Source organism: Phalacrocorax carbo, chromosome 4 (assembly GCF_963921805.1).
Source record: "Phalacrocorax carbo chromosome 4, bPhaCar2.1, whole genome shotgun sequence".
NCBI classification, from domain to species: Eukaryota; Metazoa; Chordata; class Aves; order Suliformes; family Phalacrocoracidae; genus Phalacrocorax; species Phalacrocorax carbo.
In genome coordinates, this window is record NC_087516.1 from 57,102,530 (window position 1) to 57,163,477 (window position 60,948).

The 60,948-nt window shown below is 41.8% G+C and overlaps 1 protein-coding gene and 1 long non-coding RNA gene across 4 annotated transcripts; both read right to left on the reverse strand.

Moving 5' to 3' along the window:
- Nucleotides 1-21,337: 21,337 nt before the first annotated feature.
- PPA2 (inorganic pyrophosphatase 2) lies at nt 21,338-59,817 on the reverse strand. 3 transcript variants are annotated; one of them, XM_064450047.1, is made up of 12 exons: nt 59,601-59,765; nt 57,750-57,814; nt 56,028-56,072; nt 47,359-47,412; nt 44,876-44,995; nt 42,494-42,580; nt 41,074-41,200; nt 33,341-33,468; nt 31,439-31,524; nt 29,750-29,819; nt 22,570-22,609; nt 21,338-21,522 (listed from the first exon to the last, which is right to left on the reverse strand). In XM_064450047.1, exons 1-12 carry the CDS (start codon nt 59,740-59,742, stop codon nt 21,494-21,496), a joined length of 993 nt encoding a protein of 330 aa, XP_064306117.1. In that variant the 5' UTR covers nt 59,743-59,765; the 3' UTR covers nt 21,338-21,493. The 3 variants fall into 3 exon arrangements, with proteins under 3 accessions (XP_064306117.1, XP_064306114.1, XP_064306116.1); XM_064450044.1 differs by lacking the exons at nt 21,338-21,522; nt 22,570-22,609 and adding an exon at nt 28,391-29,206 and having other exon boundaries at nt 59,601-59,817; XM_064450046.1 differs by lacking the exons at nt 21,338-21,522; nt 22,570-22,609 and adding an exon at nt 29,230-29,473 and having other exon boundaries at nt 59,601-59,816.
- LOC135313121 (uncharacterized) lies at nt 50,716-51,820 on the reverse strand. Its single transcript, XR_010372716.1, has 2 exons — nt 51,708-51,820; nt 50,716-51,440 (listed from the first exon to the last, which is right to left on the reverse strand). It is a non-coding gene; the product is annotated as an uncharacterized LOC135313121 (long non-coding RNA).
- Nucleotides 59,818-60,948: the final 1,131 nt, after the last annotated feature.

The following is a 60,948-nucleotide window of genomic DNA, read 5'->3' on the forward strand; positions in this document are numbered from 1 at the left end:
CACGCAGCTTCCAGATTCCTCCAGGGGTTTGAAGATTTGCTTCTCTGCATCCGTTTTCAGGTGCCGGATAAATCTATTTGCCCAACAGGTTAGAAACATGATTTGTCCTAACAGAGAAGGTAACCAGGGTCTTTAGTCAGCACCATTACCCAGGCTGTTACTTCTCTTCGGGACACCTAGGCTCTTACGCATCAGTAATAAGACCTCTTCCTTCTACTAAGAATTCATGCTCTCCTCAGCCCTCAACAGTCTCAGCACTTCAAAGCTCACCAGATGCTGACTGCAGCTTTACAGGAGCCACAGCACCCTTTTCAGAGCTCTCCACTCTTCTACCAGGCTCACCACCCTGACTCACTTAACAGCATCAGCTGGCAAAGAAATTCTGAGAGGGGGAAAAAAGCCATTATGAGAATCATTAGGTGACTTCTATTTATCATTATTTCTGTTCACAGCAGATTATTTTAGTAAATGGTTTTGAAGTCTCGCTCTGTATGCTTGTCCATTGCCCTCCATCAGTCCAGAGAAAAAAAAAAAAACAAAAACAACTTGCTTATGCCTTCATGCTATTTTCCTGACATGGAGCTTTATTACTATGACTGCCTATACTAATTCCAGAAAATGAACAAAAAACTCGCCCATCAACAGGAGCTCACACGTGACTCTGGAAGGGAATATCCTACCGGGTTCTGCGGGCACTGAAATGCAGCTCTTGGTGCTTGTGACTCAGAGTGTTTCCAGAAGATCAGAAGTCACACCTATGTTCTCTCTTTATTCCCTTCCTCACCCTTTTTTTTTTTGTCATAAATCCTCTCTACCTCCCTTCTTAGCAACTCCATAACCTGTTTGCCATACCTACAGAAGCCAACATTATAAAAAGAATAATTGTAACCAGTAAGAAAATTAATAGAAAGGTTTTCTTCACAGGGTGGCAAGGAATGGGATCTAAGCCAAGATGCTATGTAGAAGTCATAGCACCCTTTCACCTCTTGGATTTTAAGAGAAGCACAAAAGTATGAACATTGAAGCCCCTCACTTCAGACACTTTCACAGGAAAGTAGGTGAACAGCAAATCAATCCAATCACTTCAAGTACTCACACATGGGAGCCACACCCAAGCTGTGGAGTTTTATATTTGATTTTAAGGCACCTTGAAAATGAGAAAGGAAAAAAGGAGTTGGGGATGACTAATTCCCTTAGGCTAGAAGACGGCATGATGACTGGATCACTAATAAAAAGAAATTATATTCAAAAAATCCGGAAAAAAGTAATACACTTTAAGGTAACAAGCAAACAGGAGGTAAGGCAACCCCAGGAGTGACTGCCAGAGCTTCCACACACATTAGAAGAAAGTCAGTTTCACTCTTTTTCAATACCTTTCACAAGAAGAAAACACATGCACTTCTGTAACCAAACCAGACACCTCATAACGTGACCTGACTCATTCTGGATACAGTCAGCATGCAAGTTTGTTTATTTGGTCAGTAAACTGTCAGTAAGTTGTCTAAACAGGTTAAGATCATCTAGTTCCTCCACCTGCTCTGTGCCAGCCTTGCTCACCCTGGGCTTGTCCCCGCTGAAACCTGGACCTGTGCAACCACGGCTCACGAGGGCTCCGAAGCCTCCGCCCGGCACAACCGGGCGCCGCGTCTCGGTTTGGATGGCTACACTGCCACACGGTTCCCTCCTTATCAGCTGAAGGGAGAGGTTTCGCACTGCAAAGTAAATGCTCGCAAGCTCCACAGGAAGAAAGCGTGAGCTATGATTTCTTGCTGTAACACACAGAAAGCATAGCAACGTAAGTAAACAGAGAGAAAGGTCAGCAACAGCCAGTTAATAAACCAATTCACACTTCTAGGCTGGAACTCGGTCTCTTAAAATTAGTAAAAATCTAGCTGAAGCCTGAAACATATCCAGATGCAGGCAGTTTCTCCTTTGCTTACTTTCTTAGATCTCTCTTTGGTAACCCAGGATTAAACAGTATCATTCCTCCTGACGAAAGGTTTCACCCGTTTTCTTGGGCCCCAAGACACTAACCTAGGTTAGACATACAAGCTCTTGTGCCCAACCACATATTTACTTCCAAAATGTGTTAATTTTTACACTAACACAACAGTTCTATCAATGAGGTATTAAAAACTCTGGCCACCTTGAGCTACAAGAGCATTTAAAACGGTTCAACGCAGGAGCAGACTCCTCCATACATCACACAACTCCTTTTCTGTTTCCATCGATAACACACGCAAGCCTTTTACTTTCTCACAGCATATCATGAGAGCCTTAATCACAGGCTCACCTTCATTCCCCTGCCACATCAAACCGTAACGCATGACACACCCCACATCATGGCTCATCTTTGGTTTTGTTTATGGAACACCTCCAGGCAGGGAGCCAGGGGATTACAGACGCCCTACTCAATCCCAAATTATTTTATCACATGTGGAACACAGAAAGAACACGCATAGTTACACCACAGGATGCAGCAGCACAACCCAAAGTGCTTTTGCCATTTATGATTATGAACATAAAAACTATTTTTTTTTTTAAAGAAATTACATAGTGAAAACAATTTTTAAAAAATTCCATCTACCCCTGTCAGTTACCAGGTAGTCCATTACACAAAGTATTTGTCACACTTTTCAGCGATCTAATTCCTGATAGGGCTGATGGCTAACAGGAAAGAATTTAGCCCAGACAGACTCGAGCAGCTCCACAGGTAGCGTTGCAGGATCTAACTGATCACCAGGCGCTTGGGGCTGCATTAACACAACCGCTGAGCTTACCCAAAAGCCCAGGGACAATCAGGTACTTCAAGAGGAGATGCAGGGGCACACCAGCGGTGCAGCCCAGGGTCCCTGGCAGAAGCTCCTACAGCCTTCCCAGGGCCTTCAAGGGTTTATCAAGAAGCAGCATTACTAGTTTATGATGCATAACCCCGATTAAAAGTAAGCACCTCTAGCCCCACTCTTAGAGCAGGAATCATTCCCTTCAGACCACAGCTAGTTCGGCATTTAGCTGAGGTGTGGTGTATCAGGCCTTAAAGCACCTCTCTTTCTAGAAGGGATCCAAATTTATAACTCTTAGCTCCCAAGAAAGCATCCTGACACCTAAGCTGACAGTATCCCAGAGCCTGAGCTTTCTCCTCTTTTCCAAGGGCTGCTTGTGCCTTTATCACTATATGGAGAAAAACACAAAGCACGAGAGCCTCCCTCTCCACCTCAGATACAGGCACTCAGACTGCAACTCTCTCAGGTTACAAGATTAATTCAGAAGGATGGCTGAAGGCTGCTCCCGCTGAACAACCCATTCCCACCTCACCAGGGAGCTCTGCTGTGAGGCACGAGCTGGGGACCCCACAACCTGAGCCCAAGGAAAAAATTACGCTTGCTGCACCCTCACAATTACCCACTACCATAATCTCCCTTCTTCTGCTGTTGAGCTTTGCATCTCAGCCCTACTGGGAGGTGCCTCGGTACAGCTGCCATTTTGCAAAGGGAATTACCCTTCCGTAGTACCCCAGCAATGCTTTCTGACATGGCCATGAAGAAAAACAGCCCTGTTAAATTCTGTCAGTCCAGTTGCACTACAAGCAAAAGGAACACATACTCTAAGGTATGAACGTGGTGGGAAGGGTAAGGGGCAACAAAAAGCTGTTACGGCCCTCCAACATGCACCTGAACTCCTTCAAAATTTACGCCTCAAGATTTCTGCCAGTTAGGCTGCTCAGTGCTTTCCAGAGACACCAGCAGTTCAGCCACATATTTTTTTAAAGTAAGCCTGAACTTTAACTAGGCTGATTTGAGATCTCTGCAGGAACAGAGCATTGCGTTTGAATAACATTGAACCAAAGATACTAAACTGAACTCACCTTCTTACCTTGTTTCCCCCCAAAGGCTGCTAGGATCTACCTTGAAAGGAGACCTCCCCTCCTTTGCTTTTGTTTTGTAGCCTAGGTTTGGAGGCAGCTGGCCTTTGCACCACGGCCAGCCTGGGCAGCCTGGGAAGGGAAACCCTACCTACACCTGTGGGCAGCAGCCCCCACCCCACAGCTGAATCAGTCTCGGTCACACCCACTCTGCCCAGGTGTAAATGCTCTTGACGAGCCCAAGTCAGCAGAGAGCAGGTGAACGTATTGCTAAAAAGCTCTAGTATTGTGTCAAAACCAGAGCAGTTTCATTCGGATGCTTTTCTCCTCGATGCTGCCTGTGATTTCCACCTATAAACTGAAATACTGTGCCCTTAAATGATTCTGTCTCATAGGCGTGCCAATTCATCTTAAAAAAAAAAGCAGAGATGACAGAACCTTTTTGCATTCCTCCCAGTTAATTGGATTTAACTGGGTGGGGACGAAGGGGACTCTCTCTCTGCTGGTCTGGTTACTTTCTGTGTGATGCTGTAATTCAGCTTTTCCCTGACACTACAGAGCCCGGCCATCCCTTGCTCAACAGCAAACTCCCATTCCTGCAGTCCAGACGGTTTCTGTGGCTCCACAGCAGACTGTCTGCCATTTGTGTCTAGGGCACAGAAGCATAATTATACTAATTATGAGAGAAAAGATAATAGATACAGAAGTTCTTTTCCCTAATCAGCTCTAGGTCAAAGCTTTACCTACAGCTAACAAGGAAATAATCTATTAATGAGCCCACATCAGGAACCAGCATAGTCACAGCAGTGCAAACACAGAAAGCCATGATTTGCAACAAATGGGTTAGAGCTACATTTAAAAAAATGGCAGAGTCTTGGGTTTATTTAACTAAAGACGTTATTATCCTGATACTACAGTTGCCTCCGTGCTCGGTCTTAGCTTAGAAAGAAAGGCAGCACCCATCCAAAGCAATGAATGCAATATACTGAAACGTCAGGGTTCAGGGCTACCCGAGTAAATGCTGAAAGTCCGGAACAACCTTTGAAAAAGCCAATGCGTTATACCAGACATTCGGAAAGGTGCTTTTTTCCCCTTATTTCTCATGCTAGTCATCCTGTTTATTCAAGAGGAAGATGCCATCCATTCCTGAATTACAGTAACACAGAGATCACCAGGACGCTGCACGTTAGACCGCCTGGGGCAGCTTAGAGCATTCTAGAGAAAGTGGACTGTTTCTTTCTTGTGCAAACATTTTATTAATATTTTGTATACAAGCGGGGTACGGAGAAATTGACTGCTAGGTCCACAGAAATACCAATGCAGGCTTTGCATACGCTACAGCTGGATTTTTTTTTGTAACTGCTGGTAGATGCCCCACCAGCAGCAGAGGTGCAACAGGATGCAAGAAAGTAATTCTCAGTGCTGTGTCATCTACGCTTCTAAGAGCAAAGTGATGCAAGCGTTGTAAGGAACCCTCGCTACGCCTCCGCTATCACTGTGACAGATAAGCTTTATCAGGGTAGCAGGCTGGAAGGAAGCCTGCTTTTTGGGTTTTTTTTTTTTCAAGAAAGAAACCCTTGTGCAGATGCAAATCATGACTGACAGGTGCTCTGACAGCAGCCTGCAGTGCAGGTGGGACACAGGGTCTGGCTTTGTGTTTCAACTGTTGAACTTGTGTAGTTATTGCGGGGGGGGTTAATGTATATTTAATATGCAGACTGCTGGGAGGAGGGTTTGGGAAGAAAGTAGTACCAAATGCTACTTCTCCTCTGTCCAAGCCCATATTACTCTTCAAGAGTATTGTGGTGTTAATGCCCCCTAAGGAACAAAGTATTAACCTACCTGTGGACCTAAGTTTTTGGCACAGCAGTGCTGCACAAAAGCACTTAACTGCTTTAGTCTCCAGCTTTTAAGGCAGAAGCAACAGTTGTAATTTCAGCGAGTAGGTTTCCCATGCAACGTGCAGGAAAGGGCTTGATGCTCCAGAGCACGATCTGCACAAAACAGCTCACTGGGCCGTAAGCTGGCTCAACCAGCACCAGGGAGCACCCAGGAGAGAGAAGCTCCTTAAACCCAGCTCTTGTGGGGGCTCAGGCGCTTCATGCAGGGCAACAGGAGACCCTTCTTTGCATTTGCAGTTCAGCATATTGAGCTCTGCCCTGTCTACCCCTTCGCTCGCACGTGGAAGGGCAACATCTTTACTACACAGCGTGGCCAGAGGAAGCAGCAGTTTCCTTGCCCTTCCTTAGCGGTTAGAGCACGCATTCAGGATGTGGGAATTAAACACAGCTCTGTGTCTACTTGCTGGGACTCAGATCCATCTGTTCAGCTTCACAGGGGCTGAATTTCCTCAGAAATTGGAGGCCTGAACACGCTAACCTCTGAGCCTTTGTGTAAAAAGACCGCTCCGAAAGCTGCCTGAATTGAGCACTGCAGGGAGAGCAGCCTGCGTACGGCTCAGGTGAGGCGGCTGTGCCACGCCACTTCGCCCTGAGCAAAAGGCAGGTGTTCCTGAGAACAGCAGTAGCAGTACTGTCCACGTCTGAGGATTTAAGTGCGAAAAACTAGGATCAAGTAGTTTCTAAGTTTAGATGACCACGAGCTGGCTGCCACGGGAGGCGTACTAGTTCTTCCTGCAGACCAACAGCTGCGACGCCGGTGCTCCAGATCAGAAGCAGGAGAGACGGCAGCTCTTGTCTACGATAGCCAGACCCACCAGAACAGAGCCCAGGCGCAATGCTTCCCAACAATGGAGAAACAAATAAATATGCCCCTTCAGGAAATTAAACAAACAATATTCAAGGCCGTGCTTGTTGCCCTGTTACTTATTAAAATTCCCCAACAAAAAATTAGGCTAAAACTCTGAATGACTGCTATTTTTATTTGCCCGTTTCCTCCCGCTTTGCTGATTTGCTGACATGTGTGAGAGCACACACACGGTGCAGTCTGAGTGTTTTACTTTCCCTCCTCCCTGGGATAACCTTCCATGTTTTATGGCTTACCAGCAATCCACGATCACTGCCCGAGTAACAGCGATATAATGAAGGTCCTTCAGATACCACCATCCTTTTTAAAATAAAGATTTCATTTCCAAAGATAACGGGGAACACTATCCAAACCAAGGCAAGGCAGTATCCCCTGCCTTACATTAAGAAAAGTCTGACAACCCCCCGTCAAAGACAGAGGTCATAGCTGCTTTGCTTGTGATCCTAGCTAAGGGTTCAGAGGCAAATAAGGAAAGCATTCACTGTAATGAAATTGTTAGATTCAGTTGTGGGAATGGGAGAGGGAGCTTACACTCTAAACAGGATAAACCAGCTCATACTGGCTGACATAAACCGCCCTAAATAACAATGCCAACACCGTGTGTCAAATCACTGAACCAACAGAACAGGAGATCAAATTGCTGTTGGATAATCAAGGTCTCCGAGACAGATTGTGCTTATCTTCAAAGAACTGGTATTCACCTAGTGCTTCTTTAAGGTGCCTCATGCTCTTACACCCTAATTTTCTTTATAAAAACGTACACTGTTAAAATGATGGTAGAGGGAAGGACAAGCATGGCACGGGGAGCTTCCAATCTTCTCTGTTAAAATGCACCGGGTTTGGCGATGGCTATCGCGCTACTCTCAATGTACGCAGGACAGTGCAAAGCACTACTCTCCTTCCAAGTCCCCTCCTCGCGACTCCACTTTTCCTCATATTATCTTCCAGACCTCCATCCCCTGCAATCAGCCAGCTGAAATGGCGTTGGCTGGTGTACACGCGAGAGCACAGGCATCACCCAGAAATTACTCTGTATTGCCACATACAGCAGTTAAACAGATCTACAGTGTGCTGAGTCGCTGGTCTGGCGACTCTCTCTCAGCCTGTCCCTGGGATTTTATTTCTGTACCGCAGCAACAATTCAATCGCAGTTACAATCTCAATTATGATTCTAGACATGACACAGCAAAAGTACAATTTTTTAATTGTCGCAGCAATTACAGATCACGGCTGCCTGCTTCTCGGCTTTTGGGGTTGTTTGCTTGTTTCGGAGTTTTTGGTGTTTTTCAGCGGTAGGGTTCTATTTTGATTTGAAAGCAGGAGAAAGATAAGGGAAAGTAACTGTTAACCTTAAAAATCTGTGAACGTGAGAGTCGTGTGTTCTTTTTCAAGTAATGCATGTTATTTCCTGCCTTCCTTTATTTGTGATTGCAATTACTCTTGTGTTGATAATGTAGGAGTCAGAAGGCAATCTGCTCCCTTTCAACTATGTTGACCATGCAAAGCAGATGTTAATCTAAACAATAAGCAGATTCAAGGCAGAAATAAACATGCTAGTCTCCAAGTAAAGGAAGCCTACAGGATAGTCTCAGAGTAAGATTCTTCAGGATTGGTTCCACTGATATTTGTTAAGTGAAGTAAATCGGCAACAGCCCCTTCAGTGACAATAACAACACAAACCACAGCAATTCCAATAATGTCCTCCATTTCTTAACATTTATGCAGGTCACCAGTTTTTTGGGCTTTTTGGAGTTTGGTTTTTTTTAAGTGATTACACAGCATACACGTAGTTAAACAGAGGATCCAAAATGCATCTGCCGACCCTTGTCATTGTTGCATTTCCTCAGACCTATTTACTAAAGAAGAAATTACGCTGCAGATTTAAGGTGTCTGAAAAAAGCTATTAGTGAGAATTTGATTTGCCTAATTCAAGTATCACCATTGAAAAGTAAATGTTATTTATTATCACAAAAAAACAACAAAATTGATGCGGTGATATTAGGTGGTCACTTGCATTGCAATGGGGAGAGAGGTCAAAAGCATTTAGTATTTTTAAAAAAAAGAAAAACATCTTCAAAGCAGGTCACTTCCAAACACCTAGTTCATTCCTAACAGCGGTTCACTGTAGCTCCTATAATTTATGAATCCCAAGGATGCACTAAAACATCTGCAATTTCATGATTTTTTCATACTGTTAGCTTAAAATTTTGACGAGCCATTGTGCAGGTAACAAGTCGAGAAGTTGAGGATTATTACTGCAGGAGAAGCAATGAATCCAGCTGTCCACCATGATCAAAAAAGGATTATTTCCTGTGACAGGTCATAGCAGAGGATTTTCTTGCTGTTGTTTAATACCTGCAACAGCTGAAAAAAACCAGCTGCTTAGTTTGAACATTTCAAAATTCCCCAATGAAAAAAATAACCTTTGGATTCAGGGTTTTTTGTGTTTGGGGAGTTTGTTTGGTGAGTTTTTTTCAAGAAAGAAGAAAAAACTGCAGAGCTCACAAGCAACTTGTTCAAGGTATCTCAAATTCATATAATCCCACTCCTCTTTTACCAAAACATAGCAGTCTTTCATGAAAAATAGCACAGTAGGCATGTCATAACAGCCTCATGAAATAACTGAGGCTGTTTCAAAACCATTCAGCATAAGGTGCTGAAGTCTTGGAGCATTTCGAGATTGGCAGAGAAATATTACGTAGCCAGTAGCAAAGAGCCTCTCACTTCTCCTGCCCCTCCACAGAAGTGGCCACGGCCACCCCTGACACGGCAGGGCAGCTTCCTGCCCTGCTGCCGGCCCAGTCTCATCATCCCTTTACGATACCCTTTGCCTCGTAGAAGATGGACTCGCCTTTAGCCAGGGTCTGACCCCTTATTCCGGTTTCCTCTCTCCTTGTAATTACGGGAAGCGAAGCTGATGTCTCAGTGACTCCATGGCGTTCAGATTCACACACTTTCTCCAGGAGTTGCTCCGTCACCATGTCCAGCCACACGTGCCTCTCCCACCCTTTCCTGCTGTGTTCTGTGAAGCCAAAGGATGACAGCAAGAGAACTACCTTAGCCACCTCCCTGTCTGCTCTTCCCTTCTCCGCCTGGTTTTTACATCTAGTTTTGGACTAAGTTCAGAGAATGCAGATAGCGGGTCTGATATAGCAGTTCTGCTAGTAACCAAAGAAGTGACAGACCACTGGCTTGCTGCACCTTACTGGTAACAACTCCTTTTAGAAGCAGCATTCACTTATGGCACTGTAGTTTCAGGCAGGCTGAGAGCAGTAATTCACTGGCTTTCCTTCATCTAGGTCAGGACTTACCACACTGTGGTATGCACACCATGCGTGATGTGCAAAGCTAGTTCGAAGAGATATGTGCTAAAACCAGACCCACCCACAGTTGTTTCTCTGGAGGAAATGGGGACAGTAAATACTGCCCATGCAGCTGAATGCTCCTTCCTGTGCCTGCCAGCAGCCCCAGACCTGCCACCACATCTCTTTGTAAGAAAAAAAGTCAATGCTGAAGGTGGAAATCAGCAAACTTTGAGCATTTATGCATCTGCACAGGAATTCTTTGCACCGCTTTGCCCTCTAAGCCTGGGGTTTCACAGAATCAAGCTCTGTGCACAAAGGTGTTTCACTGTTCACTATTTTCACATGTCCCAGCATGAAGCACAGCACCAGAGACGCTCCCATGCCACAGGGGCTTCCCAGCAGTCTCTCTGCCTTCCCCTTCCCTGACTTGTCCTTCTGAAGGAACCAAAAAACTACTTAGTGAGGGTATGGATAATGTGACCAGGCAGCCATGCAGCTGTGCTCAGTCATCTGACTGCCATGTGGCAGTAACTCGGAAGCTAATCTGGATGAAGCTGTCATTTCTCCTCATCTTACCTTCTATCTTCCCTCACCTCCCCTAAGTCTCTTCGAGATTCAAATGGCATTTTTCCATTCAGGGTATTGAAACATTTGTCGCAAACTCATTTTAACATCAAGAAAGCAAATTTCAGGACACTCAACCAAAAAATCTTGCATCGTGGGGGGGGGGGGAAGCAACAACAGTACCTCCCCTCTCCACGCACACCTCCATAGGAAGCAGCATGCTTCCAGGAAAGCAGCCCCCTGAGCTGACACACCGCACCACTTCCCCTTTCCTGTCCCTGTCCCAGTGCAGGCAGCGAGGGGGAGAAGCCCTGTGGTTACTCTCTTGGCCCCTTCTGCCAGGCAAGGAAGAGCTCGGAAAGGGAAGGAAGAGGACGGCCAGAGAAGGCAGCGGCTTAGCTACCCCTGCTGATGGCAGGCAGAAGTGCGGGGCGCCGGGCGCTGCAGGGCGGCTGTCCCTGCCCCTCTGCGGGGGTCTTGGCCAAGCTCAAGGGGAGCGCAGGGAAGCTGCAGCCCTTCCTCACTGCTCAAGATCAAGCTCCAAATGTAGGTGTTTAACCAAGAGTCACCCAAAGGTCACTAAATGACTCAGTCTGCAATAAAACTCGAAAGTCCTGATGCTGTAAATCTGACACTTGCCATAACCACTAAATCACATATAGAAATCAACATCTGTAATACATCTTCAGTTTCACAAAGCATGACTGCACTTTAAATTTGGGATCTTGGAAGGCAAGAGACAATTTTCCAACTACTTCAAAAGGAAAAAATAACTCACACTTAAGTCCACTGTTTGTTTTGGATAACATTTTCATTTTAATTTAATCTTTATGCAGTTCCCTCCCCCAAACATATTTTCTTAAGGTTTGAGCTTCTTTTCATTTGCCTGCATCACTGAACTACACTTTCCAACAAACTTTCACATGCGATCACCTTAATGAATAAAACTATTTCCTGTTCTAATTCGTTACAATGAATTGGACAAAGTTAATGAATACAGGGGAAAAAATATATTTAAAAAATTTGGAAAACCACGGTAAATGCATGACCAAATGTTAAAGTTCCTGCAAACATGGAAGTACTCCTTCCCTTCCTTCCAATATTTCCAGCTACTGTTTTCCTTCTTGGGTCAGTGCCTGCATTGTACACGATCTTTTCCTGAGATGACACAGTAACTAGGAAAATAACACAAGATGACTTGAGAGCTTGGTGGCTTTAAGAAGTGAATGAATCAACTGTTCCCCATAAGTTCATCCTCCTTTCAGAAGAGGTTGGGGCCTAAAATAAGTGGAGTTGAGGCCATCATCTGTATAACCCCTTTCTAAGCATCACCACAGTCTGACCATATTCTCAGAATGAGAAACAAGCTGCTGTGGTCAAAGTGTGTGTCACAGGGTTTTGCCGAGCGATATAGAAAAGCAGATGGGCACTGAGAAACAAACAAGGGAAAGAGGTCTCTTTCACTCGCCTCCACTCACGAGTGAAAAATTAAGAGCAGTAACACACAACATGGGAAAAAAGATCCCTTAAAAAATCCACTTACTTGTTTCATCTCTACAGTCATCTTAGAACCCTCATCTCCCTCTCATTTTCATATGTATCACCTCCATAGTGCGTACCGCCTCCTCTCACCTTGAGCACCCAGATGACTCCAGTTCCATCACTCTCCTACAAATCAGTGCTCTCCAAAAATGAGTGCACAAGCCCTCACCTTGCCTGAACACCCAACCATCCCCAGCGTCAGAAACATCAGCTCAGCAAGGAGAAAACGGTCTACAGCTCTACTGCTGCATAACCCCATGTGGCAGATCAATTTTTCCTCTCTGTTAAGTTCTTCAGCTTTTCATTTTCCACTGTGCGCCCCTTCTGCTGCCTTCTTGTCCTAATAAAAAGGCAGAATTCCTCTGAGGGCAGCCATATTGCATACAAAACATACATGGGATGCCAAAGGTCTATCTTCAGCAGAAATCACTTGTGGCTGGATTTTACTGTGATACTAACTCCCTGTCAGCCCTCTCCAAGATCATCTGGAGTAGGCCTAACTAGCCTTAACAACTTTGAAAGGGGAAAGGGGAAGGGGGAAAAAAAGAAAGTAGGGGGGGAAAAAAAAAGTGGCCTACTGTTTGCCAACAAACAAACCATAAAAGTGTCGTTGAACTTCTCCTTTCCGTGCTCCTCAGATGGTTCTCTTTTTCAGATGGAAAGGGGAACTGTAAAAAGACAGACTTTTCTTCATCCTCTTTCCAAACTGGCATGATGAACATCCAGGGTTTGTGGTTGTTGTTAGGGGGTTGCTTTTTTTTTTTTAATTGAAGGCTGAATGTTTATTCAAATTCTGAGTGTCATGGTCACATCATCCTACCAGTAGCTGTGACTCCACTGGGCAACAACCTGTTCTGTTTAAAACAAACAACAGATATTTTATTCCTGCACTGTAGTCCCAGTTCTGACACCATCTCTGAACAGACCATTTCCCCTGGCTGCAGCAGAGCAGAAGAGACGTCCATCACTAATGTTCAGGCCATGCCCTGCTCACAGTTACCACTTCCTCAAATCTGCTGGCTTGTTTGGTCTGGTTATCCCTCCGTTAGCCATTTCTATCAAAATGCCTTTGGTTCAGTTATACATTCAAAACTTTCAAGTCTTTGCAAGCCTGATCTGAGAGATGCCTCACGAGGCATTTGCTACAGTTAGATATTGTGCATCCACAGCCTTTTGGGGACAATCTACTCAACTGCCTCAGTCTTACCTGTAAAGTCTCTCTTCCAGAACTACTGCTTAATTTAACATACCTTAATAGGGCTTTGTTGAAAGAAAGCACGTAACATTTTCTAGTCCCTTGACAAGAGGGAGGGAGTATAGAATAAAATCCTGGATCTGCTTACCTTCCTATATCCTTTCCTCCCCAGGTCCAAGCAGAATGCCTCTTGGAACCCCCCGTACCCTGCTGCGTTAGGGCTTAAAAATACTAACTAGAGCACAACCTCCAAGAAGGGCAGATCTCCCTGAGCCTGTTTGGAGAACTGAAGAGGGGAAAAAGCAAGAGGTCACTCAATTGATTATCACAGCTGGTTTTTGTGATAATACCGTAATCCAGTTAATAAAGTTGAATTGAGTTTAACTTGGCTCCACATCCTTTAACGTAAATATTCTGCTGCTGGCATTAAACATGTTAACATTTGAGCATATGGTCGAAACACCACACTTTTACTGAAACAAACATCATCAGCTGGAATAAAAAGCCAAACACACAGACTCCTACATCAGAATATCTTATTAATGGAAAACTACTAACAAATATAGTTAATTATTGGGACTGTATGAATAGGTCAACTTAAACGGCTACAGTCCCATCACACAAATACTTTCAGTCACCCTGCCAACAGGATTGCCTCTAGTTTACACTTTCATCAACATGGCAAGATTGGAAGTAAGCAGAAAGATGAGACCTCAGTTTGTCTGCATTAGATGCAGAAGTTTCTTCATGTAATACAGGATTTTAACCTCCTATCCCTGGCTCCAGCTGTGAGGTAACAGTTCTCTGTCAATGTTGTAAAAGTGTTTTAAAGTGATATAGTGTAGGTCAGTAATCTCCAAATGCCAGCTCAAAGGGTTTGTGAAAACAATTCAAGTGATGCTAGCTTAACTCCTGGAAGGCAGTAACTCTTCACAGTTCAGCTGTGCATTAGAGAGGTACGTGTTGGCTGGTGTCATTCATGGAAGCTCTAGGATTCAGCTGACAAAAGGACACAATAGATAGGTTTTAGTCCAGGGGAAAGTACTTCCTCAAGGTGAGTCACATTTCGTTTACTTTTATCTCCTTTGTGAATACAAGGCTTCCTTTTCTGGGCCTCAGCAACATGCAGTACATAGGCCATCAAGACATTAAGATACAACGGCAGGTATCTAAGGTCCCAATATCCTACATTTTTACTATTTAGGTTATGCTGAATTTATCGCTTAAACTTTAGTCCTACTTACATGACTGTTTTGTGTTACAAACAGCCACTATCGCTCTATATAATATCTAACTGTTTGTCAAACAATTCCACCATGATATTACAGTATAGAGGTTGAAGGGTCAGGCTAAGTCTAGAGTTCACCTCCTTCACAGATCAGCCACTGCCCCTGACTAACCCACTAATGCTCACTGCTCCTCAAGTTCTCTCCACAGCAGAACAGGAGTAACGTTTAGTTCTTCTCCCATCTCTTACCTGTCTTTCCTACTTCGATCTTTAGCTCTTTGAGGTGCTATGTATACTTCGATGTACCTACTACAATGCTCTCTGATCATGATTACAACGAGTTCTAATAGACGAAGAAAATGGCTGCAAAATGAGCTGTTTTCCATTATTCGTATTCTTGAAAATAGCATCTTTAAAATCAGAATAAATAGCTTCCTAGCTGTTACATGGAATGAACATTTCATTTTAATGGATAATCTGTATCATTTGATGGGTCAGAAGACTTTAGTGCAACATTGTTTCAAAATGAAGAAGTTAAAAATAGGTATTTTAAACACCTATTTAAATTTTAAAATAGGTGTTTTTAAATAGGAAAATTTACAGTTTGAACATTCAGAAAGCAAAAACCAATTATTACAGAAGAGAACTGGAAATGAGTCAGCTACCTCTAGTCACTATGCAACTAATCATCATGAAGAAACAATTTTTGCTACACTTATTTTAATAAACCTGTATTTAGAAAGGGATCAGACTTTTAAGTTAAAAGGAAAATAAATCCTGAAGTTTTAGGAGCTAGTGTGCATATGCTCATTAACTGTTACAGTTTGCTTGGCCCCTTCCTGGTAAAGGGCATGTCCCGCCCCCCCCCATTTTTCGCCCTTCTCTGAAAAAAATAACTTATGTTTTTATATGAGATAAACAGATCACACATTCAGTGAAAAATATCACACGCTGTGCAACTTGCATACATTACACTTTCAGGCAGACCATAAACATATTGGTATGATTCAGATTAGCTGCTACGTATATAATAAAGAGCTTGCACGTCACAGAAACATCATTATGATATTTTCAAGAATCGTGTCACTTCTTCCAAGAAGTGTGAATTGAAGAGAGACATCTATGGCTAATTTGCATTTCAGTTGGAGATCCCACAAACCATTCCAGCTCAAGGTAAGAGAGCTAAGTGAGTCAGAGAGCTACTTTTACAAAGCAGATTAACATAATCAGGGAGCAACTCCTGTAGGTGATTTGTGGATAACAGAGATGTTCTGATGACACGTAGGTCCACAGAAACATGAACCTCAAATCTCCCCTCCTATTTGGATAGGAGATGCCATTTCCCTTTCCCTCGTTTGGGTCCCCTCGTTCTCTTCTTGTTCTCCCAGTTAGTTGCGGGACAAGCTACAACTTTCTCTTCACATGCACTTCACAATGACCCTTGCTCAGCTGCCCTGCTCTTACCCTGACTCCTTTTCTCTTGCAGGATTTCCCTTCCACACACAGAGCTATAGAAACTCTCTTGGACAGGATACTAAAACTCCTCTTGTCTGAACACTTAGAAGGTTTGTGCTGCCAACCTATAGGGTCAGAGAGACATCTGTTAGTAATAAGGCTTCCTTGATGTTTAAAGTTTTTAAGCAACTAATGCCCACAACATTACTGTAACATAAACAGACACTGTCCCTATTTATAGACACAAAAATAAAGAAAGAGAGAGAGATTTATGTGGTTTGTCTGAGTCAGAAAACTGTCCAAGTAAAGGCCTAGAAATTCCTAAATTCTTGATTCCCAAATTACCACATAAAAGGAATAAATAATCTAGTTAAAGCAAGGGTTAAAGTAAAGTTGAAGTAAATTTCACTGAACAGCTCTGCCAGGGGAGTTTTGTCCTCACCTCTCCTCTCATCCCAGCTCTCCAAAGAGAGGCAGGCTGCCAAATGCTGCTCAGCTAGAGGTGATTTTTCTTTTTTTTTACCACATAGTAGGTCTTCTAAATAGCAGGAACTAGCAGAATATTTTCACTTTGACTCTTAAACCAGCTTTGTTCCCAGGTCTCCTATGATTTAGAGTTAAAATGCTCAGAACTCCCAGGTGGTCACAAGCAACACTTTGAAATTGGCTTTTCTGCACTCCACTAACACCACACATAGGCCATTAGGGGACTTAAAGATCTGCTTAAGAATTGAGTCTAGTCTCCTGCAGAACTCACAAGGAGCAAGATGCCAATTTACACCTTGAACTTTCACCGCCATTGATGCTCTTTTCACTCTTAAGATAATTACGCCATCAGACAACCCTCTGGCAGATCAGACTGACCTAGCAAAGCCTGCATCTTCAGTCAAGTCCTGCAGAAAGCCTGTCAGTATAGCTAACCTTCTCACTGTAAACAAAGCTGAATGTATCCTACTTTTCCTAGATGCTGGAAGGAGTTCCCCTCTCAGTGCTGGGGAAGTGTCAGGTCTCTGTTTAGTAGAAATCAGACCACTCGCAGAAGAAACTTCTCTACCCATTTCACAGGTAGCATAAAGATTATGCTGTCTGCTCAAGCTCACAAGGTACGCTATGGAAAAGCAGAATTTAAAGTTAATTCTTTGTATTCCAATCCAGGGCTTTTGACACAAGGTAGATGTTTGCTCTTCAGCATATTTAAAATGTGGCATATAAAATGCTTGAGAAAAACCCCAAACCTGTAGTTGATATAATGGCAGCAGACAGCAGTCAGATACACAGAGTAGACAAACCAGTTTTGTAACATTCCAATATCCCTGTCCGGATATACACACACACCAATAAATGAGCATAAAACTAATAATGGCTCCAAAGTACAGCCATTTCAGACACTCTCTTCATCCAGAAAGAGAAGCTTACAGGACCATCCAGTAATCTATTAGCACTGAACACTGCACACAAACCTGGATCTTCAGGTCTGAAAAAAACCCCTTAATTTCCAGGCAAGCATTAATGCATACACAGAAGCAAACCACGACGAGTGCAACCAAACACATAGTTTTGCAGATGTGCTGTAATACCTGGGTGATGCATGAATTCTTCTTCCAAAGTTAATAAACAAAAATGTTGATATTAAACTTGGTGACATCTGTGAAGAATCTAGAAACTTTATGAGGATATTCTAAGGGAAAAAGCTAACGGGCAGCAGTGTTCTGGCACCTAAGACACATTCTTCATGCACAGAACACTGCAATTCTTTTTGGCTTCTGCATTTTCCCCTACAAAGGGAAACCCTTTTTTGAACCTTACAGTAGACCAAATCATCAACAAAAATCTTACTTCTGACTTAGCATACTGAATCACCGATAAGGTTGATTCGGTTGTAACTTATCAGATCAAGAATGAGAGAAAACATGCAGCAGTATCTGAATTCTCCAGAACACTTAAAACATTCTGCCACAAGAATTGGCATTGAATTAATTAGCCAAAGCCAACAAATAATCATGAAGTGACAACCTATTGCAGCGAGCTTGTATTTTTTTCGGTCTATCCTCTAGACCCCATCTGCAGATTCAGGAAGAGCACTGCACACTTCCAGCATCCTGCTGCACAGAACAGTAAGCTGTGAGAAATCAAGGTCTGTGTGTGGACCAGTCAGTCAACGTTGCTGAGCACCCAGGTCATCTCTGCACAACCCAAAAGACTCCCAGAAAGTCAACTCAACAATAAATAAAATTGCTGCTTTCCATTGTTTCTCCCACTCAGGAGGCCAAAAATTGAAAGTACTACTTTTGTGTGGTTTTTGGCAAATGCATCCTATTGACCTCTCTGGTCACAAGAAAGCAGGAAAAAAAAAATTTGCACCCTACTGACTTAACATTGGTTTTGCCTTTTAACTGAGCTAAAATTAAGCTACAACCCATTAAAAAGATTCAACCCAGCAAAAGCAAAGAGAAACATGAAATAGTAAGTGGGTCAGTTTAGGACTGCTTCATGCCATAGCTCTGAAGTGTTAATACAAGTGGCAACCACAGGCAAGTTATGGTAAGGCACACTACTTGCATAACATCTGTGAACAGTTCTCCCAAACACCCTTCAGAATTACTTTCTTTTCTTTTGGGGGTTTTCAGAGAATGTCCGTTGTTACTAATAGCATGAAAATAACATCCTAACTGTGATGATACCATGCTATTTTCACAATCCTTTTATTTTCACACTTTAAAGAATAATGAACATTATTTCCACGTAAGTAAAATTCAAACCCCATTTTTGACTGGGGACTGAAGCGTGGACTCCATGTCAATAAAGCTACTATTTTGAGCAGCAGCTAATGATTTACATATGCAAAAAGAACCTTCACCATCACAATGGGGGGTGGGGGAGAAGGAACCTCTCCTTTCTCTCCAAAACAGACAAAAAGAGGAAATCAAGATGCAAAGTTATCCTTGACAGAAATTTATACATATGTGTATTATGTATTCAACACAGAAAATAGAGTTAAGGTGGATTTCTTTCTGGAAGAAGAGGGGTGGGAAAGATATTTATTTCTCTTCAAGAGATCTTTCCAGGAGATATTAGTATCAGATATGAAAAAGTTATTTTCATAAAACTACCTAGAAGCGGACACTGCTACATGAAACTTCCCACTACAATGAAAACAGTTTTAAATACAATATAGGTGTATAAATACAGACAAACAGAAAACATAGCCTGAGAAAAAAGCCAAAATAAAATAAATAAATCTGTTTATTGTACTGACTTATTTTCCCTGAGGAGATCTGAAAAATACATTCTAGTTTCTCTGTCCCCTCCCCCTAATCCTCTTATTAGCAGACATTCTCTCATGCCTCACTTCTGAAATCCACGTCAGCAGCATTCAGTACATTTCAGCAGCAAGGCTACACGTAACGGTGCATCTTTTCATTCCACCTGGAAAAAAACTTTAGAATATGTACATAAACACATGTTGAAAGCAGTCTGAAGACAAGAGGGTCATCTGTGTATATACTCTACATGTAAGGAGTATTTTAACATTTTTCAGATTTATGATAGTATTGGGTCTTTCCAATCACTTCAACTTTCAGGTTTCCCAAGTACTCTTTGCTATTTTCTTGCACAAAGTCAAATCTGATTAGGCATTTCTCTCTCCTTCTGAATTGCTAACCAGGTGCCTCAATACAGTTATAAATTAAAAAACACTACTAAAATTATCTGAAGTAAAACCAAAGTAACTTCTGACATACTCTTGATAGTTCAGCATGGGTAACTTCGTAACCAATACTTGTTTTTCATGTGCATAAAACTTTTCATTCTATGTCTCAAAAAAAAGAAAGGGGGGTGTGTGGCAAAAAAAGAACAGCAGTGACCACTGTATAGGGAAGTTAATTTGATTTTACATAGTGCCCTTCATTGTCCAGCTGTCCCTAAGCACTTTGCAAAACAGTAAGCCTCCTAGATGTACCACCACACAGGGAAATACAGCAGCTGTAATGAAATACCACAGTAATTTCATACTGAGAGGCTGCACATGACCAAGACACTAGGGAAACATTCACTGATTATTATTTAAAAAAAAAAAAAGGTTATTATATCTGTAGGTATAACGCTGCGCATACCTAGAATTCTAAAGTATGGAAAACCAGTACTGTAAATGTATGTTGGATGTAGCATATCTCTTGAATGAAAAAAAGTAATCCTTAATATCTGAGGTTTATGTTGCATTTTTGATACCACACCTAAACTCTGTGTATAAAACAATGCAAAACTCTATGCGGAGGGGAGAACTTCGTCTACTCCTAAGTGCTGAGGCCCAAACGACTGGTGCTTATACACTGGACAACATTCTAGAGAAAAGTCTCTAAACCAGGAAAATTATTTCCTAAAAAATCAAAGAAACATTCCCAAAGGCAAAAGCTTTCTTACTAAAAATTTATCATTTGCAAGGAAAAGTTAGTCCTCTACGGCAAGCCACAGCCTAACTTTTTCAGTCCTTTATCTCCCACTTCCATCGTGTGTCAGCAATATTAACCTTTTGTTTCAGTCAACATACAAAGCAGACAATGCTCACCTTTGGTCTCGGTAACAAGCTGGATAAAGCTGTCTGTATTATCATTTCCCCTTTCTACTTAACAGCTGTCTTTTTTTGGTTTTGTTTTTAATGAATGCTGTGGGTACAGACACAATCCTGCAGTAGAAAAAGTAGCAGATATTTTTACCATGAAAGCACAAAGCTCAGTTCTATATGTATAATTAATCTTGTCTCACTGAATGAGGAATTATCAAAAGCCTTCAGGCATACACAATTCCAGAACCGGAAGCTTTCCGTACGGAAAGTCCTTCCTGTGTGATGAAACACACAAGTTATCAGAACAGGATGTAGTACAGAGATCACACGTGCATCCTCGCTTCCTTGCTTCAATTGTTATGGCATTAGCCCTTCCCAGTTGAATTGCTCTTTGGAGTGAAGTTGTATTTGGGGGTTTTTTGTGTGGGGGGTTTTTTTGTTTGTTTGTTTTTTATTTTATTTTTTAAGTAAGTATGCTCTGCTCGTAACTCTATGGAGCATGCAAAGGCAACTGGGTACAAAAGGGAATACAACTCAGGAAACAGTGCACCATTGCCTATTGAAGAACATGGTAAACTGCTAAGCCTATTAAATAAAGATTATTGTCTACTTGAAAAGGATTACAGTCAGGGTGGCCAGACAAGCCCTAAGATACAAATTAACAGTCTTCTATGCACAGATTATTCCAAAATCTGGAGAACAAGGCTGAAGACACCTTATCTCCCATCTCATTGGATACTACACTTTATGAGTGGCTAAGAGGAATTCTGGAGTTCTGAGATTCAGAAACAAACAAGCAAGCAAGTCCTCCTCTTCCCTCAACTCCACCCTGCACAAAGAAACACACAGAAAGGAAACCTTCATTTTATAATGTCAGTGTTTATTTACATGAGAGATGGTTTACACAAGTGGAAAAGTTGTTTCAACAGGAACCTGACAATTAATGCTTTTTGCCTGTCTTCAAAAAAGGGATGACTTCAAGATTTGATGATGCAGCTTCAGAACACTCCAACGATCACTTGGGAAGAAAGTGCCAGGAATCAGCTAAAATAAAAAAATAAAACCGAAAACACAAAGAATGACATTAGTTCTATACAACTAGACAGACACAAACACTGGGAAAAGCAGCATTCCGCCCTTTCTGCTATCTCCCCTCCCATAACAATACTTCTGGGTGAGCTCTATCCCCAGGCTATGTAAAGCAGGGCTTCAAAATAATATCTGTTCACTTTAACAGTTTGGCTGAAACAATTCTGCAACAAGTTACAACACTGATGTGACCATCCCTGGAAAGCATCAAGGATGAGGCAGATTATGTTCAGTTGGCTGTCAGAGGTCTGAGATGTAATACTTCAGTAAATAAATGCTATTTATTGGCATGCCAAGTAAGGGCAAATGGAATGCAACTTGCTTTCCCATGACATGGACTACACAGATGTTACTTTGCAAACAATCTGGAACTCGACTCATGACTAAGTTTCTTAGTGTTTCTGTAAATCCCTCCATCTCAAAAAGCACGTATGTCTTCTCTACAGTTCCTGCCAGTAGAAAAACCTTTTACTTTTTGAAGTAGTTAGCAAAAATTAAAATGTAGGAAGCATTCTTATTTCTTGATGAAAAACACATGACTGTTCTTCACATTAACAGAACACAACAGTGAAACAGAGAATTTTGTCTGTAGAACCTACACTTGAAAATTAAGTACGGTTATGTCACTTTCAGGAAAAGGGGCTGTTTATTTGATTAGCTACTGTGAGGAATGACAAAAACTAAGGCAAAGCGACCTTTCTCCTTTAAAAACGATAAATGTCATGTATTTGCCTTCCATGATCAGTGACAGAAAAATTTAGTCTTCGCATCTTTGTATGTGGACTATACTTTCACTCATACTCAAAAGTAATCTCCCACAAACCACCCATGAATTTTTGCCCATGTTCTTATTTGATAGGGGACAGGCACTGCAGTCTGACAGTATATAACTATTAACATTCTACTGTGCACAAAACCACCTTTTTTCACCACAAAAATTTTTATGTCAATTTTTAAAGCAAACAATTAAAGAAATCACATGGCATTTGGGGAAAAACGTACCTTCTGGGGAAACAGAATCTCCCTTAGCAGACACCGGTGCCTAAAAAAAAACACAACACAAAAACCAAACACAAAGAAACAAAAAACAAAACACACAAAAATCAAACCAACGTATCAGTGTTTAGTTAAAGTTTCACAGGCAGTACCCGAACTCAAAGCTATTTTACTGTTGAAGTCAAGAGATATTAACAAAAACAGAACTTTCTGTTGCCCCCAAAGGACAATGCTCTACCTTACAGACTTTGCCTTTTTTTTTTTGCCCCCCTGTAACTATGGTACAAATCTCTTGGTTGCTCATAAATGACAAAACAGAAACACTAATAACGAGTGATAGATTAAAATCTTACTTAACGTAAAGGGGATTTTCCTACTGTATTGTCTTTGAGGATAACGAGTATGTTTACATACTGAAGAGTAAAAATGCCTTCCCAATTACATTGCTATACATGTTTCAGTATAAAAAGGTACATGTGAATATATGCACACACAATCTGCATATATGCTAGTATTTTAAAATAAATGTGTAAATACACTCTTCTACAACTGCATTTTGACAGAGTAGGGTTCAGTTCTGTGGAAAGTGACAGATTGTTTTAAAATGTAGATCTGTAAGTCCAGGTCCATTTCAAAGCTGGATACACTACTATTTGATCGCAGTATTACAGAGCGCGTCTTGTCCTATTACTTAAAGGACAAACTAAAGTCAGCTTTATCACCAGCTGGAAGCAACGTGCCTCATGACAAGGATGGTAGTTACTTGCATAGCAATAATCCTCCACTGCCCTTCAGCCAGCTCCTCACGAACAGCCAAGTATTCCAACTGACATAACTGATGGGAAAGTAGTAGAGAGCATCTCAGCACAACAAGGAATCCTGCCACGCTCACTCACACACACAAATCAAGTACAAAAGACATGTGGGTGTTGGCCTTTGCCATCACACAAGCCCACCCAAACTATGCTTATCCAAGCATAACTCCAGGAGTAATCACTTCATTGAACCATGCAAAAAAGAAACAACCTCAAAGGCCGGGTTTACAGCTGTTGAAGCTTCAGGAGAACAAAGCTGCACAGTGACCACCCATGTCTTCCACATCAACAGGTGGAACGTTCTGCCACTACTTAATGGCATGTGAAGATATTAATGAAAACTTTGCAGTACCCCGCAGGCAGGCAAACTGACCCAGAAGCTGCACAGCCAGGCATAACACAGTGCAGCACTCAGACTGAGCTGCACTAGTGTGAAACTCTCTCACGAGCCTGCCTGCCTTGGAGCAGGCACAGGGCTCAATGCACCAAAGAGCAGGTCAAAGCCTGTGAGGAGGGAAGGGAAAAAGAGTATTCTTTTTCCCCACTTTAATCGGGACAATTACCTGCACAGGGCAGTTACACAACCGATCTGAAAGGATGTGCCAGTATGACAAACGTAATCCAGGTCTTAGAATCATAGAATAATTCAGGTTGGAAGGGACCTTTAAAGGTCATCTAGTCCAACCGCCCTGCAGTGAGCAGTGACATCTTCAACTAGATCAGGCTGCTCAAAGCCCTGTCCAACCTGACCTTGAATGTTTCCAGCAATGGGGCATCTGCAACCCCTCTGGGCAACCTGTTCCAGTGTTTCACCACCCTCATTGTAAAAAATTTCTTCCTCATAGACCCTCTTGTTAAGACCTGAAAGGCTGCAATAAGGTCTCCCTGCAGCCTTCTCTTCTCCAACCCCAACTCTCTCAGCCTTTCTTCAATAGAGAGGTGCTCCATCCCTCAGATCATTTTTGTGACCCTCCTCTGGACCTGCTCCAACAGGTCCATGTCTCCCCTGTGCTGAGAGCTCCAGAGCTGGACGCAGCACTCCAGGTGGGGTCTCACCAGAGCAGAGCAGAGGGACAGAATCACCTCCCTCAACCTGCTGGCCACGGTTGTTCTGATAGAGCCCTGGATATGGCTGGCCTTCTCACCTACAAGTGCACATTGCCGGCTCGTGCCCGGCTTTTCATCTAGCAGTACCCCAAGTCCTTCTCTGCAGGGCTGCTCTCAATCCCTTCATCCCCCAGCCTGTACTGATACCAGGGGTTGCCCTGACCCAGGTGCAGGACCTTGTACTTGGCCTTGTTGAACCTCATGAGGTTCACATGGCCCCACTTCTTGAGCTTGTCCGGGTCCCTCTGGATGGCATCCCATCCCTCAGGTGTGTCAACCGCACCACTCAGCTTGGCGTCACCTGCAAACTTGCTGAGGGTGCACTTGATCCCAATGTCTGTGTCATTGATGAAGATATTAAACAGCAGTATGGACCCCTGAGGGACACCACTCATCACTGATCTCCATCCGGACATTGAGCTGTTGACCACCAATCTCTGGATACAAGCATCCAATCAATTCCTCATCTGCCGAAGAGTCCACCCATCAAATCCACCTCTCTCCAATTTAGAGAGAAGGATGCTGTGGGGGACCATGTCAGAGGCCTTACAGAAGTCCATATAGATGACATCCATAGCTCTTCCCTTGTCCACTGATATAGTCATCCCACGATAGAAGGCTAGTAGGTTGGTCGGGCAGGACTTCCTCTTGGTGAAGCCATGCTGGCTGTCTCAAATGACCTCTCTGTCCTCCATGTGCCTTAGCATAGCTTCTAGGAGGATCTGTTCCATGACCTTCCCAGACACCGAGTGAGGCTGACAGGTCAGTAGTTCCCAGGGTCCTCCTTCCCACCCTTTTTAAAAACGGGTGCAATGTTTCCCTTTTTCCAGTCACTTCACCTGACTGCCACGACTTTTCAAATATCATGGAGACTGGCTGAGCAACTACATCAGCCAATTCCCTCAGGACTCTGGGATGCATCTCGTCAGGTCCCATAGACTTATTTAAGTTCAGGTTCTGAGGCAGTCATGAATCTGATCTCCTCTTACAGTGGGACGGATGTTGTTCCCCCCATCTCTACCCTGAGGTCCATCCATTCAAGAGGTGTGGGAAGAAAGGCTGCCAGTGAAGACTGAGTTAGAAAAGCTGAGTACCTCAACCTTCTCCTCAGCCATTGTTACCAGTGTGCCAGTTGTGTTCATCAGTGGGGGTACACTTGCTTTGCCCCTTTGCCTTTCCTTTCCTGGCTGACATACCTAGAGAAGCCCTTCTTATTCTTGACAAGTTCAGCTCCAGCTGTGCCTCAGCCTTCCTGACCCCGTCCCACACAACCAGGTAGCATCCCTATACTCTTCCCAGGATACCTGTCCCTGCTTCCAGTTTCTGTGCATTTTCTTCTTGCCCTTTAGTTTGACCAGGAGGTTTGATGCATCCATGCTGGTCTCTTGCCATCCTTTCCTGATTTCTTACACATGAGGATCAAGAGCTCTTGCGCTTTATGGAAAGTGTCTTCCAGGCCTTAACATCAGACCACCCCCTCTCTTTCCAGTAAAACCAAAGCTTTATCTCATAAGGCAGGGAGGACCAGTGGTCACCATGTATACATGGCACCTGCCACTTCTGGGATAATTGTTCAGGAAGTCTGAGACAAGGACCCAGCACCTTCCCACCAGGAACATACCAAAAACTCATCCCACCGAACCAGGGTTCTCTTCACTACACAACCGTTTCATTTGGAACACCATTTGAAACAAATTAATTTAAAAAACAAAACCCAAACAAATCCCCCAGACAAACCACCCCCTCAAAAAACCCAGTTTTGTTTCACAACTGGCCACTGAACAGAAAATTCTGCTTCCAAGTCCCAAACGGAAATGTCCTCACAGAAAACATGTAGGGAAAAAGGCAGTTAAACTTTCCTGCTTAGATCTGTATTTAGAACACATCAGTAAGTATAAGGTTGAAATTTTGCTGAAGATTTTTTAGATTACCAGGAAAAGCCCAAAAGTTTCCTCTGTAAGACACGGTTCTGCATTTTATCAAAAGAGACTCGATCTAGCAAAGCCTTCCTAGTTCACTTTCCAGTATCATAAGGGAAGAATTATGCAGTAAGTCTGATAAACACTGTTCTACTAACTATACGTAGATTGGCTTGGAAATTTTCCAACTTGCAGAGTCCTCAGCAGCTTCTTCACAGACCAAATGAGCAAGCAGTTCTTGGGAATAACGTTAAACAAAAGACTTGGCTGTCCTGGTCAGTTTTACAGATAGCAACACTTAAAAGCCTGAAATAAACCGTACGTCTTAGCACCAACACGTTCAGCTACAAAGCTCTGCTCCTCCTGGGTTTAGTTGTCAACATACACTAACACTGGAGCAGAGAAAGAGATGAAGCAATTTTCAGAGGCTAGCGAACACTAGAATTTTTCACCACCTAGTGTTAAAACTCAGCTGGGTTTGTAGTTACAGGGGGCTGGTGTAATTTTGGCTGGTTCAAATGTTCAGTATGTGTTCCCATATGCACAGATTATCTTCTGTCTCTTTGGGATTGACTGGACATAACTTCACCAGGTGTAGAATCACTCCTAGTCTGCCACCAATGAAGATGACAGTACACATGTCCAGCATGTAGAAAATAACTCAGTGGAGTGGGAATTCCCCAAGACAGACAAACCATTCTAGTCTCACATCTGTAAAATAATGAAAAGGTCAAATAATAGCACAATAAATCCTACTGAAATGAACAGGACTATCCTGGAAACTACCCAATCAAAATCTATATGAAATTCTCCTTAGTGCACAATTTGGTAAGCATTTGGTAAAGATTTCTTTGTTTTCCAATTGGTTCTTAATTATAGTTCTCTCGCTCACTGTAAAAATTGGTTCATAACAACACTGAGTGTTGCTTTTTGGGGACTACTTTTTTGTTTAGTTTTTTGTTGTTTTGGTGTTTTTTTTTGTTTGGGTGGGGGTTTTTTGGGTTTTTTTGAGAATTCAACATACCTGGTTTAAGGCAATTGTCACCCACTCAAAAATTCCATAATTGGAGTCTGACCCAGGAAAAAGAATTGTAGGGAACCAGCTCTCACTGCACAAGAAGCTTAGAAATTTTGCAGTGGACAACATATGTTTCACTGTACTTGCATACAAGATCTCTATCTCAGCTTTAATGCTTCTGTTTTTATCCAGAAGTTAACAGAAATCAGAAGACATAGAAATAGAAATTAATAGATAGAAATTAGAAGAGTTAATAGACAGAAATTAGAAGAAAAGGTATCTGCTTTTAGTTTAAAGAGAAACAAAAAAAACCCCACACACAAAAAAAACCCAGACGGACGGACACAGGCAGCTTTCATTTAAAATAACCACAGCCATTAAAATTCTGCAGCCAACACTCACGTACTTTCACTTCAGTTTGAAAGACATGAATGCCTGACAACCAAAGTGGGCAGTGTAGTACACTAGACAAAAAGATACCTGCTTAAAATGTGTAAGTCAACCTCCCTGCTTATATTTAGAGTTTGACTGTCCACTGTTCATATTTCAAGAGCATTTTGCTTTTTTCGGTTACTGTAGATTGGAAATTGCATGCAGTATGAACAGTATTTAAGAGTATTGCATTTTTTCCCCATCTGAAAAGTACCAAGACAGAGTAGCCTACAAAGACACAATTAAAATAATTAAGTCTGAACTGAAACAGAATGATGGAAAAGGAGTATGTAATGACAACTTAAAAAAAACAGTAACAGGAAAAAAAAGTGAGGCACAAAAAAAGCAAGGCACAAAAAAAGCCAGGAAGTGATAATATTTGATAAGAAGGCAAGTGCTCCTAATAAACAAGACATTAAAGTTTGATACAAGGTACCTATTTTATGAACTGGTTTTACAAACCTCCCCCCCACCCCCACCCCGAAAAAAACAGGAAAAATTTTGATTTGTTATTCAGAGACAAAAATAACGGACACTGCCGATGTAAACAGATTATTTACTCTACATGCTTCAAAATACAAACAGCACAGAATGCAAAGGAAAAATTCCTTTGCAGGTTTGTTACCACCCAAATACTTTTGAACTTGAAATTTTAGTTGCATTTAAACACTCACTAGAAGTTATTGTAAATTTTGAAGTACAGAGGAGGTAAATATTTGCCTGACACATCTAAAAACATATTCGAAGTCCAAAATGATTTTTTTCTTTCATTTAAAAGTTATGGTCCCATTAATCAACATTCACGTGTGCAACCATAAAGGTACTTTTAAAGAAGCGCTGAAAGCAAGAGACCTAAATAGGAAAACAGTTTGGTTCGGCACTTCTTTAGGACTTAAACCAACTTTTCTTTGCAACTGACAGCCTTATTTGGTTGTCACAAAATGCCACTCAGGACAACATATTCTTACCAGAAATGCTGTTGGAACATTAACTCCACAGACAGTGGATGGCATCTCCTTTGACACCTGCACTTGCATAATTACTGGGACCACTGGGGCAAAATACTGGCTGCCCAGGCAGCCATGCACACGTACAAAATACCTGCCATGTTCCTGTGGTCAGGAGCACAGGCTCAATCATAGCCTATGTTAGAAAAACAAGCAAACAAAAACCCCCCAAAATCCCAACACGTAATACTTGGGGGTACTTTTCTCCATGTAATTTCTGGTAACTTTGCTTAATTTCTGGCATCCAAACTAGCATATGTTGAAATGGAAGAAATTCTCCTCCGTTAGCATTTGCACATGAAAGCATCAGACCTGCAGGACATTTTTCTCGCCTGAACAGGAAACCTGCGTGTTTTAATTTTATGTTAATTTTCATAATATGACAGACATTCTTTAAGAAACATTCAAAAAACATCCCCCTCTCTTACAGCAGTGCATTTAATTATGCAAGTAGACAAACAAAGGATCCCTTTAGAGATTAGGGACTACAGTCAGCTAGTCAATGAGTTCTAACACTGGGTGGTAACTCATGGCAACAGGGGAGACGGAGGAGACAGCAGGCTAGATACAAATAGCAGTCCATCTTGCTATTCAGGATCAGAAGAAACAGTACTGCAGAGGGAAAAAAACCACAAAACAAAAAACCCCCACCAGAACAGTAATGAACCTGCCAGAAGGCACAATTGGACCACTGCAATGAAAGCTTTACATTATAATGCTTAGATTTCCTCCACAACATTTGTGCTCTTCCTTTTACTTTATGCCTTACATTTTTCTTTAAGGACCACTTCAGTTTAGCTACTTTACTCCAGTTTTGGAGCTCTGAACTTTCTTTTCCTATTAATTGCTTTAAAAAAAGGGTGGGAAAAAAGTAAATATTATCCTTACCGACTGCACAATCGATCGGGCATCCTCCTCACTGCAACAAAATGGGCTGCCACTCACCAGAACATTCATGCTGAAAATAAAATTATAAACATTTTGTATCAAACAGTGGAAAAGTCACATACAACTAAGTACCTACGGGGAAAAAAACACCTTCACATATAGAGATCAGAAAAGCGTATCTGCAAGAAATGAGGAAGTCAAAAAACACAATGTAACCATTAATGCTGGAAGAGAACAGGGGTGTGGAAGGGTGTTCTTTGTTTCTTTGGGTTTGAGGGGGTTTTTAGGTTATACATTCTATATTAAAGCAAGCAGTGCTCACACTGAGTGCTTCTGGCAGCTAACTTGGGTACAGTTCAGAAGACCACAGCTAAGAAACTAAATCCCCCAAAAAAGTCAGCCGAGATAAACTCGCACTTCCGAGGGAGTTGAAGAACACCTAGATGGCTAGCACAGATGGTGTGAATACCCCCCTATCTCTTGTGCCTTGAAGGCTGGCCAGATTCTGTGTCAGGCCACCCTTGGTTTGCAGTAACCTACCTGCAGTATCTAACAAGGAGGAAGAAAAAAAAACGGTCAAAATTCTGCTCCTACATAATGCAGCAGATACCTGTACTGCTTCCAGAGACCAGACAAACTAGATGAAGACATCCCTGCTCGCTGCAGGGGGGTTGGAATAGATGACCTCTAAAGGACCCTTCCAACCCAAGCCATTCTATGATTCTACAAAACTCTGGGACCAAATAGTTTGCTGAAACATCTCCCTGTCACTATATATCTTTTCACGCCAAAAGTGAGTTTGGTCATGAATTTTTAAGGTCCTACACTGTAAACAGCAAGAAGTTCAATTCCTCAAAGCAAGACTGCAGTTTTAATTTTTTTTAAATTTTGTCAACACAAAGCTCAAAGTGCCTTTGAAACGATCAAGACCAAAATTTGAATATTATCCCACAGTATTCTTGCCATGCTAAAGTAGAATTATCAACCTGTCTGACTGCTCAGGTGTTCAATTAGCTCCAAGAAAGACAGTCACATTTCCCCAATATTGTAGAAGACAACAGTGACTACCTGAGCAGCTACCTCAACTGCCTTTGCCCTCTGGTTTAGGTATCGATAATCTGCAACCCTTGGAAAGCACCAGGCAAAGATACCTGCCTGCTCTTCAGAGCCTCTGGGGCCAAAACTGCCCACGCAAACCAGTCCAGAGAGCTTAAAGTCTGTTTTAATTTAGATCAGGCCAAAGGCTAATAAAGAACAGTGATCTGTTTCTCTCATTCCAGAGAACAACTGAAAAATACGGAATGCTAAGCTGCAAAATAGTTTTGCATCACAGCAATGCAGCATGGAAGGATGGAATAAACAGTGACAGGAGGATTTGCATGGGATACAGATATTCCCCCAAAGTGACCCCGAGCAAACGCTCTGGGGCCATTTCTCAAAATTTGAAGTAATCCATGCCACTTTTATATAATCAATATATTTTTTTGAACCATTTAGCAGTAAGTCATCATTATACAAGGTGCAATTAGTCAATCACACTCTATTATCAATTCATTATCAATCAAAATCATTCGTATTCCTGTCATTTCAAAGTAAAAAACTCTAAGCAGTTCATGCACAGCTGCCACATGTTGAATACCACCAGTCTTAGCAGAATACAAAGAGGAAAAGACATGACTGGATACTTACCACTTAATAGTACCTCCATCAGCTTTTTTATGAAGCAAAGCTTTCCAGTATTCATGGGTGGATTTAATAATTTCAACAGCAAAATCCTAGTTTACATCAAGGAGAAGTTTTATGATTCAAAATGTTATTAAACAGAAAAACCCCACAGAACTAGTTTATTATAGCATACTGTTTCACGTGTTATTTTAAGGGGTCTCCTTTGAGGCCTCATTAAATTTCTGGAAATTATAACACCCTTTTTTTATTAAAAGAAACAAACTTCACTATCTGTCAAATATACTGGCAACACATTCAAGATTTTCCTCAGTCCACAGCCAGAAAACATGAAGGCTGTACCAAAAAAATGAAATCATCACTAGATGCTAAGCAGACACCTACAGCTGCAGAAAACTGTACCAGGTCCTAAATGGGACAAAGTGTGTGAGCTATGACTCCTCTATCATGTGTGCACATCAGGGTCAGAGTTAAAGCTTCACCTCTAGTGGCAAAATTTGCATTTACTTCATCAATTGCCCAACCATAGACATAAACATTTACAACAACGTAACATATCAGCTGCTTAGTTTTTGTTTGTTTAAAAACAAAAGTGATATTGGGGGTGGGTATGAAAAAGCTTAAAAAAAATAAAGTAAAATAAGCCTTCAGCATCCAGATGATGATCTCTAGAATGGCTTGCAAAAAGCAGCCAACGGAACATTCACGTTTCCGAACGAGGAGTGACTTGGCAAAATGCCACTGGAACATTGCAAACTTTGCCAGAGCTGCCGGAGCACAGCCATGGCTGCCTCACCACATCCTGGGTCTCTAGAAATGCTTGAGAATTATTGAAGTGCTCCAAAACAGCTATCTCGGGGCATTTAGTGCCTCAAGCCTGAACTCCAACAGCCTGACAGGGGTATACCCTGTTAAAGCATCACTACAGAGCAACACTCTGCTTTACAGAGCAGGAAAATCTCTAAGAGTACTTTCTGGGAGAAGAGGGGAGAGATCAGGTTATCAAGCCTTAAAACTCTACCTTTGAGTTATTTAAAAGACAGTTTTAGTGCAGAGAGGAGTCAGGGCATCTCCTTAACCAGACAAAACATGTGAAGTTGTCTGTGCTGGTTAGAAGGTGTTTTATAACTTTGATAGCACACTGCAAGGCTGAACTAGCTGACACACAGACATCATTCATTAGGAACCTGTGATTCTTCGCCAAAAACAGACTGCAGAGAGTGTGCAATACATAATTTGCAAAGCATTTTTACTCAAATCACACCCAATTTCCTCTGGAAAAATCCAGGTATTTCCTTCCGCAAGGTCTATTCCCAGGTCCACACTCCTTTCAACCACTGGCCATTTTTACTGTAGATAGTTTAAAATGACATTCATTTCTTCTAAAAAAGGGAAAAATATTTTTTCAGCCTTCAAGCCAAAACCAGCTCAAATGTTTTTACATAAAGTTACCAGGAAAAAGTATACCTTGAGCAAATACCATATATGAAAAAATCTGCAACCTATTCTCTGTCTTAAACTGCACCGCCTTAAAGAGACTCTGGAAAATTTGTGAATCAAGACTGAAAAAATACCTGAAAAGACAATCTGTTCATTCCATTGACAGGGAGAATGAAAGTGCTGTGGGGAAAAAAAACCCTAAAAACATACAGATGCATGTGTAAGTCTTGACAGGATTAGGACTGAATATTTTTTTGCAGACTTCCTTTAATAACGTATGCATGTTCCCTGAATAAAATGGAAAGCAGCAAACATTATTTATTCCTAGCCTAAAAAACTGTATTCAAAGATGCCTCATATAAAAATTCTTTTTGTTAAATCTCGTCCTTTACAACTCCAAAAATTCTGGGATGTATGAAAGAAGCCATATCACAGAAAGATGTGCCTTTAATTTCGGATTATCTTCACCTTGTCTTTAAATTCTCCGTTAAAAGCGAACTGGTTTTCCGGTTTACCATCAGGAACTTTATATAAACGGAACCAGTCAACCGTAGCCTCAAGGTAACCTGGTTTGTGCTTCCTGACATCATCAATATCTGTAGGTTAAGAAGAAAAAAAAAAGACAAAAAAAAATGACTGGTGATTTTTACCCATAATTTTCATATCATTAATTTTTTTAAAGTCTCGTAAAGGATCTGGAAGCAATTTTATTTCACTGAGCATTTTCAAAGCCATTGGGGAACTTCACTTTATTACAGTAGCTGCCCATAGTTGATATCTTATGATTTCACAACCACACTAAACAGGTAAAGCCAGTTGCCTCCCTCCCTTCATTAATTAAGACCCAAAGGGGCAGTGAATAAAAGGACCATGCTTGTGACAGGAGAACAATAAAATTCCTTATTTATAGGTTTTCATCTCAGTAGGTACCTCTTGCAATATTTAGATTATTCAGTGAGGGTTTTTTTTCCCCCAGCAACTGCAGGGACTACAGGCATTTTTTTGTAATGAAAGAATAGCTAGTAAAAACAATTTCAACACCTGGATTTTTAAACCAGCACCTCAAAACAAAATACAGCCTTGACTTCTCAAAGTTATATTAAAGGCATCACTTTGCTCACATTGCTTCCAAATTCAACCCATTAGATACAAGACAGATACGTGCCCAGAGCACTAAACGCTAACTCTACTGATAACCCTGTGATATCTGCATACTCACAGTGGTAAGCCAATTCTGCCTTGACCTCTATAATCCTACTGTGCAAAGAGGGAACGGGGTGGGGGAAGGAATGCATGCCATTTACAGCGCACCCTTGGGGGGCACAGACGAACATTGCCCCAGTGGGTCCAGAGAGATTAAACAGTCACACAGTAATTCGGCTTGAGGGCTATACTGCTATAGCAAAGACGCAGTTCATGATCTTAAATGTTTACTTTTGCTATGCATATCAAATTTTACCAGGTTGTCCTGTGAGACTCCTGTCACTTGCAATGAAGTGGTCCTATCAGCCCCTTGCCAAATTAACTCTCTGGTAATACAAAAACCTTTAATACAATTTTAACTGTTTTTGATATAATAAAGGGTTTTGTCCTTTCCAGAAGCCAAGTACTTTTTGTAGCTGGTGTAATCCTCCTCTTTCTATCTACTTCTCTCCTACAGCCACTTCTGGAACGGGGAGCTGACTTTTTATTGCTGTGCTTTGCAAGCAGTCTTCCAGCTACTTCATAACCTCACTCTGCCCAGGCCAACTTCTGTGATGTTTTTCTCCTTCTCTGGGGTTTTGCAAGACACGTGCTCATTTCTCCCTTCCTGATTCCCTGTTGTTCTCTCTCCATACTGCTTGACTACTCCATTATCTTTTCCCATAGATATGCCTCGCTCACTGACATCTCCTGGTTGGCAGTGATTCCTGATGGATAGTCTGTTGTCTATCCAGCCCTATGAAACAGATTTTCAGAATTGCTTAGTCCACAGAATTGACACCTAGTCACATGCTTTCCATCTTTAAGTCCCTAAAAGTAGTCTTAGAATCTAGTCTGTGACCCTGAACAAAGACATTCAAGTATTTCGAAAGAGAACAGTAAGAGAAGGGAAAATGTTTTGTCCTACAGACAATTCAATTCTCTGTAGACCACCAAGAGAGACAATGTGGACTGAACTGTGACACTAAACCTATGTAAGAAGATACACTGAGTGTTCAGAGGCATCTGATAGATGCCGCTCCCAAATTCCACTGGATCACACACTACCCAAAGAATGAAACATAAAACTTTGAAGAACCCTATGCAAATTTTTTGCTTCTGCATGCACTTAATAGGGCTACGTGTTTATGGACTTGGAGTAAAACACATTTTGAACTTGGCTGCTGGCCATGTGCCTGCAGAATATTAGGGAATTTCACTGGCAGAATCGCCCCCAAAAAAAGCAAGGGCACATAAGGCTGTGCTAGAGGCAGGTCTTCTAGCTGAAATCATGTTTAAGAGTACAAGAAGCCTTTCACTGGGGTGGGTGAGACCAACCAAGAAGGAATGATTTAGAAAAGGGTGGGGTCTTGGTTGGTGGCAGGATGCTTCATCTGGGCACTAATAAGACTGCAGCTCCAATTCAAATCTGTTTCAGGGCTCCAGTGTATCATCCTGTTCTCTCCACACAAGCCAGCATCCCCCATCCCATCTTGAGCCCTTGTCATCTCCTCGTCTTGTGAGGTTTGAACTCATAACTTCTAGTACTTGTTGAAGAGACAGTCTCTCCTCAAGTCTGTAAAGCAAACCAGGCTGCTCCAGCAATTTCCTTGGCTCCCAGAGTGGATGAACTCCAGATCTCCATCTCCAGACACTACTTAAATTCAAGCATACTTTCTCAGACTGCAGTTCGGTTTTTCTGGTTCCTCTTCCAGCAAACTTCTCTCCGAATTCTGCTTCTTTTTTGCCTCCCATTGCCATAAAAACTGGTCATCAGAAGTGCTTTATTCTCTGACACTTGGGCCCTTCCCCATCTGTTGTTCCTTATTTATAGGCTTTCTTTGTATTTCTTTAAAGGACTCCAATATTAGAATAGGCTTTGGGGCAGGCTTTCATTACCTCCTCAAGATAGTGATGATCATCTTCTCGGACAGAATCATATCTCTGAATTTCACACTCTCTACAGGAAAATTCCTTGCCTAGGTAGAATGACTACACAGAATCAGGCCACAGCATATGGCCCCTAAAGTATTAGCTGCTATACATTCTGGTTTTTTGAAGACTTAAGAATGGGGACAGTGGTTGCTTTTATTTCCTTGGTTCCTTGCAAGTTATTCTCCTTCATCCCCATGCTTCACTTCACTATTCTTTATTATGAAGGACAGCTACTGGGCACCAAATGAAGCTTAAATAGTTGAAGAAACAACCCAAAACATCTGTATTATAATGGGAGTTGGTGGCAAGCAGCAGGAAAAAGTGCAACAACAACAACAAAAACACCCAACCAACCAATTAAGAAAATCAATGCTGTTGCTGTGGAGTCAGCACATAGCACAAAATATACGGAAAACAGCAGCTCTCACATCACTCAACAGCTGCCTCTTCAGTTCATTAAAAGGCACAATAGAAAATCTTGAAAGACAGCTTGTCCTCCACTTTGGATTTCAAAGAGCATCTTTGGGATATCAGGGGGAGAAGGAGAAAAATATACTCAGAAAACAGAAGAGTAAGCAAAGAAAGGTAAAAGGAAAGATCACAATAAGCAGTACAGTGATTTACTGCACTAATATCTATAGAAGCTAGCTGCATATTATGAGAAAAAAATCCCATGACTTATATGTGTTTTCTGCAGCAGGCACTGTTAGAGACTTTTTTCTGACCCTGACTGCTTAACTTCCCTTAGAGCTTTGTCCTTACACTGATGTCAAAAGGGACGGAGCAAGAACGGGCGTAGCAAGCACATAACTGGCCTAACGTGGTTTCGTCCCTGCAAGCAAGCCCTGCTCAGAATTTACCGAGCAGAAACGTTCGGCTCTTGCAGGTACATTATCAGCATGTACCCACTGGGCTCTAGGCAGTAATTTCTTTATACTACCTACATACGACCATAGGTCCCATTCTTCTGGGTACCAAAGTTAAGCATCAAGGGTTAAAATGAGATGGCTAATCACTAAGTGTTGCAGTATAGTCTCAATAAGGAAAATCTCTAGAGGCTGGCACAAACAACTGCTGCTAGCTCTCTGACAAGGGAGCGAGCCAATGCAAACGCAGATCCCAATTCTATCTGGCTTTACAAAAGAGAGCAACAAAAGCATTTGTACAAAACTACCATTTTTAGTACAACAGATGCTGCTTCCTGCAAGCAAAGCTAAAACAACATGCTTGCAGCAAGCTTTCTAAACAAGGTCTGTGGGAAGAGAGGACATATGTTTTTAATAACATCTTATAAACATTTACAGGAAGCAGCAGCTACATTCCATATAAAGGCATTTGGTGTATTTTGTGCAGCATGGTGTGAGGGGGTAGGAGGGGGAGCCCCAGTACAGATAATTAATTTCTTTATATTCAATGCTTACACAAATCCACAACAAAGGTTTTCAGGGCCTCTGCTGCTTCTCTGCGTATAAAAACGCTCACACGCAAGGGTCTGTAAAAATATATGGTACAAACTATGCAATGTGCTTTCTTTTTGCCATTTAGGGTTTGATCACTTAACTCAGAAAGCCAATCTTGAGTTGGACATCAGAAAAGAAGCATGTTGACGTAGCACAGTTAACTATGCCAGCGCCCACAAATGGTAGCGCAACAAAGCCGGTAGGCATCACCAACTGCTGTTGAATATATCCAGGCATCTTTCCAGCGAGCAGTAGCAAAAAACGGCCACTAAGATTCCATGCCGGTAAATCACCTCCAAAATGCCATCCAGCATACATGATATGTCCAATTTGCTCAGGGTAGGTAAGATGACCTTTTGAGGGTCAGACTTTTCATAAGCTTCTTCAAACACACTTCACACTTCCTGCTTCAACTGCCCATGATTTTCAAAGCCTCTTGTCCAACATGAAGATGCCATGTACGTTCAGACCAAATTACAACATGAAAGTATCGTTCATCCTCTCTGAGCCCAACTTTGTGAAGCACATCAGATATATATGTGAATTCCAATATATTAAATTAAATCCAAATTATGAGATAAGCAGCCTTTCCACTCCAAGAATTGCTGCTTCTCCTGGCTAGTATTTTACAAAACCCAACCAAACAAAAAGCAGCCAGGCCTACTACACGACCAAGATTTAGTGTTTCAGTGTGCAGGGAGCTTTTAGGCCCTTTCCCAGACTTGCTTGGTCTGAAGTTGCTTCACTGGTCCGCTAATGGCCATCTGCCTAGCAACTGCCTGAATAGAAAGACACCACAGCAGTTTTCAGGTAGCCACAAAGACAGATCTTATTGAAACAGATAAATCTGAAGATGTCCAGTTTTAGTCTAAAACAAACTTTCTCATACGGATACCTGCATCTGACATACATCTTGTATTTGGAGTGAGTTTATCCCCATGCCCACCAGCATTAAGCACTATAATTTCCAAAAAGACACCAAGCCCCTGCTATTCCCACTGATGACACAGTTCCCACTTGAACAGGCGCTATGCATTGCTTATCATTCCTGGGTATTGTCACTACAAACTAGAGTTTCTCATTGCTCTGTGTGAGAGCGCGAGTTCTAGGCAGGGTTTCCAATTTAAACCAGTATTTATCAATAAATGCCTGCAGGACACAGAACAGTGGAGTGCTATGAATAAACAATGAGAACGGCTCAGAAGTTGGGACTGCTCAGTTTTAAGTTCTGTGAAGTCTCAGAAAAATCAACTGCACTTATGAGAACAATCACAATCCCAGAAGGAGAATATACAGAGTACCTGGGGCGTGCTTAAAGCAGCAAGAGGAGTTAACACACTGCGCGGGCTCAGGATGGGGTTTGCAAGTAATCACCACTCTGCTGTCTTGGAATTATCTTTTCCAAATGTTCACTGGGGGCTGTGCACATACTGAGCTGAAAGCAAATGTGATGATTCTCAGACCAATTCAAAGTGTTTAATAAATGTTACAAATATAACTGGACAGACTTACAAGGCAACACTTAACCTCATCTTTCCCTAGGAGGCAACCCCGTAACACAGCAGCACATCAATTATTGAGGGAGATACCAGTTTTATCTGTAGCTGCTATTCTGTTATGCTGAAATAATTAACGTCTTTGGGAAGGGGGAAAAACAAGTATAAAAGGACATATTGTACTGCCTACTCCAACAGATTTGTTTGTTTTCAGACTGAAGAAGGATTGCTGTTAAACACTGCAAGCTAGTCATGTTTTGTGAAAGCAGATGGGGGCTTTATTTTTTTCCCCTTTTTCTTTCCTTTTGTAAATCCTGGACTACAATTCCAATCCCAAAGGGAAATCGTATTAAACTGGGTAAATACTTCTGCACTTCTCTGAACCTCAGAAGGACAATTCTATTCCTGAAGTTTTGCACCTACTTTCTGGGAAGAAAGGACACACACAGGAATCAACTACAGGCAATGGTTTGTCTATTTCCCCCCCCTTTTTTTTTTCCCCCTTTAAAGAAGACTAGAACTCTTACTCCCCTCCCAAACGCACTACAGCTGTAACATAGCTGACACAAATCAGTCATTACCTGAAAAAACAAACCAAAACAGAACAGAGGGCTTTCAAACAGAGCTACTTAACCCAGTGGCATAAACTATCCCAGTTTTTCCTCTACTTAGTGGACTCCCTTCAAATTCTCTCACCCACTTTTCTGATTAAACTCTCCCAGAAATTGTTAAGGAAAAAAGTGAAGAGTTAAACAGAACAGTGTATAGAAATAAAGTGCTAATTACTTGTCTTTCAACTACTGACACTTGTATCACATTTCACTGCACATAAATTGATACTAACACTAACAGCAAACTATTACTCTTTCCTTAAGCTGAATTTCTTCATCTCTGTCAAAGTAGTTAAAGAGCCATAAACACTATGCAGTAATTCATCTGCCCCATGATTTTAATCAGCATCAACCCAAGAGTTTCCTTTTCCTCATTTCTTCTTCTCCCCTTCTTTTCCCACAAGCCAAGTATTCTCCATGTGAAAGCAACCTGCAAGAAAACTGAGAACGAAGGGCCAGTCCAGGGATATACTTACTTTACATTCAGAAACCAGGAAAAAGCCTCAATGGCCAAGAAACGTAATTCTTTAAAAAGGAATAGGATAGCCCTATTCCTACAGGAAGGCCACTCTAACCCTTGGTGCTCCCCACCAACGCAGAACGGGCGCTGGTCTTACATACCTGATGGTATATATGGTTTTTGGTCTCATAACAATCATTAACTTTTAGACAAACCTCCTCACTTAACTCTCATGATTCCCAGTAGCATTGCACTTGAGGAACTGAACCTCCATTTGTCCACAGAAAAGCTACACTTTACCTGTGCTATCAAAACCTAACTCCATGCAGTTTTAACACATCTGTATGATCTTCTCATTGAACAGTCTGCAAGCAGAATTACACCTCATGTGCTATTCACATAGACACATTTTAGTGCATAAATTCCTTTTGGGTACCAGAAGCGTGATCACAAGGAGGACAAGTATGCACAGGATATTTCCCCCTGCACAGGTAGTCATCATCAAGGCTGATATTAGGTTGAGCTGCATTAGCGCTTTACTTTGCAAATATTCAAGCTAAAAGGTGAAACCTAATCCTTCACACTAGGCAACAAACCCTGGAAGTAACCCAGTTACAACTGACAAAACGTTGGAAATGTTCGGCGCTTTTCAGAATGCAACATAATGCCTGCAAATGTAAAAGGAACAAACACTTTCAACAAGGAAAATAGCAGTGTGTTACACAATATGAGTGGGTAAATATGCATTATTATGCAGGAGATAAGCCTGTAATTTTAAGAGGTCACTTTCTAAGGTAGTTGCACTTCAGAAGTCAAAAGACTTTCTGCATGACAGGTCATCTTGAAAATCCAAGTGAACCTTTTCAAAAGCTTTGTGTGAAAGCACATATGCCTTCCTTGAAGGAAGCACCTGATTTAAACAACCACCACCACAACAAAGTAGTGTCTTGCCTTTCTACTGTCTGCCTCTTCTTGTCCTGGGTGACCTAAACTCAGGTACCCCTCTACTGTGCAAGCTGCTGACATAACTTGCATTAAGAAAGACAAAAATACTTGCCATGGATTTTCTGAGCTTCTGGGTCATCCGCACTGATAGCGATTATCTTCCAATCTGTCTCTCCTTCATCAACAAGAGCTAAGACACCCAAGATTTTCACCTGAACAATCTCACCAGAAGAACGAATCTGAAACAGAACATAATCTCACAAAGATTTGGAAAATACTACATAGAATTTCTCTTTTACTTTACAGACAAAATAGTTCTACTGCATTTTTGACCAGCAGCTAACAGAATTGCAAGATAGATCTGTAAACCCAGTACATATCTATTTAACATTACTTTAACATTTCTCCCACCACTGCTGTTCTTCAACCCTCAATTCTCCAATCAGCATTTAAGTAGACAACACTATTTCTCCTTGTCTTCTACCCTATTTCCCCCACCACCTTCTTGATCTTCACCCCAAACTGAAAGTCAAAAGTATCTCATACTCGTTTTTTAACTCCTTCCTGCCTCTTGATTCTACTTCCTCAACTTTTGGTCTTTATCTCTTGTGGTTCCTTCTTCTAGACTCCAATATACACATATAAACACACATCCCTTCCCCACAAATAACACCGCAACTCTTTTTTGCATTTTCTTGGGAACTGTATTTCTACCAAATAATATTCCCTTCATAACTCTTGCTAGATCCCTTGAAACTCAGCTTTAGGTTCCTTTCCTCAAATAAAGGCACCTTCACTGAGGTCACCAGTTAAATTTCTCCTTATGTAAAATATCCCAAGAGATCCCTCTTCGAAACTCATCTCTTTTCATAGCCCCATCTTTGATACCAAGGAGGACTGCTCCATTTGCTGCCTTCAGACACGTAGGATTTTCTTTGAGTGAGCTAACCCTTTCCCCTGTACCTACTAATGGTGTTTACTATATCTCTTTTTCATCTACCCATTCCAAGTCTCACAATGCTGAAATAGGTTCCTGTCTTCTCCTCTGGAGAAGAGGGATCTACTTCTGTTTGTACCCAGGAGAAAATGCAAACCTACCTCCTTTGCGGGTCTGACCTTGTAATTTTATGTGCATGACACTGCCATACTTCCTCATCTTTCAGAAACCTATTCCTAGCTCCAGTACTGCTAACAGGGGAAAAAGAAAGCAAACTTTCCCTTCCCCAAAAACCTTACCTTCTTCCTCCTTCACCCAAAACTCACTGTCCAGCCACAGAACTTCAGGGTAGCGTTCTCTTGTTTTCCCTTTTATCCAGCACACAGACTTTACCAAATCCTGTTTTTTTCCCTCCTTTTTAAAAATCCACAACTTCCTTACCTATTCCCTCCTCAGATCCTCTATTCATACTTTTGTCATCCCCTGAGACTATTATCATCTTTACTTGTTTTCTACATGCCTGTCTCTTCCAAAAGTTGTTACCAAATTATTAAATTAACCTTGATAAAATAAATTAATCCTGATAAAGACAAACCTTTGAACCTATTTCACAAACATCAATAGGATCATTATCCCCACAGCATCCTGTAATGTTATCTGTATGGCTTGGATCTTCCCACGTCTGTCAACGGAAAAAGAATTATCAGTTACCAGCTAATCTGCAATTACAATTTGTCTAACAGCTAAATGACTAAAATTTATAAATACACCAATAAAAACATCAGCTTTCTTAGAACAGTCTTGCTCTATGGGAAAAGAAAAAACAAATAAACAGCCAATGGACTGATATTGAGTAACTCATCCCCATATTCAGGACAAGTAACATGAGGATTACTGAGGACACAGTAACAGAAGTATTAACTGTATCAATGACTCAGACACACTTAATCAAACTGCAGTGATTAAGGTATCAGAAGGCCCTGAATATGTATTCTTCTGATTACTAGTGGTTGTGGGATTAAGCTAGAACATCCCACATTCACATTCTTATTATACTCTAAATAACATTGCACTAGCCTAAGTTGCTTTCAAAAACATCCAGGCTTTGAGCTACCCAAGCTCCTGGGTATGGATTTCTCAGCACCCAATTAGCTTTTAAAAGTGTTTAGACTTAAGCATGAAACATTTCTGAGTATTGAGAGATGTGTACATTCCTAAGAACAGCCAGCAGCTTATGACCAAAGAAGCTTCCCCGCAAGTACAAGCAAGGGAATCATATCCAAGTTATAACAACTTGATTACCAGACAAGTACTTGTATTGTCTCTTACTGGCTAGTAATGAGTAACTCATTCTAAAGTGGAGAAGTTTTCCAGGTAAGAATTTTGAGTCAAATGAAGTTTTGTTGAAAAGGAGTTAGAAAACCTTTTTCCCAAGGAGCTATACTGTTAGCTACTGCTGTCCACAGTCAAAGCTCCGCCTCAAACTTGTTCTTGAGAACTTGACTGATACTAAAAGACAAAACTGTGAAAAGCAAACACTCAGGTGTTTAGGTAGCAGAATCATCACCAAAAATTTTTGTGAAGTGAAGTCAGGAGACAATTTCAACTTAAAACTTATTTTTCCTTACTCTTCCAAAGTGCTTCTTATTTAAGGCTGCATTATACCGGTACTATTCTGCCCAGCTGCACCCCTTCACCTGTACGTTAGAAGGAAAGCTTGCTAGGAATGATATTGTTCTCTGGACAGTACAGCAACTCCTGCAATAATGATAGTCCTATCATAATTCTTTTTCTTCTCTGTTCCACAGCATAAAACAGCAGCCACAAATGCTTATCTTTAAGCCATATACTAGGCCTAAACTTCTGGCATTTTGTTTGTTAGAGCTGCTAGTATGAATCCGGAGCATCACCTAGACTTCAACAATTGGAGGTCTAATGATCCAACCACTATTTTAAAGTTATTACAGAAAGTAAAAATGACATTATCTCCAGTCCTCTCTGACTCACAAGGTAACAAGGGGAGCTGAACGGTTCTCCTGGAAAAAGTGTCATCAGTCCAAAATAACACACTTTTTGCAGGAAAATATTCAAACACCTAATATTGGCTTTGTACTAAGACACATACAAATTTCAAAACATTAAATGAAATTGCTGGTTCTTAACTATACCTACTTGGAAATTTTGTCTACTGAGACTGCTGACTGGGTAACAACTTCATTGCTATACTCCAGCACTTGCCTGGTATCTCCTCTTCAGGGACCAAATACATCAGCAGATTCACAGGAGTAAGCTTTCATTACTTATGCAGTTAAGTATAAAGAAAATAAATTCCGCTTTTCTAGTTCCATCATGTTCTTCAGTAGTAATTTAACTCCAATGTGTTATTCACAGAAACGAAAAAAATTTAAAACCTTTCATTATGCTCAAAATCTCTGCCATTTGTTGGGCTTTCTCAGGGCTCTAAGTTTTGAATGTGTCATGACCAGTGAAGTCTCACAGTTGAGAGAAAAGTTAACTAGGGAAGTTAAGGTTTAATCTAAAAAACAGGCTTGTGTTCCTCTTTGTTAAAGGTATTAAGAAATCCCAATTAAAATTTAAGCTGCAATACATGAAAATCCTAGATTTTTTTTAAATGTCTTGTTTAAGCAGGAACAGGCTACTTGACAAAGCATTCTCAAATGGCAGACCATGACAGTTTAATTCTGTCACTACAGTACAGAGACGTGGACTAAAGATTCATGGTTTCTTGATCATTTAACTCCTGAAACACAGCACATATTTACACCCACACACACCCAAATTCTGATCAAAATTTATGGACACAATAAAGCTCAACATAAAAAAAATTCCAAATTTACAAATGTACCAAAGAGAAACATCCCTCTTGCAACTGATTTGCACTCAGGCAGCACCCAAGATTTACAAGGCAATTTACACAGAAGACAGAAAACTTTCACCATTATAACAAAAATGTTACCTGTGGGAGGGCACCGTAATTCCATATATAACCCTTGTGAGGAAAGATATTTGCCACATATCGAAGCTTGCCTTTCTTTATATCTTGTTTAATGGGATTCAACGGCTCCTCAGTGGCAATCTAAGCAGATCAAGAGAGAGAGAGAGAGAGAGAGAGAGAGCAAGAGCGAGAGCGAGAGAGAGAGAATGGTAAAACAGAAAGCAATTCATTCTGTACCCAACCAGTTAGAAAGCTCCATCTGGGAGCCTGTGCTTGTGGATTGAGAAGTATTAAAAGTACTATGGCCCCACTCTAAATCTCAAGGGTCACTTTCAAAAAAGCAGCTTATTAAGGTTTTAAATAACGTTGTGAAGTACGGAAGAAAAAAATGAATTTAAAAGAAAGTCATAAATTTATAAGGAGACTGTCATGGTCAAACATAAATACTGAAAAGAACTTAAGTTAGAAGCTCTTGCACGTTATAGTTCAAGTTCAACAGACATACAAATAGTGGCACAATTTCTTCAGACAAGAGGGGCTTTGACAGCAACAGGGGAAATGTTTCATCTTCTTCTCACCCCCAGTCATTGCTCTCCTATTGCATACTTCCCTTTTCTCCACTGCCTCTCAGCATAAATGCTTTTTAGTAAGAAAAAAGTTCCACATAGTCATCAAATGCCAACTTCATGCAGATTTGGAACAAGTTAAGCTAGCATTAGAAGAAGGCATTCTTATTCCCAAAGAAGCACGCACAGAAAGACTGAAGCTGCACAGTTTATTAACGTTATGAACCTCCCCAAAGCCTCAAATAAAAACCCACTGCCATATAACTTACCTACCACACGTCAGCTAATTCACTGTAACCATCCTTCTGACACTCCACACCACAACCCAATCCATGTTAGCTTGGCTCTTGCTTACAAACACTCATCTGAATGGCATCACATTTGTTACATGAGCACACTGGCTCCGGTGGTACATAGCTTGCATGCGTAAGCACACAGCCCTCAATCCATATTAATTTTACAACATCCTTGTAATTTACCTAAAGCACGCTTACCAAAGCCATCCTGAAATTCCACCTTTTTGAACCACACCAAACTGTCAATGGCATGCACTTATTCCACAAGTAAACCCTCCCCAAGAGCTGAGATCAAGGTTCACGCCATTTCTGGTTTCACACTTGACTCTACCTGCTTCTGGACATAACTTAACAGTGAAGACCTTGAATACGCCACCTGTAACTTTGATAGAAGTGGAGCTCGGCAATGCTTTTTCTTGATGTAAACAGGGACAAAGAGGAATAACTGATAACAGCAGACAAAAGTCTCATGAAAAGCACCTTCAGTAAAATCAAGGGAAGAACAACAGAAATACAACAAACCGACATGCAGGCACTGGGGATGTAACATTCATCCTAAGGCAAGGTTTAATTTCCTATAGCCTCCATTCCACGTGACAGAATCTCAGCACGGAGATGCAGACAAGACCTGCTATTAGCACCTTACCATGGTCTGGGCTGAAGGAGTGCCAGGACACAATGGCAAGGCAACTGCCTTAACAATTAATGCAGGAAATTTCAAGTATATTAAAAGTTACAGATTAGAGAACTACACCTGGTCTCCTCTATCAAGCCAGAAAAGTCTAAACCCACTGATTTCTGAACCTAACAGGACAGCAAACTTTTCTACCCTTGACATAACGTGCCAAGAGAAGGGGAGGGAGAGCAACCCGAGCTTCACGCAGTGTTCAAATAGCATTGTCAAAGGGAAACTCTGCAAAAGAGAACTCAGCTTCCACAATAAATCATAATTTTAAAATACAAGGTAAATATTCTGCAAGTAGGGTTACCTTGGATGACAACTGTGGTGGTAAACACAGTTCAAATAATTGTCCAGCATCAGGGAAAGGAGAAAACAAAATTCTGGTGTTATGTGAGATCTGTTGTTTCACCAACACTACAGATGAAGCCCTGCTCAGCTCCTACATTGTAACTGCAGAGGAACAACCCACAAGGCTCCACTTTTAAAATATCTCCCTGCTGGCGTAGATACTTTGAATCAGTGAGGTGCCCAAGTATTTTTCTCTGTCAGAAGGAAATGCTTTTTCATTTGCAACTCCGTTTGTCAGGATTTGGCCCAGCACCCTATACAACAGAAATGAGAGGAATTAAATCCTCTGAGTGGAATGCTCTATGAGCAAGCAAGAGCAAGACTAAGTGTTGGACAATGTCCTGCAAGCCAGCACTCTAGGACTCTGTTGCAGGTATGCTGCACTCTGCAGTCAGAGGGCTGTCAAGGCTCACTTGTGGAAGGGAAACAAAATTAGCACCTCAACACTTTTTATAATTGCAAGGAAAATGTCTGTGTGCACAACTTCAAATTGACTTTTTAACAGAGAAAATTTTATGCGTAAAAAGTAATCCACACTCTGACCATTAAAAGCCATTGCATTGTCATACCTTTCAGAAATATCTACATGATCAAGGCATTTTTCTTAATTACCTCCATTTTTGCATTCGTCCAACGAGGTACTTCTACAATCATATTAAACAGGACCTAAAACAGAAAAACAATGACAGAACTGAAAATAAAGTCCATTTGGCAATTAGTATTTTACAATAAGACAAATTCTCTCCTCTATTCAGCAGCAACATACATCACATCCTTCTGTTCCAGCTGCTTTTATGTTAAGTACAATTTGTTTAGTTCTGCAGAATGATATTCAACCTCCTTCGTTCATCCTTTCCCCGCCCCTTTCAGAATACAAACAACTACAAGTAGTGGAAATCTACATGATGTTTTTTATTCCTGTATCAATATTACCCTCCACAAAATGTTAAGAAAGTCCATGGAATGGTTTGCCACAAGGCACTGGTTCAATCTACTCATCAAAGAGGACTGGACGTTCCTATAGGACAGAGTTAGCTTCCCTATAGCCCTGGAATGGACAATGTTGTTGGCTTTTTCCCCTGATGATTTATTTCTTAAGGCCCTCCTCTTTTGCCTCAATCTTTTTTTTTTTTAAAAACCCATGCAAATGCAACAACCACTGACATTTCTGCTTCTCAGTCAAATGTGGTTGAGGTGAGGCAGAATGAACCCAAAAGCAATGGCAGAGGAAGGACATGGACACAGACGCCTCACGTTTGCATTAGCCTCCTTCCCAAGAGAAGCGAAGTGAAAGTGTTTTGAGGAGGGTGTGGGGGGAATAAACCTAAAATATGTAAACTTCCATGCTTTTAGAAGAAAAATAAGTAATCTATGCCCTTCTTACTGAGAAGGTTAAAGTGACATTTTCCAAAGAGAAAAACTCTGTGTAACTGCCATAAGGTTTCTTCTTCTGAAGCTGTCAGAGTTAAGGGCTACTAAGCAGTAGAGTATTAATTGGAATGAGTAACTAGACCAAACCACCCAGCAATGTCTAGGAGCTATTTTCTCAATGGTTACTAAAATAACCCCAAAATATCACATTGCCTGGGACGTCTCTTCATAACCAAACTCACTTTGGTATTAAAAAAAAATCGCAACAGTTCAGGAAGGACAAAATATATTTTTGCAGAAATTTGTGGGAAAAAAATACAATGTTAAACCAACTGAAGATTTGCACTGACTCTTTAACTACACTGCAATTAAGGCTCCAGCTGACTCTTAAATATCTGTATTTTAGCTCCTTGTATCCTGCAGCTGCAAAAAACCAAATACCATTACCAGTGTCAATGCCACAGTCTGATTAAAGTAATTCCAAAGGTTCTGTGATCTTCTCCTCCCAAACAAACCTGGTATGTGGAAAGCGAGAAAGCAAAGGAGAATCCCAACTGTCACTCAGTGTTTCCCCCATGAGATCACAGGCTATGAACAAACCTGACAGCAAACTCCCAGTAAATTTAAATTAAATTTGCCATTCATAAGTACTGTGCCCACACTGCAATCAGTGGCATGACAGATGAAATCACTTTTCCCGATCAGGTCATAATCAAATAAAACGGGGGTGGAGGGGAACACCAAAAGAAAAGAAGGGAAAAAGGTGCTTCAGATCAGTTTCATAAACTATGCCTTACATATATAAGAACAGTTGAAATAGAGAAGTAATCAGAAAGAGAGCTCAAAGATGTCAGCACTAAGGAAGCAGACAGAACAAAGCAACATACATGTACCAGCAGGTAAGGGAAGGGTTGGAAGAGAGCCAAATAAAGTCTGTACATCCATTGGGGAAAAACTTGGAAGAAAGAAACGCACAGCATGAAAGCCAGTGCTAACAAGAAACTCTTAGGGAACTGCCAAGCAGGTCAAAGAATTGTCCTGACTGGTAGCTACAGGCAGAAAACTTACATAGTACTCCTAGAATTTTGCAAAATGTCTTCCCCTCCACCACAATCCTGTATTTTTGTTGTTTAGATGCCACTGTACATTTTCCTGACCATGTCTAATACAATGGCTTCAGTAGCCTGTAAATCTTGGTTTTGAGCTTTAATTGGTCAAGAGTTATTCCAGGTCTCCACCAAAACAACTCTCAGGGCTGGAAAATAACCAGACTGAAAGGAATACAACACTGCTCTCAAAAAAAAAAAAAAAATCTCTCGGATTTAACCTAGCTCTAAGACCAGGCGTTCATAATTTGTGGTATCAGTCAAATGTGAATTGTCAAGAGTCTTAAATGTGACAGCCTGACAGATTAATTTGTATGCAAAAAAAATCCCCGAAAGTACTCTCTCTAATGCTAAGCTGCCACAAGCATTTACAAGAGATTAATAACTTCATGCAGTGCTTACATTTAAAAATAAAAAGTTTTATTTATAGGGCAATCACATTTTCACAGTGATGAGACAGGATTCACTGGTGTGGAAAGGAGTGCACATACTAGATAGTTTGACAGATAGAAAGAGAGAAGTAAACTCCTCTGATTTTTTTAGGGTTTTCTTCTTCCTCTTTCCTATATTGTTTCCCTCCCTGCCTAAATATCACCCAATAATTTTTCCATCACTTTCTCAGACCAAGCACCTATTCCTTCTGACCACTTGAATGCTCTCCCCCATCTCTTGCTGCAAAACCGTCCCTGCCTCAGCTGCAAACAGTAATGCAAGTGGCAGACACCACCTGTCTTCACAGATTACCATCTGCATATGCCATTCAGTGGTTAGTTTTGGATGGTGAATGCATCTGGTAATTGGTATTTTTATCTTTATTTTAAAATCAGTAAAACAAAAAATTCCACCTCACCAAACCCCAAGTGAGCACTTCGACCCCCTCAAGCAATAGTGAGACTTTCAACAGCCCATTTGACACACCTTCCAATGACAGAAAAAAAAGAAAAGATCTCATGAAATGAAAACTATTGCCTTAGTATGACAGCAGTCAACTGGTCTGTCTATGAGATCGGTGCTTGCTACAGTCCAGACTTACTCCAATTCTGCAAGCGCCTAATGTAGAAGGGACTCCAATTCATGACAGCAGACTGTACAACAGGCCAGATGGAGCAGTTCCTACAGGCTAGCCTCATGCCAACTCTGCTGGCTCATGGTTTCTTCAGAAGGACAGCCTCCTGCAGCATGCAAGAAAAGAGGAGGAAACTGTTTCCTAGTTTCAGAAAAAGTGACAGAACCCATCTGCTAGGGGAAGTGACCTAACAGAGCCCAGAAGGACTTTCAACCCAGGGTATTGCATAGCTTGTTTGACTTTGGGTTAATGTGAACACAAGACAGACATTTGTACTTAAGCTATATTACACCTTGAAGTGGTGATACTGGGGGGGGGGGGGGGGAGGGTGGGGTGGTGTCCATTTACTCAACATAGGGAAGTCAAAAGTGCATTTGTCTGTGTAGTGGGAAGCAGAAAATTATATCGGAAGAAACAACCAGTATGTCTAAATTACATCTTTTATTTCCTAAGAACTGCACGCTACGTACACTACATGGGAACTCACATAGGATGTAAATAAGTTTTTGCTTTATTGGGGTGTTTTCTTTAACACTATTTGGCAACTTACTGCATTCCATTTCAGTTGAACATCCTTTTTAATGTACCAAGACATCATTTTTGCTGAGACAAGCAAAAATATCTCTTTCACAGAGAACCAGAACAGTTTTTGATTTTTGAAATAAGAGAACCACAGAAAGATAAAAGATATACAAATATACTTCAACACGTTCATACAGCAAGTGTTGAGAAAAGCAAGAAAAATACAGACTGTTGTACCGAGTAAACTGTGAGTCAGCATCTCTCCACTAAGACTGACAGCCAAAATAATTGCTAGCTCCGGCTGTACAGATTCTTACAGAAGACAACTTGTTTTGATTGGGGTTTGTTATTACAAACCTGAATATTACAGGAAGGAAAAAAATTTAAGCACATTTCTGACACTATTTTTACAGTCTACCCTCCTGGACTCCCGTACACCCTTCTCAGAAACAACTCTTCCTTACCTAACTTTCCCTTTCTCGTTCAAATATTTTCTTTCCCTGTCTTCAAGTTCCTTAGCTGGTGCATTTGAGGGGAGGGTTTTGAGCAGGTACGATTTTGCCCAAGGGTTGCAACACTAAATGTTCAATTCTGAAGGTTCAGCTAATTTGAAGCAGAAGTGGAGCAACCTATGCAGAGAAAGGAAAGCGACAAAACAAGAGATAAAGAGAGGAACAGAAACTCAGTATAATTTCATAAAATGACAAACATCACCACTTTTTAAGGCCTGACTGCCATTCACCATCACTGTTGCGTGACAAGGGAAAGAGATATGCTAAAGCTAACAGTTACTTTAGTCGTTTTTAGAGTGCTCACAAAAAAAAAAAAACACACCACAAACAACCCAAAAAGGCAACACCTGAAAGCATTAGAGGCAGAATTTGGGGGCTACTGACCCTTCCTCACTGAGAAGCTCTGAGCTCACAAGACAGAGAGAAGAAAAAGCAGCTATCATTTCCGTTTCTCTTCTGTCTGCTCATTCACAGTCTTGCAGGGATTTTCATCAGCCATCAACTGAACATGGCAGCATGCACCTGAGGACTAACGAGAACAAAAAAGATGAGCTGCAGTCCAGCAGCAGTGTGAACAAAGGATGATGTTTAAAAGGAAAAAAGAAAAAAGGAGAAGGAAAATAAGGACTGTCATGAAATACAACCAGAAATAAACAGAGCAGGGCTTGCTTATAAAATGAGTACCCACATTATAAGCATTCCCAATGTAGCACTTGCTGCAAGGTATTTGCCAATGAAAACAACAAACCAGATGCCAGCAACATCTGGAGACCAAATATACTGTATCTAAATGAGAAGTCAATGGAACTTTTCCAATATACATTAACATGCCGCACAGCAAAAAAGGAACACAGCGCCCAGCATAAATGCAAAGTGCCTGCAGCCTCTCCATAGTGTACTTCCCTCACAGTATGGTGAAAAGGGAATCACAAACACTACGTAAAGTTTTACACACATGTATCCCAAAAGTGGTGTCAGACATATTCCCTGATAAACTAGCTACTGGACACAGTCACCTGCAAAACTCTTCAGTGTACAACCATGACATGAATGAAAAATGAAACACTGAATTTCTCAAGCTTAAGGAGCCATTTATTTGAAGTTAAGCTTGATCAAATCACTGATGAACTTTCTCACTAAACCAGTTTACTCCAGTAGATTGTAATGGGACCACTGACTGAAGATTACCTCTATTCTCAGTATCTGTTAATCTACAAGAACACAAAGCAAGGCTTGCAGCTATTGGACATGTCCATAGACAAAGGTCAAGCAAGTTCAAGCATCAGGATGAGAGCTTCACTGATAATCTAAAATTTGGAACACACAAATCCCTGAACACACATAACGGACACACTACAGCCCAGGTTACATATACTGAAAAAACATCTAATGTGACCAAAGAAGGTTACAGAGGCTGTAGTTAAGACAGAATACAAAGACAGTACACAGTCTGTACCTGTACTGCATGGGAATAATGACAGCTTTTTCTTTCTTATGAAACATACCACCTTTATTGTAAGACAATTCTGACACTGGTTTTGAACACTGTTCCAAGCACGACGCCCTCTACCAGATCACCTCTTCAGACTGCCCAACCACTCTGATGACCCCTTCTATCCCACCTGACTAGGTAATTTATCAGAACTTTTTGCCTGATAGAAGGAATTAAACTGAAGTCCACAAGGGCATTCCAGCACTGTGCAACCCACAGGATTCAACTAAACAAAAGTTGTCTTATTTCTTTCTTTTTTTTTTTGTTTCAAATGCTCTTGTGGATGTCTGCAAGTTAGAAGACTATAATCTCTACGTACCTTGACAGATTCCTTACTAAGGCCAACATTTTAAATAAAACTTTGTATTCAGGAACACCTGGGTCCTCTGAATGAGATGACATGTGAATACTTTACCAAAGCCATACAATGACAAGTGGATTAGAAACCCTTTCACTGCAGCAGGGAAGCAACATGTCACATTTGCCTTGAAAAGAAAACTATGACCTCTTCAAACCTTCTTTCTGCTAGACACGGAAGACCATATTCAACAATCAGCCTCTGACAGTTTTGACTGTAACCACAGTAGGAACATCCACTCTTCCAGAGATGAGGAACTTTTGATACCTTTCACAGAGATTTACTTGGTCAGGAGTGGATCCTGATCCTGAGTGCTTGCAATGCTTAAGACAAAGCAAAGGTTCAGACTGCAAGCTGGTAATAATTTTCTGTCTGAAGCTGAATAAGATTTCTTCCAGCATAGTTTCTCCCTCAGAATAACTTCTCTAGTCTTCAAACCACCAAAAAAACCTTCTGAAAGCAAAACAATCCGTTGCCAACAGTGATTGCAAAGCTAAATTTAATTGAGATTTGGGAAGGTCTAAATAGTGTAAGAAATGGCTGCACTACTGAGGACAGATCACACAGAAACACCATAGCATTTCCCTTAACTACAAGCTGAGACTTCAGAACAGCTAACAGAGGCTTTTACAACATCCATTCCCCCATCCCATGAATGCTGAAAGCTGAAACTCCTGGATTTTGAGACCTTCTTTTCTGGCATCAGGAATGCCAAGAATAATTTAAAGTAGATTAGACAGACTGAAGAGACTCATGCATAATTATTGTAATTTTCCATAGCTAAACTGCCACCTGATGAACACCAACTCAGCATAATTTAACACAACAGTTAACAAATAGTTAACTAACAAATAGAGAGTAACAAATAACTGCCACCCTAAAGCCACAAGTTTTAGAGATGCCACTGTGTTTCCAGGGCAAGCGGAACTATCACCTTTGAATTCTGGCCAAATTTAGTGCAAGGATCCACTGAACACCAGGTATCAATAGCAGCCTTCCCTAGACAAGAGCAAAGAGTACAGTGCTTCAAAGGTCTCTATAAATCAGTACATAGCATTAAATTCCTCATTTTCCCTTCATCCCCTGATTAACCTATGTTCTCCCTAAAAATCATGCATGCAGGGTTGCATTTCTCACCAGGCCAAAGTGAGAAGCACTGCTGAAGGGCCCAGTGTAAGAAGAAACTGCTTTCCTGAACACAAAGATCCCTCTGTTTTCTTTCTTCTCCCCAACTCCCAAAGATGACGATGAAAAAGGGTTTTCTAAATTATTTGCATTCTCACATTTCACCATCTAAGTAAAGACCAAGCATGTTTGGGAAGCCTGTTAGTCTGCACATTTATTTGCTTACTCGCATCAGAATCCCACAGTGACTGGGACGTACGTTTGCCTTTGTTCATTTTCCATAGTTCTATTAAACCACAGTCCAGAGCTCTCTCACAGCAGGAGTGATGTGAAGCAGCTCTGGAGCCCACACTGGCCCAAGAAGGAAGAGCTGCTCAGCCTCACCAGCATTTTTTCCCCCTGCTCCGTAGGCTGATCCAGAGATCAGAAAAAGGGTACTAGAAACATGGTTTCCAGCAAGCTATCACACTTCCCACTACACAGACAAATGCAGTTTTGAACAGTTTTAAGACACTGCATAGAACAGTTTGCATTTTTGCAACTCGCAGGTATTGTCACAGTATTCATAAGCAGGAAAGAAACAGAATACTTGACTTCCAGCAAGACCAGTAATTAAGAATTCATGTTGCAAAACAAAGATTTTTGAAAAAGGCTACTGGTACATACTCTTTCTCCTCAACAATTCATCATTCAGGCACGATCCTACACCTCCTAAATAGTACTTAAACGGTCATCAAGCAAAAGAAAATCTAAAAAGCATCACCTAAACATTGTAGCTTGAATGAATCACAGGTCAGAGGGAGAGGAGATATAGTACAGGACTGCGTGGGGACTGGTGTACAGTAGAACCACTAGTGTACCACACACTAGTTGCAAAACTATGAGAAACCAGTCAGTTAGGACAGTTCTTTCACATCAGATGGGTAGTTACAGTTTTGCAGTAAGACTGGCCAAACAGATATTGAGAAGATAAAGATTGCGACACACTGAGACACACACAGGCACGTCATGGCTTTGCGGCATAGTTTCTTTTTTTTCTTTCACTTTCTTCCACTAATTTTTAGTTACTCCTATGCCAGGGAAAGCACTGCAAAAAATACTACATTTTTGAGAAGACACGTAAACAAATCTTGTTTCACAGAAAAAGCCTCAGCAGACCTTCCATGGTTTTCTGGGCTTCTGTTAGGTTTAACTTCAGTGCTGGTTAATACTGAACCATTAGCAGATAGGATTTTTCTCTCCTTGGGCTTCTCAGATGAGCATAGAAAACAACAGATCCTCAGCTCTAAAAAGCAGATACTAAAACTAATTTCTTCCCCAACATACCTAGGATTTCTGGAGTTTTGTATATGCACCGAAGATTACGCACAGTGAGAGCATAATGAATATTTCATTAACAGAGGGGTTTTTTGCAAATGTTTCTGAATGCAATAGCAAAAAAGATAACGTTTCTATGCTGCAATAGTCATAACAAACCTTTCAAAGAGTCGTATAAAAGTGTTTGCCTTTGAGAACATCTTGATGAATAAAAGAATGCTGACATTTCTGGCCCATTCAAAGAGGAGAATATTAAACCCTTTTAAGCTTTCTCTTCCTAAAAGACTTGCGTTTGAAGCTATGTCAACTATACTCAGTGAGAGCAAATTCACTTTGCAGAATAGCAAAGAAATGTTGGGAAGGAAATAGAGGGAACAGTTTAAAGAAAAAAAAAAAGAGGGCTTAGCAGTACCTCACTTCCAGTAGTCTTGGACCTCTTTGCAGGAATCTCTTTATCCTAGAGGAAAAGAGCAAAGTAAAGCAGTGTATAAGAACATTAGAGACCAATACTGTATTCACATAAATACAGACAACTATAGTTTTCAATGCAACAAATATCCCTTTGTGAGCATAAAGACCTAAACTATAACTTTTAAAAGTAAGTACTCAGTCCTGTTTCACTGTGAAATTATAACCTTCCAGATGTTAACAGAGGAAGGTAAAAATGTACAAGAACAAATCCACTTTCTCCCAGCTACTAAAAAATTTAAGCAGTAATTTAGGCCTGTCCTCAACTGACTAAGAACATAGAGTGCTCCTTCTGTTCAGTGGAAAAAGATAAAAAAACAAACCAAACAAAACCAGTATGGAAAATAACGCCAGAGTTATCCATCATAAAATAAAGTTCACAAAGCTCAGACCAGGGCAGGGAAAGAATATAACGTACAACTCCTTACGTCATCCTCTTCCAAAAAGGGCAAAATTAAGAGAGGCCTTCACAATGACTCCCTTTCTCGTTCCCCCCTCAGGCCCCTATGTTCTGCAGAATGCTCTGTTCTTGCTCACACACCAAAATGAAAGCCTCTCCACATTGATCAGACATCACTGTACTATAGTTTAATCTACAGAAAAAAATCACATACTATAATCCACCTTCCAAACCTTAAACTCTAGAGGCAGGGACAGCAAGGCTCCGAGGGGATGTGTGATGAAAACACCCATTGCTTTTCCAGCAACAGCACCCAGTGAACAGACTGTCTTAGTAACAATTCTCTGAGACTTACCTCGTCCATTGACTAGCACACTTAGGGTCTGCTGATCAAAAAGGTTTCATGCATATTTTTAATCTCTCATTTTAAATAATTCAAGAGATTGGTTCATTAGTTCAGAAGTTTCTATCTGAAAACGTTACAACGGCTGACCTTTCTCACCATTCAGATCATCCATAGAGACCCAACAACAAATCAAGAAAACGGCCGAAACCCTCCCAAACTGTTTGTGTAACAAGCAAACCTAAGTCTAAACCGAAGACTGGCAGTTCCCACCGGTGACACATAAAACAGGCATTTCATTATTGCTATAATGAAACTCCAGGGAGTGTGGCTAACAAGACGTGAAAGTGCTCAGCTGCACCTCACGCCTTGTAATTCTCCAAAGGTGCGATTACCACTTCTCTCTTGGGCATCATTGTTGGCTTCCAATTCTGATGATCCTTTTGGGAATTCAAGAAATACACCCTAAGTTACATAAGTGTGTGCTGTACATCTCCTACTGCAAGGAAATGTACACTTTTAATTGCAAATGTAGCAAAATGCCACTTTAAAAAGAGTAATAGTAGAAAATTAATTCAAAAGCACATAAACACAAACCTTAAACATAGAGAACAAAGTACAGTGAGGGTTCCTCCCGCACTCTATCACTTGGAGACTTAAAGAGACACCTAGGCTTGCCTATACAGTAATCATTATGTTTCACTGCAAGTTACTGAACTCAGCAGAGAAAATCCGGCAGAGTTATGATGCCTGTATTATGTAATGCATCAGCCTGGGTCAGAAAGGTCCTTTCTGGTGGTATATATTTGTCTGTTAATTGCTTTAAAAAAAAATGCTTCTACAAATGGCATTTTTACCTAAAGAATACCAGTAAAATTGTTATTATTTTGAAATAAATTGTGTTTCAAGGCATAAATACATACCTCTCTAGATCCAGCAAACAGTGGAATGTCATGAAATGGGGAAATATATTTACCATCTGCATTCTCTGAAAAACAAACAAAAAAGTAGTATTACAAATCTAAAGATATGCTATAAGGTGTTGGTATTGCTAACTATTATACATTACAAAAATGTATGATATGCCACAATTACACAGCAGTTTAACTTTTCTGAAGTTTAATTCCAAGGACTAAAAAATAACGTACATGCAGGACAAGGAATTTGATTCTTTGACGAAGATTCTTTAAAATCAAAATTATTGCTTTATTATTCAATAGCACACTTCTCTTCTGATTACCTGGCAATACAAGCTATGTAAAGATGAGAAGATCCTTTGATTCCCTTTTCTTCTTCTCTTCAGCAATACACAACCATTAATGAAGAAACAAATACCAAGGGAACCTCATTTCCATGAGTGATCAGTGAATTCATCTGGGTGTCTAGCAATGCTGCCCTTGTGACTTCACTGTATTTATAATACACCGAGTTTCATGACCGCAGAAAGAAAACCCCCCAACATAGTAGGCTGAAGTCTGACCAAGAGAATAAGTGAGGGGTTGGATAAATGCTCAGAAATGATTGGATAAATGCCCTAGAAATGAAACACCACACCTCAAAAACAGCAGAAATTGACACTAACTTAACTGGGCCCAGTGTGCGTTTCCACCTTACTCCCACTGTGGATAGGAACAAAACTCGCTGCAGTGAGCGCTTAAGCTTTCCAAACTACTCAGAAACTTTTCAACATACTAAAAGCCCAAGTACTGCATCAAAATAGAAGCATCAACAACAATATAAGGTGCTAACACCAAATTTCAAGGAGTTTCTCCTCTGCTAGCACCCCTATTCACAGTGAAGGAAAAAGCAGACAAGGGACTTCATTTAGCTTTGGACTGTACTTTGACCACCTCGACAACGAGGACTACACGGCAGTTGTTTTCGCAACTCCTGGAAGCCTCCCAGATAAAACAAAGTTAGTGGTAGGCTGCTTATTCCCACTAACTAAACTGACTTTCTCTAGATGACCTCTTGCGCTGGCAGCCCCCTTGGGACTGAGCACAAGGGAATCCTGGCAGGCTACTGCCGACAGGGTACCCGACGCCTCCGCTTCTCTCACATCAGCGGACGTCAGAATGAACTGCTTGTAAGTCAATGGACCAAAAACGTACAAAACCGTTGCTAAAAAAGCCCATACAAATAGACAGCACTGTTACTAAAATGCGTAATACTGAGACTGCACACCCCCAGCTCTCGCTGGGTTCGGAGAAGCCTCCTGGAGCGCTGCCCATGCCCTCCCGGTGCTGCTCGCTGCTGCTGGCCCGGCAGGCCCCTCGGGGCTGCGGCGCCATGGTTTGGATGCCAGCCTCCCCTCACCGTGACGCTTCGGGAGGGAGGTCACAGGGGCCAGGCCATGCTCCCACTGGGCTGTCGCACCCCAGAGGTGGCGAGGCGTGGCGAGGCGAAGCTCCCGTGGCCAAGGCTGTCCTTGGGGCCCTAGAGCACCCCGCGACCTTTGCGCCCAGGCTGCCACCACACCGCACCGCGGCAGCGCTTCACCCCCGCCGCCCCCAAATCATCTTCACCCTCCAGGGGCCTTCGCGTGGCTTGGGAAGGGCACGGCTGTGCTGCCCACACTAGTCCCCGGGGCTGAACAGGCCCAGCACCCCCTCCAAAACCGTGTCTACCATGAAACCCCCTCGTTCTCCACACAGAACTACACCCCTGCAGCGGTGAGGGGGTAGGCTTAGGGGCCTCGGCGGGAGCGGGGAACCAGCGCCCACCCCCCGAGGCGGAGTAGCAGAGGATCATCGAGCCCGGGAGCTGCTACTTACTAAAGTAGAGGCGGTAATCGGGAGAGTTGGGCCGCCCCCGCTGCTCCGTGCCGTAGCGGGCCATGCCGCCGAGGCAGCGGCGCGGCGGCCGCCCCCACCCCCGCGCCGCCAGCAGCCGCACCAGCCCCGGCGGAGCGCGCATGATGGCGCCGCCCGCTCTGCCCTGCCTTCCCTCCCCTTCCTGCGGCCGCCGGGCTTGCGCCGCTCCGCGCCTGCCCCGCCGAGAAATCTCGCACGGCGGCGAAAGGCGCTGCTGGGCGCCGGGGGCTGCTCCCTATCCCCTCCCGCCGCACCGGCGAGGGGAGAGAGCCGCCGCCTGGCGCCGGGCACGGCTGCCGCCTGAGGACCGGGACGGCACGGCCGTTCGCCCCCGGAGGCCCAAAATGGCGGTCTTGCCCCGCGGAAAAGGCGGGTGTGTGGAGGAGATTTCTCCTCACGGCACGGCTGCCGCCGGGCCCAGGGTTTGGCCCGTTTTCCCTGCGGGCCCCGGGAGGTGGCTGCTTCCTCCTGCTGAGGCCGGGGTCAGCACCTCAGAGGAAGAAGGAGGCTGTAGGGTGCCTGCACAGGCCTAGTCTCGAGGGAGGGCTCTGCCAATGTAAAATGATCAAAACCCCCCACCTGAGGTGGCAGGCATTCCGCAGTGGGAGCCAGCTGTGCCTGGGCTGGTGGTACCCCAGCCGTAGTCATGCTGAGGTGCTTTTGGGCCACCAGTGCTGCCAAAGGTCTGGTTACAAAATTAGGGGTGATGGTGGCAGGGCTGCTATCCTTACCTGAGGCCCACATCGGTGTGAAGACCCTACCCTGCCTCCCCCTAGGGAGGGAAGCATTTGTTTCTTCTTGGCACGTGCAGTTTTGCGTTGCCCAAGCTGGTCTGTGTCTGCGCCACTTATAGGTGGGCTGTTTGCATGTGTTCCCAATGGTAGATGTGTTTTTGTATTGAACCCTAGTGCTACGTATATTCTTATCAGTATTCAGGTTGTGCTGTTTTTAAAAAGTATTACCCCTACATATGATGTGATGCCTTTGAATTATCTTTCTATTGATCCTTGAGGAGGATTTCAGATTAATTTCATCCGTTGATAGGGGTGGTGGTTCTTGGAGTAGTGCTTCTTATCCATGGATCTTTCAAAAATTCCCAAAAAGGGGTGGATACTGCTATTTGCATTTTATTGGTGGAGAAACTGAGGCAGAACAACTTTCGTTGCTGTTGTCACTCTTGAATCCCAAGCCAATCATCTTGTGTATTCACCTATAAAGGTGGTCAATACTAGCTATGAATTTTAACTCTGATTTGAATTACCCTGAAAGATTTCTGCAGGATAACTCCACGTCACCCTGATTATTTTAC

Excerpts from the sequence above, each read along its gene's own strand:
- PPA2 (XM_064450047.1), bottom strand. The coding sequence starts at position 59,742 with ATGCGCGCTCCGCCGGGGCTGGTGCGGCTGCTGGCGGCGCGGGGGTGG. Across the intron at positions 44,996-47,358 it reads GGACGAATGCAAAAATGGAG|ATTGCCACTGAGGAGCCGTT; the intron begins GTAATTAAGAAA and ends TGATCTGCTTAG. Across the intron at positions 29,820-31,438 it reads GATGGAGGTACTATTAAGTG|CATGAATGTTCTGGTGAGTG; the intron begins GTAAGTATCCAG and ends TTTTATTTTCAG.